General features: G+C 39.8%; 5 protein-coding genes and 1 pseudogene across 5 annotated transcripts in view; all 6 read right to left on the bottom strand.

The window, feature by feature from the left end:
• The window catches only part of LOC117410992 (cysteine-rich venom protein TEL1-like), a gene marked incomplete at its 5' end in the record, with an annotated part of 4453 nt that extends 2756 nt beyond the window's left edge, over positions 1-1697 (bottom strand). The window contains 2 exons of the mRNA XM_034921587.2: positions 1318-1408; positions 1536-1697. Coding sequence (XP_034777478.2) covers positions 1318-1408; positions 1536-1697 — 253 coding nt within the window. The remainder of the gene's footprint in view (positions 1-1317; positions 1409-1535) is intronic.
• A 13164-nt stretch (positions 1698-14861) lies between these two features.
• Positions 14862-19945, bottom strand: LOC131737407 (cysteine-rich venom protein Cau1-like). The gene is made up of 5 exons (XM_059025967.1): positions 19822-19945; positions 15953-16125; positions 15627-15721; positions 15327-15415; positions 14862-15101 (listed from the first exon to the last, which is right to left on the bottom strand). Exons 1-5 carry the CDS (start codon positions 19943-19945, stop codon positions 14974-14976), a joined length of 609 nt encoding a protein of 202 aa, XP_058881950.1. The 3' UTR covers positions 14862-14973.
• Positions 19946-29039: 9094 nt separating this feature from the next.
• On the bottom strand, positions 29040-30223 carry LOC131737391 (cysteine-rich venom protein Cau1-like). The gene is made up of 4 exons (XM_059025943.1): positions 30058-30223; positions 29732-29826; positions 29432-29520; positions 29040-29253 (listed from the first exon to the last, which is right to left on the bottom strand). The coding sequence occupies exons 1-4, from the start codon at positions 30217-30219 to the stop codon at positions 29126-29128; spliced, it is 474 nt and encodes a 157-aa protein (XP_058881926.1). The 5' UTR covers positions 30220-30223; the 3' UTR covers positions 29040-29125.
• Positions 30224-43158: 12935 nt separating this feature from the next.
• On the bottom strand, positions 43159-44479 carry LOC117410994 (cysteine-rich venom protein Cau1-like; annotated as a pseudogene).
• Positions 44480-50418: 5939 nt separating this feature from the next.
• On the bottom strand, positions 50419-56164 carry LOC117410809 (serotriflin-like). Its single transcript, XM_059025730.1, has 5 exons — positions 56139-56164; positions 51505-51647; positions 51179-51273; positions 50876-50964; positions 50419-50708 (listed from the first exon to the last, which is right to left on the bottom strand). Exons 2-5 carry the CDS (start codon positions 51619-51621, stop codon positions 50581-50583), a joined length of 429 nt encoding a protein of 142 aa, XP_058881713.1. The 5' UTR covers positions 51622-51647; positions 56139-56164; the 3' UTR covers positions 50419-50580.
• A 13278-nt stretch (positions 56165-69442) lies between these two features.
• LOC131737390 (cysteine-rich venom protein Cau1-like) lies at positions 69443-70663 on the bottom strand. Its single transcript, XM_059025942.1, has 4 exons — positions 70512-70663; positions 70186-70280; positions 69883-69971; positions 69443-69715 (listed from the first exon to the last, which is right to left on the bottom strand). Exons 1-4 carry the CDS (start codon positions 70626-70628, stop codon positions 69588-69590), a joined length of 429 nt encoding a protein of 142 aa, XP_058881925.1. The 5' UTR covers positions 70629-70663; the 3' UTR covers positions 69443-69587.
• Positions 70664-72089: the final 1426 nt, after the last annotated feature.

Genomic DNA, 72089 nt, shown 5'->3' with positions numbered 1-72089 from the left:
TCTCAATCAGATGTCGTTAAGAGCATCTTTCTGCATTTATTACAATATAATGATTTCATTCACGGTCGGAAATATACACATTTGATGCGCATACACAAGAATACAAAATTGCATCAGCTACTCAAAATTCCTCTAATTATTTTCTTCCATGTCATACACGAGTAGAGAGTTAATAATTGACCAGTTTCAAAAAAACGCTCCAGTCTTGGAGCAAAGCAAGTGAAAAAATAGCAATGTTCCTACACTATAACCTGCCATAAGGGACAAAGTGACAGCTACTTTTGTTTTGCTTTGTTTTATTTCTTTATTTTTCAATTATGTTTTTACACCATAACCTGCCAAAGGTGACAAAGTGACAGCTTTTTTGGTTATTTGGTTTTATTTTTGTTGGGGTTTTTTTCCAATTTTGTTTTATTTTTACTTTTTTAAATTAAAAAGCAGACCAAATTGTAAATAGTTTTGTGATGCAATGAATATGCTTGTTTACACAGCAGTATGTGGGAGTTTCTTTAACTTCTATTTATTGGAATCTGAATCAACAGGAATGGCTTTGGGAATCGATTCTTGGAATCAGTCCCATCGGTTCTCAAATTAAGAATCGATTCTGAAATCGACTCCAAAAACTTTGGAATTGAACAACCTTAGTTCTAGTTCAAAGGACTAGTACCTTTTGAAACTTGCTAGTCCTGATGTGAACTTAGTAGTCCTTATGTGAAGTGCCTAAGTAAAGAAAACTGTAAATGAAACTGATAATGTTAAATGCAGTAAGGTGAGTAATAAACTTACTTAGTAGTTGGTTCAAACAATTTAACAACAAATGCTGGATTGTAAGTAAATATAAAACTATAAAGAGGGACCAACAAACAGGCTCCAGAATCCAGAAATAGGAAAACAGGGTTTTTATGCTGGGATGCTAGGTTGTTTTTTGGATAATAATAATAATAATAATAATAATAATAATAATAATAATAATAATGAAACAAACTTAAATTAGATGGATGCAGTAATCGTACCAATGAAATATGCGATTACAACCAAGGTTAACAGATTACAAATTTTAATCTCAAGATTAATCGCAATAAAAAAATTTTAAAAATGTAATCGCTTGACGGCCCTTATATAAATATATATGTTAGATGACCTGCTGAACAGATGTCCAAAACGTCTGACTTTTTATAAATGATAGATGAATAGTAGTTATATTATTTTTTAAACACTGTGGTGTATAGCATATTCCATCTCTGGAATATGCCAATATTTTTGGTGCCATTTTTTGTGTATAATAAAATATTTCCTTGAAAAGCCTAATACACTTACTGCTGATCTTTCTTGTGTCAGAAGGGCTGTGATTCATAGAGCAAGTATTGGCCCATTTCTTAGCATTAACAGCTGCCTCTGCACTCCATGCCTTTGAGTAACAAAAATAAAATAAAATGACATGTATTAGTTAAGGGAATAAAATAAGCAAATATATGTTATACAATACGTATGTATTTAATTAAATGTATTATGAGTAGTAAGAATATGAAGTTTACCATCTTTAACATGTTGCTGGCAGGTGGGGTCACAGCTCTCCTCAAGGCATTGTGTTTGTCAACAATGGTTTTCTGAACATTGGGATCATTAGTCAATATATCTGTTGATATATTAGCAGAGATTTTTCCAGTTAGCACAAATGGACTTGTGTGTGTATATCTATCTATCTATCTATCTATCTATCTATCTATCTATCTATATACTGAATATACACAACAGATTCCCTGTCTGGGCACTTCTATTAACCTTGATTTTTCTCCTTAATTTAGAATTTAGCTACTCTAAAACAAGAACCACCAGACCAAATGATCTGTTTTATTGACATAAAGATCGTAGAATGCATTTTCTAAACTTTATGGTGGTTTCTCATGAGCTCCTTTCTATGTTCTTGTTTGCTAAGTTGCATGATGTCATTGCATTTGGTTTGTCTTGGTTAAAACAACATTACAAAGAGTAGCGTAGAACTCACCAGGCTGTGATACCAAATTGGGAAGAAAACAAGAAAGAAAATATTGTTAGTGAATACTGTATGCAGTTACTGCATTTAACAATACACACTTTTTTCAATATTTTTTAAAGAAACAATGAATAAAAAATGAATATATATATATATATATATATATATATATATATATATATATATATATATATATATATATATATATATATATAATATATATATATATATATATATATATATATATATATATATATATATATATATATATATATATATATAACTTATATGATAAACACGTTATAAGTAGAATATGAAGGGGGTGGAAACGGAACGAGGGGACTTTGAAAAGGACCTTGGAGTGATAGTGGAGTCATCATTAAAAGTGTCTCACCAATGTGGTGAGGAAATTAACAAGGCAAAGAGAATGTTAAGCTATATTTCAAAAAGCGTGGAATACAAGTCTAGAGAGGTTATGCTAATATTGTACAATGCCCTAGTTAGACCCCACCTAGAATACTGTGTGCAGTTTTGTTCACCCCACTGCAAAAAATCATTGTAGTGACAGAGAAGGGCAACTGGGCTGATCCCAGGACTTCATGACATGAGCTACTGTATGAGGAACGGTTCAAATAAATCTGTTCAGTTGAAAAAAAGAAGGGGAAGAGGAGACTTGAAATCTATGAAATCATAAATGGTATCGATAAAGTTAACCCAAGACTCTGTTTCAGATTTAATGCAGAGAGTAGAAGACAGCATACATGGAAGCTGAGTAAAAGTAAGTTTAGAACGGAAGGTAGGAAGCACTTTTCTGCACAGAGAGTTATAAATGCACAGAAGAGCAAACAAGGTGATGTAATAGGATCCAAAACACTGGGAATATTTAAAAAAAAAAAACTAGATTATGTGCTTTTAAATTAGATCTCCCCCAGTAGGAGGAGAATGGTGTGCTAACAAGGGACGAGCCTTGATGGGAATAGCCTTTTCATGTTCCCAAACTTTTCTTAAAAAATGAAACTTAAAACATGATGTTTTACATTTAAAAACAAATCATATTCCACTAATATTAGTAGCAGTTGAAGGAGTATGTGTTGTAGTCCATTATAAGTAACAATTAGTAAAATAGACTGCAAACAGAAATGCACGTAATAATATGGTTGATTTGACATGGATTTGACCAAATTAAAAAAGCACACTTGTACCAGTACTTACCAGCGCAGCCTGAGAAACAGAGTTCTGCAGCAGTGCAGTTAAACACACAGCCAAGGTGAGAGCAGACATCTTAGCAAAGGCACTAAAAAGATACATTGTATCTATGATCAAGTTTTTCAAACATGAATTATAATATTAGTTTTGTTTTCGTGACTTGGAACAGTTAATCAAATAACAGTATTCTTATGAATTTTGTTACAAGAATTACTTGTCAGATAACCATGTTTTAAAAAGACAAACTACCAAAATTGTATGTAAAGTTAATTGTATTGCCAGATGAGTTTCTATTATCTATCAGTTTTCCAAAAAGTGGTATAATATGGTATATCATTTAAATAAGATGAACATTTACAATGCCAGACACTTACCTTAGCTGGTTTAGAAGAGAACTTGTTCTAATGAAAAAGCTGCATCTGAAGTCAGTATATATAGTATTTTCCTGAGGCCCATTGGATATATTTTTTCTATATATAGTCAAAATAGAATGAGATTTAATGATTTCTGTGGGTGTTGCTCTTTATCATCCTTCCTACTAATGCAAATTTCAGCGAAAGGGGAGTGGTGGATCTATTTTGTCATTTTGAAAGGAATCTGTTGTCTAAATCATCTGAGGTTACAGACTGTATGTATACGAGGCTAAAAAAAGGTGCAATTGGGAGTAACAATGGGTGGGCAACTTTTTCCTATGATATGGTCGGTGTGATCTGACAAACATTCCTGAACAAGTCATTCAGTACTTAAAAAAAATAAATAAAATGTTTTATTTGTTAAAGCATAAACTTTTATTGTGGTGCATAATGCTTTTTAGTGCAAGTCCCATCCATTGCCAAATTCCGTCAAATCCATGTACTGGCTCTGAAGACAGATCAAGTAAACATGTCATTTTCACTGTTTCACCTTAACAAGTTCAAGTGGGCTGGCACTTGCTGGGTGTTCAGTGCTTGAGTGCTATTGCCAATGTTAACGTTACGTTGTGTAGCTGCACAACGTAACGTTAGCTGAACTACTATGTATTTTTAATAACAAACATCTTCTCATAAAACAGTTAAATTACTGTATAATGCAAAATAACAACAAAACATTCTTCTATATCATTATATCAACTATCAGTCAGAATTATATGTCATATTTCTTGACAAATGCAGTTAAACTTTAGAAATTAACACTTTTTGATCTAACCTTTCTTTTTATCAAAAACATACATTTGCACTGAATTTTTAAAACATAAACCCCTCAGAACCTTATTAGTAATGAAGTCACTCCTGCTAATACTACTGCAGTTTTATATATAAAAACAAGCCCTGTCACGGTAATCACATTACAGTTACAGTAATGACAACATGCTACGGTAATGACTGTTGTGTATTTAAACAATGATTTAAGCAGTTTCTAATGAAATTACACAGACTCCAAATGCATATTTTCTATTGGAAATAGTAAAACCTTCAAATCCATTTAATGTTGACCAAGAGTAACATTGGTGATCAGCACTAACATTTCACTAATGTAGTGCCCCTCAAAACAGAGACAAATAATGTCTTTCCAACATATTATATGTTTATCTGGTTGTACTTCTTTTAGTTTTGAACAAAACATAGATTCTGCCACAGGCTATAATGTAGCCCACATGTTTTGCATAAAGACAAACTAGTCATTAAAGTATTATATGTGGCATTACTTCAGTCCACCTCTCCCAGCTCACTTTGTTAATTTAAATTTGTTGAAGGGCAACACCCAAAATGCTCTGTGCTTTGGTTGATCAATTATTATGTGGCAATAGTAATATACCTGGGTGTGGAGTTATTTTGTTTTTGTACAGTAATAGTGTGTTTTGAATGTATAAGGGATAAACAGTATAAAATGTCATCACACTTATTAAAATGTCATTACAACCTTTGTTTGGGCAAAAAGAGAGTCCAGCCCCAAGAACGAGCACATCAGTGTTAGGAACATGCAGATCAAATCCTTCAGTGTTAAGAACAAGCAAATGGAATAATTTGGACTCGCTGGCTTTATTTTGTGATAACCCTTGAAATACAGAGGGTGCCAAATATTATAGCCAGCTGTAATATCTGGCATCCCCCTAGGCAAAAAGAACAGGGGAGCCAAGGGACGGCAAAACATCACAGCAGACACACTGAAGAACGTATTGCCCCAAGGTAATTCCACATTTTATATAGTGTGTGTACATATATCCTATAATAAATAAAGACTGTTTTGAGGTAATGTGTTTCACACACCTGTACCCAATAATAAAAACATGCCAGCCACAGCCCTATATAGTAGTACTCCATTGAGGATGGCTTTTCTATATAAAAAAACACCTTTTCCCGAAATAAAGCCAAGTGTATCATATTGTAGACTTATAGACTTATATCTCTTAGTAAAAATAGTTGAGATTCGCAAACTACAAAATGGACATCCCATTTTCGTATCATTAGTGCATGTGCATAAACAGGACATTCTCAAAATATTATTGCAACCCATAACCCAGGCAGGTGCAGTTCTGCCATAATGCTTGGGCGGGCATCGCACGGATTGTGTAGGTAGCTGGCGCAATCCAGGTGATAATCGTATAATCAACTTGTTTTTGTCTAATCTGCACTGTCACTGCACACAGCTTTGTTGTAAATTATAATTACAGGCTAGCAAGAAAGAGACGAGTATTTTGCTCTCTGGTAATTTGTAACAATTGTAAATGTTCTAACGTCATCACTAGTAACCAACGAGACCACTCCGAATTACGCGAAAGGTGTCGCAGCCAAATGCTCACCCCTGGCTAACCTAGGCTAATTCTCACCCACGCGAATTTTAGCTTGGGCTAATTCGCGTCCCCTCGTGAGAATTAGCCAAGGGGTGAGAATGAACCTGGGCAAGAAATTCATCATACTGTCCCTTCCTATCTCCAATCCCTCGTGTCGCCTTATATTCCCTCTTGCCCTCTCCGTTCATCCTGTATTGGCTGACTTGTTCTCTTCCCTTGTCCCCCTGTGGTGGAACCAGCTTCCGGTTAACCACAGGAATATTTAGTCTTTTAATGCTTTTCATCATCGTCGTCATTTTTTTTTTTTTTTTGCGTTTTTATTGCCTGTAATTTATATATTTTTATATTTTGTTTAATTTTCTGTAAGTCGCTTTGGATAAAAGTGTCTGCTAAATAATTAAGTTGTAATAATAATAATAAAAAAAACTCAGCGTCCAGAGAGTTACGTCTTTGGAATGTAGATAAATAAATGAACCAGACACAACAGTAAGAATTCATACACATCAGCTTACTTTCACGAGTTTGATTTTACCAGGTTTGTGTTCTGGTACTTTATATATATATATATATATATATATATATATATATATATATATATATATATATATATATATATATATATATATATATATATATATACATACAGTGCCTGTAGAAAGTCTACACCCCCTTTCAAAATGTTCACCTTTTGTTGCCTTATAGCCTGGAATTAAAATGCATTAAAATAGTTATTTTTTTCATTTATCTACACATCCTACCCCACAACTTCCAAGTGAAAAAAATATTCTATAAATTTGTAGAAAATTAATTAAAAATAAAAACTGAAATAGCTTGGTTGGATAAGTGTCCACCCCCCCTTGTAATAGCAATCCTAAATTAGCTCAGGTGTAACCAATTGCCTTCAAAATCACACACCACGTTAAGTGGCCTCCACCTGTGTTAAATTGTAGTGATTTACATGATTTCAGGATAAATTCTGCAGTTCCTGTAGCTTCCCTCTTCTGCGTAGTGCATTTCAAAGCAAAGACTCAGCCATGAGCATCAAGGCGCTTTCAAAAAAACTCCGGGACAAAGGTGTTGAAAGGCACAGATCAGGGGATGGGTATAAAAAATATCAAAGGCCTTGAATATCCCTTGGAGCACAGTCAAGACTATTATTAAGAAGTGGAAGGTGTACGGCACCACCAAGACCTTGCCTCATTCAGGCCGTCCCTCCAAACTGGATGACCGAGCAAGAAGGAGACTGATCAGAGAGGCTACTAAGAGGCCAATGGCAACTTTGCAAGAGCTACAGGCTTTTATGGCCAAGACTGGTCAAAGTGTGCATGTGACAACAATATCCCAAGCACTCCACAAATCTGGCCTGTATGGTAGGGTGGCAAGAAGGAAGCCATTACTCAAGAAAGCCCACCTTGAATCCCGTTTTGAAGTATGCAAAAAAACACTAAGGAGATTCTGTAGCCATGTGGCAAACAGTTTTGTGGTCTGACTAAAATTGAAATTTTTTGCCTAAATGCAAAGCGTTATGTTTGGCGCAAACCCAACACAGCGCATCACCCAAAGAACACCATCCCTACTGTGAAGCATGGTAGTGGCAGCATCATGTTATAGGGATGTTTCTTATCGGCAGGAACTGGGGAACTTGTCAGTATAGAAGGGAAAATGAATGGAGCAAAGTACAGAGAAGTCCTTGAGGAAGTCCTGCAGCCCTCTGCAAGAAAGCTGAAACTGGGACAGAAGTTCCACCAAGTATTAACTCAGGGGGGTGGAGACTTATCCAATTATGATCTTTCAGTTTTGTATTTTTAATATATAATTTTTAATATATAAAAATCCTCATTTAAATGCATGAAACTCTGAGATACTGACACAACAAAATGTGAAAAAAGTTCAAGGGGGCGTAGACTTTCTATACACACTGTGAATATATTATATATATATATATATATATATATATATATATATATATATATATATATATATATATATACAGTCTCCTCCAAAATTATTGGCACCCTTGATAAAGATGAGCAAAAAAGACTGTATAAAATAAATAATACCAGTACTGAGCTATACTGTAATTTTCCAGCATGTGGAATATATTTGACTTTATTAATGATTCAACCAAAATTACACATTTCTCAAATTACAAATTTATTACCAAAAAAAATGAAGTGTCACAATTATTGGCACCCTTGTTTTCAGTACTTTGTGCACCCTCCCCTTGCAAGGATAACTGCACTGAGTCTTTTTCTATAATGTTTAATGAGATTGGAGAACACATTGGGAGGGATCTTAGACCATTCCTCCATACAGAATCTTTCCAGATCCTTGATATCCTTCGGTCTGCACTTATGGACCGGAGGACTTTCTAAATCATAACCAAAACAAAAGCCCTAACAATTAGTAATATGACATTACACAACAAACTATGTCATTACACCATAGTAAATGCAGTTTAACTCAATTTGCATCAAATGAAACAAAGAATGCATCTTACAAATCAACATTCCAGCACCCATCATGCTATTTTTATACGTATGTTCATTATAAATGCACATAGACACTTTATTATGATGGGACATTTTGCATTTTCTTTTTAAATGTTTTCAATACAAAATACTTACCACATCAAGTTCAGAATGGCAGCACTCACTAATGGCTGAGAGCCTACCAAGAAGGCTGGACAGCTGGCAGCTGTATTGGTGGGGAAATTGCGGCAGGTTCTGCTGGACCTGGGCCAAGATGAGATGGTCCATTATGACGTGCTAGCCACAGCCCTAGAATGCCGCTTCGGGAGAGTTGAGCTTGTAGTCGGCCTGCGCCTACTCCTGGCTAACCGAACCCGAGGACCCGGGGGAGAAACTGGGCATACTGGTGGCTGATGTCAGCTACCAGGCCCAGAGAGGATACCCTGATTTCCTGCCAGCCATCCAGGAGGACCTGGCCATGGAGGCCTTTGTCTGCGGCCTAAACATGACTGCCTGCATCAGCAGGTCCTGCTCATTGCCCCAACCTCCCTAGAGCTTGCAGTGGCTTACACAGAACGAGTCGACGCTGTGCTTAAGGAGGGGGGAGCCTGACTGGGCCTCTGGAGGGGGAGCAGAGACTGCAGAAGAGGTGGCCAGACCACACACCACCCAGAGCCCTCATGGCCCAACCCAGTGAAGAAGAAACCCTGCCTGGCTTACAGAGCTAGTCACCATCATACAGGAAGTGATCACCTAGCCTGCCCGGGCACCTGAGCCCCGCTCGTGGCTGTGCTGGGGCTGCAGCCAACTTGACCACCTACAGTGCCACTGCCCTGCATCGGAGACTGCACCGCCACACCTGACACAGCAGCCATAGGGGAAACGCCAAGGGCCCCGCGTAGATGGAACAATGCGGGCACCCCACACCATCCTTTTCACCAATGATCACCAGGCCACACACCAGCAACCGGGACCCACAAGTCCAGCTGGGAGAAAGCCGTGGACCGCAGACAGCACAGGCCGGCCATAGTGGTTGGGAGGACCACTGCAGGGGATGTCTGCCACGTCCCCATCTGAGTCGAGGGGGTTCCATGCACTGCTCTGGTGTACACCGGTTCAACAGTGACTCTGGTCCGACCTGATGTGCTCCTAGCCGGGGTCTGGCTGGAACCCACCACTGTACAATTACACACTGTGACAGGGGAGCAAGTGCTGATGCAAGGGAAGGACAACCTCACCACTGAAGTGGCTGGACGGACAGTATACCACCCTGTCTGGGTAGCGGTTGTCCAGGAACCCTGCATACTGGACCTGGACTTTCTGTGCTACACAGGTGGGCAATTATATCTCAGAACCGAGACATTGCACCTGCAGGAGGGCCCGATCTTGGCCTTGGCCTACCCAGGGGGACTTGGCTTCCCCCTGAGGGACCCCTTTGCTTGGCAATTTCAGGCCCTGCTGAGGGCCCAACGACACGCTGCAGCTAGCCGGTGGACCTCAGCCCTCCCCTCTGCTGAAAAAAGCAGCCGCCCGCCACCGCCGAGGCTTGAAGCCCGCAACCTCTGGTCCTCTTGTCCGAAAGACGATGGTCATGCCCTGGAACAATGCCAACACCGGGATGGAGCCGCTGGAGTGGGGGAACTCAGCCCTCCACTGGCCCAGGCAAGCTCAGAAACACCAACCCTCCTCATCCCTCTCATCTTCTTCCAGCGCCAACGTCATCAAGCTCCCTCTACGGGGTCGTGGCCGCCCCAAGGATTGACATCACTGCACCCATGACCTCGTCCCGGATGCAAGCCCCTGCACCCTGCTGTTGCCACAGTGACCACAGTTTGACGTCCGAACTGTGAGGGACTTTGCCCGGAGCAACAGGTCCATCTGTGGGAGCCGTTATTTGCTTATTGATCCAGCTTTGCTACTACTTTGGAGGATGTGGGCCGGACACACCTTGTCCACTCATCCCCATGTAGATGAGTCCCTAGATCTGGTGTCCGGGTCCAAATGGTTCTCCTCTCAACCTCCAAAGCGATTACTGGGAGGTAGCTTTGTCCCCCTCTGCCTGACTCAAGACTGCCTTCTCCACCTGCCACGGGCTATGGCAATTTACCGCGATGCCGTTTGGACTTTGCAACACCCTTGCAATGTTGGAATGGCTTATGGAGAAGGTGTTGGCCAGGGTGTCCCCAACGGAGTGTCTAGTCTATCTAGACAACCTGCTGGTCCATGAGAGGACCTTCCAGCTGGCCCTGGCTTCCCTACAAGAAGTGCTCCAGTGAGTGACGGAGGTGGGGCTCAGGCTGCACCCGGAAAAATATACATATGGATGAGGTACAGGGGTTGCCCTGTGATTGTATTAACTTTAAAATAAGCAGTCTGAGGCGATTTTATCCCCTGCAATACCCCAGCGCCCAGTTATTATTCAATTTCAGTTACATTTGTGCATATTAGCGAATAAGAAGCTGGAATGCAAATAAGAAGCTGGCCAAAATGTGCATCGTCGCATTAAGGTTTTTTTGTTTGTTTGTTTGTTTGTTTGTTTGTTTTTTTAATTTTGTAATTTTCCAAAGTAGCCTATATTTGACACATTTGTGGCTACTCTGGAGAATAATTCAAATTAGTCTCACTTAGACATGATTGGATGGTTGGATCGCCTTCAGATCGGCTTGAGGTAAAGTGAATTGTGTGTATTGCAATGGGATTGTATTTCAGCTTGGGATAGTTATACACACATAGGCACACACAAACAGCTGCTTCTAACTTAGAATCCATGTTGCCAGGGAGACTCGGTCTGACTTGCTATCACTCTGTTTTTTTACTGGCGGATAGTCGTATTGACCGTGCTGAAGCAGGCAGAAAGCTAACTGGTGGAAGTTTACATTATCCACCACTTTCGTCTTTAGAAAATGGACACAGACTCTTAGATCATTAGGCATTCCGCCAAAAGAAACTGTCAGAATAACGAATTAACCAAACTGGATAAAGTCCTGCCGTGTTTTTTGCAGATTTAGTAAATTCTCAATTCACAGCAGATCTCTTTTGAAAATAACACCCAGAGTGTGTGAAAAACCCGATTTCACAATACTGTAGCATTGCGTGTAAATGAAGGAGGCTCACTCAGGATTTGCAGGTTCTCGAATTCCCACTGTATTAAGTCAGGACTCTACATTAGGGAGTGGTTAACAGAAAGTACTGATTAGAGGAGAAACTTCAAAATGGAGCAAGGTAACCAGTGGTGTACCACAGGGATCAGTATTAGGTCCTCTGCTATTCCTAATCTATATTAATGATTTAGATTCTGGTATAGTAAGCAAACTTGTTAAATTTGCAGACGACACAAAAATAGGAGGAGTGGCAAACACTGTTGCAGCAGCAAAGGTCATTCAAATTGATCTAGACAGCATTCAGAACTGGGCAGACACATGGCAAATGATATTTAATAGAGAAACGTGTAAAGTATTGCATGCAGGCAATAAAAATGTCTTCATCTAGACAATGTGGGGAAGCTATACAACAGGCCAACAAGATGTTTGGATATATTGTGAGAAGAGCTGAATTTAAATCAAGGGAAGTAATGTTAAAACTTTACAATGCATTAGTAAGACCTCACCTAGAATATTGTGTTCAGTTCTGGTCACCTCGTTACAAAAAGGATATTGCTGCTCTAGAAGAGTGCAAAGAAGAGCAACCAGAATTATCCCGGGTTTAAAAGGCATGTCGTATGCAGACAGGCTAAAACAATTAAATCTATTCAGTCTTGAACAAAGAAGACTACACGGCGATCTGATTCAAACATTCAAAATCCTAAAAGGTATAGACAATGTCGACCCAGGGGACTTTTTTGACCTGAAAAAAGAAACAAGGATCAGGGGTCACAAATGGAGATTAGATAAAGGGGCATTCAGAACAGAAAATAGGAGGCACTTTTTTACACAGAGAATTGTGAGGGTCTGGAACCAACTCCCCAGTAATGTTGTTGAAGCTGACACCCTGGGATCCTTCAAGAAGCTGCTTGATGAGATTCTGGGATCAATAAGCTACTAACAACCAAACGAGCAAGGTGGGCTGAATGGCCTCCTCTCGTTTGTAAACGTTCTTATGTTCTTACACCGGGCTGGTATTAGCGTGCTGCTTTACAAGCCAGTGGTACAATTACAACTGAGCAACCGAGTGCTACTCAGACTGTGATGAATAATAAAAAAAGAAAAGTAAAATAAAATGCACTGTTGCGGCCTAAGTGTAGTCTGGTTTCTTTTTGCTGTAGTCCCGCTTCACTTCAGCTCTCCTTGGCTCTGTCTTCTGCATTCATTTTCTCACTCCAGCTTGTCTCTCCATCTGAGCAGCAGCCAGGCAGCAGAAGCAGCAACCTGCTACATATCCAGCTTCAACCCCAATGCACCAGCCATCAATCCCAAGCAGACCAGGCTTCCCGCTCTCAATCCCCCTGATGGTTGCAACATCTCGTCCCTTGGTTTGTGCCAACAATGTTGCAACTGGGTACCACTCGTGCGGCAAGCCAAGCCCCTGATTGGTGGTGATTCTGACGTCCCCCGAACACCTGCTGCATTGAACTGTTGACCTTGGGTCACAGAACCTTCCTGAACGCTGGCACAGCAGACCCAGTGTCGTTACAATATAATCCCAATCAAATACGGAAATCGTTTTATCATAGTTTTGAAAAACCGACCACTAGGCATTCTTGAATAGATGCCAGAATGTTTTATTTATTTTTTATTTCAAGTACTTCTCAATACTTGCTCCGCAGCGACTCACAAAGCCTCTGGCTCCTCTCACTCCTATGCCTCCACTAACAAACTTACTGTGTTTTTTTAAACAGTCCATGATCAGACGCACATAAACAGGTTCAGATACAGACATCAATGAAATGTAGACCTGTGCAAACTGTCCATTACTTTTTTATCCCAGATAAAATTTTACAGGACATTAGGACCTTCTATAAAATTTCAAACTTAAGCGTCCTGTGTCTTTTTACTCCTGTGCGAATCGACCATGTCAGTGTTATGTTAGAATTGATATAGCATTTCCGGGGTAACGCTATGATTGTGCAACTCTTCAATGGATGCTTTGAACGGTGCATTTGAAGATATGTATGTAAATACATATCACTCAAAGAACGAAACGGTTATTCTAGCCTTTGGAAAAGAAGGTTCAACTAAATAAGTTATTTATATCCGGTTCAATGTTTACAAATCATGCACAAAAGTGCCTTCTCTGGCCACAACATCGCATTTCATTTTGAATTTACTGACTTTTCTTAATAAAAACTAATCCATGCTGGGAAGTTACTAGAAGTCCTCTGCATTTGACCAACTCTGAGGACACCTGGTTTTTAGTCCCATGCAAATAATGCTGCCTTACAGCTCTGTCAATAACTCACCACTTTTAGATTTATGGTTATTTATAATGACATATATTTGTTGGGATGAGTAGATATTTCATCCATAACTTCAAACAGTAGTAAGACAATTGTGTCTGCTAATTCATCAGGGCATGCTGTTATTTATTGCAAGCTTGAATGCTTGTATCTTTATTATTTATTACATATTAATTATTAATTGCTTTCTGCTCCAAGTCCAAAAACCTTCTTACCTTGACACATTTCAGGGAAAATATTTATTTACTATATTTTTTTATTAAGTACAATCATTATTATGGGTAGAGTATTTTACAATACTGCAGTGATTTTAGAAAGGGAATTTTACCCAGTAGCCACAGTGTTCAGAATACAATATGGCTGTTTGGAACTTTAAATGCCTGCTGTGTTTGTCATAGAGCTTGTTATGTCTGTCATAGAGCTTATCTGGAAAACAGGATGCATCATCTACAAGTGATCTTGCTTGTAATAAACACATTCTAAACTACTCTGAATGTGCTTACCACAGATGCAAAAGACATAAAACACCAGAAATAAATACACTTATGCCAATTACGTTGTTTTTACATTTTATTTTCTATCTACGAGGTAAGTGAGGCACTAAAGGCAACACTGCATTTATTTGTTTGTCTAAAATATGTTTTAACTATAGCACTTTGTTTTGCAACAGTGTAATCTGTTACACTAGTACATTCACAGCCGTTCATTTTTATATGATGGATTTCTTTAATATTTATACATTGCCTTTGAAAAAACTGCTAACATGCTAATGTATCCCATTTGCTCTGCAAATAGTGACAGTTGTTCAGAAATGCACTAAATATTGTATTAATGATCACCACCTAATATTTACAACACTAGAATTGTGAGGTTGAAAGCCAGCAAAGGAAGAGTAGACAAAAAATAAGACTTGACACCTTTTTTAGTTGCATGATTTTAATTGAAATGTACACTTACAGCATATATGCATATATATGCATATATATATATATATATATATATATATATATATATATATATATATATATATATATATATATATATATATAGTGTTTGCTAGATCATTAGGTTAAAAGTATCAGTACAGTTTAATCAATAAATTGTATTGATGTTACATGCAAGTAAAGTTCCAGGGAGCAGTTCATTTGATTTCATTTGTACACTTGCATGAAGCAGGACACCAAGCCAAAACCGATGGGTGGCCACATCCAAAAGTCCCTTTCAGAGCAGGACAGTTGGAATACATGTCTGAGTAAGAACATGGGTTTGCTTTTAAGAAAGAGGAAAAAAAACAGTTATATACTTGTATGCATATGCATATATGCTGCAACAGGTATTTTCATTGGCATCAGTCTTAAGAGTGTTATTTGCATAACTGAATTACATGTTCTGGAACATAGCACATAAATTAGCATCTACAATGATTTTAGTTGTTCTGAACCAATAAAACCAATTTAGTTTTTAATACCATAAAGTAATCGCTTCTATACTTACTGCAGAGCTTATCTTCACAAGCATTTGGGCAGTCACCGCATGATGGACCAGCTTTGTAGGGTGTGGGTAATAAATTCTGGTCGTTTCCTCTGTACAGTGTAAGATACAAAACAGATCAGTATGTGCATTGAATGCCTACATTTGTAAAGAATTGTTACTTATAGATACTTAAACTTTGTAACAGTGCAAAAGAAGTATTCGTTCTATCCCAAAAATGTGTACTGTTTGTTTAAGAAGCCTTTATAATGCTTAGAATTTTGCTTCAGTTTAAATTATATATATTAAAAAAAAAAAACTTACGGAGGGCAGTACTGGCATACATAAAAATACTCATATTTAGAACCAGGGCAATGAGCAACTGCACAGCCAACCTTGTTAGACCTGTACCACACAACCTAAAAGGGAATTGAAAATCATTCACAGCAGGAACTTTTAAAACAGAAAAACACACATGTCTTTGACTAAAATGCATTGGTGGCTATCAATGTAGTTCGGGACAGTACTTTTTATTATTATTATCATAGATTCGTCTTTGAGAAATTTGATGTGACATTGGAGATAAATAATGGCTGCAAAATAAGATAAATGCTAACCTAAACTAGTGAGGTTATAGTTAGTAGTTTTACCTGGGTGTAATGCCCAACAACAGCACCATTTGTTGATCCAACTCCATACTTAAAATCTTTGACTTCATCATACCAGGCCTGGACTGCCATATCCCAGGAATCTGCACTGGAGGACATGTAAAGATTCTCACCACACCCGCTAGCTGTGAAGTTTAAAAACATATAAATGAGGGCTGTCAATTAAGCAGTTAACTTCAGCGATTAATGCGTACATTTTTTTGGAGATTTTTTTTTTGTTAACGCAAATTTATCCCACTCCTCTGTCCCTCTTAACATACAGTAATTCATTTCCCGCTGCACCATTTTGATACACTCCAGTGCATGCCAGGATTGAATGAGTGTAGTCATTGTTTGAATATAAAATTAGTCACAGAACTGCATTATGTAGCAAAGCACTCAAGGACTTGTGAATAAAATATTAGACTTACATTTTATTTTCCTAACAAATAAACACTTATAAATTTAGATTGTTTATTTTTTATTTATTTTTAACAAAGGCACCTTTGTAACACTCCTACAGATCGATCAATCACCTGTTTGCACCTGGTTACTGAGCGACTACAGTACTGTGTGTTGAGAAACTGGCACTGTCACCTTGGCAATGATGACACAAATAAAATGTTTATTTTGTTGTTCATTTCATTTGTTGTTATTTACAAAAATGCTGGCTGGTATGTGGAGTTGGGGGTTAAAGCCTGTGGTGATTAACTAACTATGAATTACTACCTACAATAATTAATGTACTCACACGGTCTTCACTAAAGACAGTAAGTTTCACTGTAGCCCTCGGGATGAAATTGTTAACTAGGTGGCTAGTGGCAACATGTTTTAATTAGCAGTGGGAGAAAACCGCTTCAGCAAGTACAGTAGAATCTGCCAGAACTGAGGGACACTGAATCTACTATTGGATACTAATGAGAGCATAACAAATACAAAAGAAAATATATGTTTTAAGTAAAATATTACGTTAATGTTCATTATGGTAATTGTTTATTTACTAGTTTTAAAATGTTAAGTAAAACGTGGCCTATTTTTTGATCCTGTTAGTACAACTGGGCCCTTTGCTAATTATAAAGAAGGACCAACAAATAGGATTCAGAATCCAGAAATAGGAAACAGGGTTTTTATGCAGGGATGTTTTTTGGATGATGATGATAATAAAAATAATAATAATAATAATAGCAATAAAACAAAATTAAATGGATGCAGTAATCGTACCAATGAAATATGCGATTACAACCAAGGTTAACTGAGATTAAAATTTTTAATCTCAAGATTAATCGCAATAAAAAAAAATAAAAAAATGTAATCGCTTTACGGTCCTTATGTAAATATATATATATATATATTAGATGACCTGTTGAACAAATGTCCAAAACATCTGACTTTTTATAAATGATAGATGAATAGTAGTTCTATTATTTTTTAAACACTGTGGTGGACCTATTTAGTCAGTCATTTTGAAAGGAATCTGTGGTCTAAATCATCTGAGGTTACAAACTGTATGTATACGAGGCTAAAAAAAGGTGCAATTGGGAGTAACAATGGGTGGGCAACTTTTTCCTATGATATGGTCAGTGTGATCTGACAAACATTCCTGAACAAGTCATTCAGTACTTAAAAAAAATAAATAAAATGTTTTATTTGTTAAAGCATAAACTTTTATTGTGGTGCATAATGCTTTTTAGTGCAAGTCCCATCCATTGCCAAATTCCGTCAAATCCATGTACTGGCTCTGAAGACAGATCAAGTAAACATGTCATTTTCACTGTTTCACCTTAACAAGTTCAAGTGGGCTGGCACTTGCTGGGTGTTCAGTGCTTGAGTGCTATTGCCAATGTTAACGTTACGTTGTGTAGCTGCACAACGTAACGTTAGCTGAACTACTATGTATTTTTAATAACACACATCCTCTCTTAAAACAGTTAAATTACTGTATAATGCAAAATAACAACAAAACATTCTTCTATATCATCTATCAGTCAGAATTATATTTCTTGACCAATGCAATTAAACTTTAGAAATTAACACTTTTTGATTATTATTATTATTATTATTTATTTCTTAGCAGACACCCTTATCCAGGGCGACTTACAATTGTTACAAGATATCACATTATACATTATTTCACATACAATTACCCATTTATACAGTTGGGTTTTTACTGGGACAATCTAGGTGAAGTACCTTGCTCAAGGGTACAACAGCAGTGTCCCCTCACCAGGGATTGAACCCACAACCCTCTGGTCAAGAGTCCAGAGCCCTAACCACTACTCCACACTGCTGTATCTAACCTTTCTTTTTATCAAAAACATACATTTGCACTGAATTTTTAAAACATAAACCCCTCAGAACCTTATTAGTACAGAAGTCACTCCTGCTAATACTACTGCAGTTTTATATATAAAAACAAGCCCAGTCACGGTAATCACATTACAGTTACAGTAATGACAACATGCTACGGTAATGACTGTTGTGTATTTAAACAATGATTTAAGCAGTTTCTAATAAAATTAACAGACTCCAAATGCATATTTTCTATTGGAAATAGTAAAACCTTCAAATCCATTTAATGTTGACCAAGAGTAACATTGGTGATCAGCACTAACATTTCACTAATGTAGTGCCCCTCAAAACAGAGACAAATAATGTCTTTCCAACATATTATATGTTTATCTGGTTGTACTTCTTTTAGTTTTGAACAAAACATAGATTCTGCCACAGGCTATAATGTAGCCCACATGTTTTGCATAAAGACAAACTAGTCATTAAAGTATTATATGTTGCATTACTTCAGTCCACCTCTCCCAGCTCACTTTGTTAATTTTAATTTGTTGAAGGGCAACACCCAAAATAAATCTGTGCTTTGGTTGATCAATTATTATGTGGCAATAGTAATATACCTGGGTGTGTTTTGTTTGTTTTGTTTTTGTACAGTAATATTGTGTTTTGAATTGCTGATGTAAGGTGTAATGGATAAACAGTTATTGTAAAGTAATTCCTTTCTGCAAAAAGAGAGTCCAGCCCAAAGAACGAGCACATCAGTGTTAGGAACATGCAGATCAAATCCTTCGGTTTTAAGAACAAGCAAATGGAATCATTTGGACTCGCTGGCTTTATTTTGTGATAACCCTTGAAATACAGGGGGTGCCAAATATTATAGCCAGAGCCAAGGGACGGGCAAAACAGCACAGCAGACACACTGAAGAACATATTGCCCCAAGGTAATTCCACATTTTATATAGTATGTGTACATATATCCTACAATAAATAAAGACTGTTTTGAGGTAATGTGTTTCACACAACGGTATCCAATAATAAAAACATGCCAGCCACAGCCCTATATAGTAGTACTCCATTGAGGCTGGCTTTTCTATATATATAAAAAAAAAAAAACACCTTTCCCCGAAATAAAGCCAAGTGTATCATATTTTAGACTTATATCTCTTAGTAAAAATAGTTGAGATTCGCAAACTACACAAAATGGACATCCCATTTTTGGATCATTATTGCATGTGCATAAACAGGACTCTCAAAATATTATTGCAATCCATAACCCAGGCAGGTGCAGTTCTGCCATAATGCTTGGGCGGGCATCGCACGGATTGTGTAGGTAGCTGGCGCAATCCAGGTGATAATCGTATAATCAACTTGTTTTTGTCTAATCTGCACTGTCACTGCACACAGCTTTGTTGTAAATTATAATTACAGGCTAGCAAGAAAGAGACAAGTATTTTTCTCTCTCTGGTCATTTGTAACAATTGTAAATGTTCTAACGTCATCACTAGTAACCAACGAGAGCACTCCGAATTTCGCGACAGTAATCGCAGCCTAATGCTCACCCCTGGCTAACCTAGGCTAATTCTCACCCACGCGAATTTTAGCTTGGGCTAATTCGCGTCCCCTCGCGAGAATTAGCCAAGGGGTGAGAATGAACCTGGGCAAGAAATTCATCATACTGTCCTTATATTCCCTCTTGCCCTCTCCGTTCATCCTCTACTGGCTGACTTGTTCTCTTCCCTTGTCCCCCTGTGGTGGAACCAGCTTCCGGTTAACCGCAGGAATATTTGGTTTTAATGCTTTACATCATACTTCTTAAATCAAAAAGAAAAATAAACAGAACGTAATTCTTCAATATGTAAAAGTAACAAAACAAACAATCACTGGCAGTCTCGTGGTTCAGGTACAGAAAAGGGTAGTTTTTACCGGGTTCGGGTTCTCATTCAGTCCAATAATCCAGCCCACTAATCAGGTATACAGTGCCTATAGAAAGTCTACACCCCCTTTCAAAATGTTCACCTTTTGTTGCCTTATAGCCTGGAATTAAAATGCATTAAAATAGTTATTTTTTTCATTTATCTACACATCCTACCCCACAACTTCCAAGTGAAAAAAATATTCTAGAAATTTGTAGAAAATTAATTAAAAATAAAAACTGAAATAGCAATCCTAAATTAGCTCAGGTGTAACCAATTGCCTTCAAAATCACACACCAAGTTAAGTGGCCTCCACCTGTGTTAAACTGTAGTGATTTACATGATTTCAGGATAAATTCTGCAGTTCCTGTAGCTTCCCTCTTCTGGGTAGTGCATTTCAAAGCAAAGACTTAACCATGAGCACCAAGGCGCTTTCAAAAGAACTCCGGGACAAAGTTGTTGAAAGGCACAGATCAGGAGATGGGTATAAAAAATATCAAAGGCCTTGAATATCCCTTGGAGCACGGTCAAGACGATTATTAAGAAGTGGAAGGTGTATGGCACCACCAAGACCTTGCCTAGTTCAGGCCGTCCCTCCAAACTGGATGACCGAGCAAGAAGGAGACTGATCAGAGAGGCTACCATGAGGCCAATAGCAACTTTGCAAGAGCTACATGCTTTTATGGCCAAGACTGGTCAAAATGTGCATGTGACAACAATATCCCAAGCACTCCACAAATCTGGCCTGTATGGTAGGGTGGCAAGACGGAAGCCATTACTCAAGAAAGCCCACCTTGAATCCCGTTTTGAAGTATGCAAAAAAACACTAAGGAGATTCTGTAGCCATGTGGCAAAAAGTTTTGTGGTCTGACTAAAATTGAACTTTTTGGCCTAAATGCAAAGCGTTATGTTTGGCGCAAACCCAACACAGCGCATCACCCAAAGAACACCATCCCTACTGTGAAGCATGGTGGTGGCAGCATCATGTTATAGGGATGTTTCTCATCGGCAGGGACTGGGGCACTTGTCAGTATAGAAGGGAAAATGAATGGAGCAAAGTACAGAGAAGTCCTTGAGGAAGTCCTGCAGCCCTCTGCAAGAAAGCTGAAACTGGGACAGAAGTTCCACCAAGTATTAACTCAGGGGGGGTGGAGACTTCTCCAATTATGATCTTTCAGTTTTGTATTTTTAATATATCATTTTTTTCTCAATAAAAACTTTTTTCCCCTTAACAGTGTGGAGTATGGTGTGTAGATAAGTGGAAAAAAATCCTCATTTAAATGCATGAAACTCTGAGGCACTGACACAACAAAATGTGAAAAAAGTTCAAGGGGGGTGTAGACTTTCTATACACACTGTGTATATGTGTATATATATATATATATATATATATATATATATATATATATATATATATATATATATATCTCCCTCCCCCGCACCCCCTCCCGCTCCAACTCCTTCACCCACTGCAACCCCTACTAACTCACCCTCCTTCTCCACCTTCTTGCCCCTCTCAGACTCTGACCTCTCCTCCCTGCTCCAGGGTCACAAACCCACCACGTGTGCCTTGGACCCCCTCCCCACTCACCTCTTTCAAGCTGCTGCTCCTGCTCTACTCCCCTTCATCTCCTCCCTCCTCAACACCTCTCTACTTTCTGGTATTTTCCCCTCTGCCTTCAAAAAAGCCTCGATCACTCCCCTCCTCAAAAAACCTACCCTCGACCCCACCTCCCTCCAGAGCTACCGTCCTGTCTCCCTCCTACCCTTCCTCTCCAAAACCCTCGAGCGGACTGTACACCGCCAGCTCTCTGCTTTCCTGTCCAACCACTCTCTGCTTGACCCTCTCCAATCTGGCTTCCGCTCTGCTCACTCTACTGAAACCGCCCTCCTGTCTGTCACCAACTCACTTAAATGTGCCCGAGCTGCCTCTCTCTCCTCTGTCCTAATTCTCCTCGACCTCTCTGCTGCCTTTGACACTGTTGATCACTCTATTCTACTATCATCTCTTGCTGACCTGGGGATCTCTGGCACTGCTCTGGCCTGGTTCTCCTCCTACCTCTCCAACCGCACTTACCAGGTAACCTGGCGTGGAGCAACCTCCACACCTCACCCTCTCTTAACTGGAGTCCCCCAAGGGTCAGTCTTGGGTCCTCTCCTGTTCTCTCTCTACACCCGCTCCCTGGGCCCCCTCATCGCATCCTATGGTTTCTCATACCATTTCTATGCTGATGATGCTCAGATTTTCCTCTCCTTCCCCACCTCTGACTCCACCATCTCCTCCCGTATCTCTACCTGTCTGTCTGCTATTTCCTCCTGGATGCACTCGCATCACCTCAAACTCAACCTCTCTAAATCTGACCTCCTTTTCTTTCCCTCCTCCTCCCCCTCCTCTGATCTCTCCATCTCTGTTCCTCTGGAATCTACCACACTCTCTCCCTCTTCCTCAGCTAAGAACCTTGGAGTCACCCTGGACCCCTGCCTCTCTTATTCCCAGCACATCTCCACTCTGGCACGCACTTGCCGATTCTTCCTGAGCAACATCCAAAGAATCCGACCCTTCCTCACCAACTATGCTACCCAGCTCCTGGTCCAGGCCCTGGTACTCTCCCGCCTAGACTACTGCAACTCCCTCCTGGCTGGCCTCCCTGCGTCCGCCACCCGTCCGCTCCAGCTCATCCAGAACTCTGCTGCCCGCCTAGTGTTCTCTCTGCCTCGCTTCGCCCACGCTACTCCACTACTCCGCTCGCTCCACTGGCTCCCGATCACCGCTTGCATCCAGTTCAAGACTCTTGTACTAGCCTACAGATGCCTTGACCAGTCTGCACCCAGCTACCTCCAGACCCTCATCTCTCCCTACACCCCCACTCGACCTCTCCGCTCCGCCTGCACTAGAAGACTAGCTCTACCACCGCTACGCTCCCCTGCCTCCAAAGCCCGCTCCTTCTCCACCCTTGCTCCGCAGTGGTGGAATGACCTTCCTACAGATGTCAGGACTGCCCAGTCCCTGACCACATTCCGGCGCCTCCTTAAGACCCACCTCTTCAAAGAGCACCTGTAGAACTCCTCTGTTTGTATCCTGGGACACTATCACCCTTCATGTAAATGTGCTTTATTTTGCTCTTATCAGCCCCTATTTTACTGCATTTAATCCTGTACTTCAGAATACTGTAATCTGCCAAGTTTTTAACCTGTAGTACTTTGTATTTAATCACATCCTGATGTAACTATCACTATTTAATCATATCCTGATGTAACTATCACTATTACCTGCTGTACTTTACTTGAACAAAAGTTATTGTATTTCTTGCTCTTATTGTATTACTTGTATTGTAACGCTTGAAATGTTTTTGCTTACGATTGTAAGTCGCCCTGGATAAGGGCGTCTGCTAAGAAATAAATAATATATATATATATATATATATATATATATATATATATATATATATATATATATATATATATGAGAACACATTGGGAGGGATCTTAGACCATTCCTCCATACAGAATCTTTCCAGATCCTTGATATCCTTCGGTCTGCACTTATGGACTGGAGGACTTTCTAAATCATAAACAAATCAAAAGCCCTAACAATTAGTAATATGACATTACACAACAAACTATGTCATTACACCATAGTAAATGCAGTTTAACTCAATTTGCATCAAATGAAACAAAGAATGCATCTTATAAATCAACATTCCAGCACCCATCATGCTATTTTTATACGTATGTTCATTATAAATGCACATTTATTATGATGGGACATTTTGCATTTTCTTTTTAAATGTTTTCAATACAAAATACTTACCACATCAAGTTCAGAATGGCGGCACTCACTACCGAGAAGGCTGGACAGCTGGCAGCTGCATTGGAGGGGGAAGTGCTGCAGGACAACCTCACCACTGAAGTGGCTGGACGGACAGTATACCACCCTGTCTGGGTAGCAGTGGTCCAGGAACCCTGCATACTGGGCCTGGACTTCCTGCGCTACCCAGGTGGGCAATTATATCTCAGAACCGAGACATTGCACCAGCCAACAATGCCAACACCGGGATGGAGCCGCTGGAGTGGGGGAACTCAGCCCTCCACTGGCCCAGGCAAGCTCAGAAACACCAACCCCCCTCCTCCCTCTCATCTTCTTCCAGCGCCAACGTCATCGAGCTCCCTCCACGGGGCCGTGGCCGCCCCGAGGATTGACATCACTGCACCCACGATCTCGTCCCAGACGCAAGCCCCTGCACCCTGCTGCTGCCACAGTGACCACAGTTTGACGTCCGAACTGTGAGGGACTTTGCCCGGAGCAACAGGTCCATCTGTAGGAGCCGTTATTTGCTTATTGGTCCAGCTTTGCTACTACTTTGGAGGATGTGGGCCGGACACACCTTGTCCACTCATCCCCATGTAGATGAGTCCCTGGATCTGGTGTCCGGGTCCAAATGGTTCTCCTCTCAACCTCCAAAGCGATTACTGGGAGGTAGCTTTGTCCCCCTCTGCCTGACTCAAGACTGCCTTCTCCACCGGCCACGGGCTATGGCAATTTACCGCGATGCCGTTTGGACTTTGCAACACCCTCGCAATGTTGGAATGGCTTATGGAGAAGGTGTTGGCCAGGGTGTCCCCAACGGAGTGTCTAGTCTATCTAGACAACCTGCTGGTCCATGAGAGGACCTTCCAGCTGGCCCTGGCTTCCCTACGAGAAGTGCTCCGGTGAGTGACGGAGGTGGGGCTCAGGCTGCACCCGGAAAAATATACATATGGATGAGGTACAGGGGTTGCCCTGTGATTGTATTAACTTTAAAATAAGCAGTCTGAGGTGATTTTATCCCCTGAAATACCCCAGGGCCCAGTTACTTATTCAATTTTAGTTACATTTGTGCATATTAGCGAATAAGAAGCTGGAATGCAAATAAGAAGCTGGCCAAAATGTGCATCGTCACATTGAGTTTTTGTTTGTTTGTTTGTTTGTTTATTTGTTTGATTTTGTAATTTTCCAAAGTAGCCTATAGTTTGACAATTTGTGGCTACGTCTTCAGATCGGCTTGAGGTAAAGTGAATTGTGTTGTGTGTATTGCAATGGGATTGTATTTCAGCTTGGGATAGTTATACACACATATACACATAGGGACACACAAACAGCTGCTTCTAACTTAGAATCCATGTTGCCAGGGAGACTCGGTCTGACTTGCTATCACTCTGTTTTTTTACTGGCGGATAGTCGTATTGACCGTGCTGAAGCAGGCAGAAAGCTAACTGGTGGAAGTTTACATTATCCACCACTTTCGTCTTTAGAAAATGGACACAGACTCTTAGATCATTAGGCATTCCACCAAAAGAAACTGTCAGAATAACGAATTAACCAAACTGGATAGAGTCCCGCCGTGTTTTTTGCAGATTTAGTAAATTCTCAATTCACAGCAGATCTCTTTTGAAAATAACACCCAGAGTGTGTGAAAAACCCGATTTCACAATACTGTAGCATTGCGTGTAAATGAAGGATGCTCACTCAGGATTTGCAGGTTCTCGAATTCCCACTGTATTAAGTCAGGACTCTACATTAGGGAGTGGTTAACAGAAAGTACTGATTAGAGGAGAAACTTCAAAATGGAGCAAGGTAACCAGTGGTGTACCACAGGGATCAGTATTAGGTCCTCTGCTATTCCTAATCTATATTAATAATTTAGATTCTGGTATAGTAAGCAAACTTGTTAAATTTGCAGACGACACAAAAATAGGAGGAGTGGCAAACACTGTTGCAGCAGCAAAGGTCATTCAAATTGATCTAGACAGCATTCAGAACTGGGCAGACACATGGCAAATGACATTTAATAGAGAAACGTGTAAAGTATTGCATGCAGGCAATAAAAATGTCTTCATCTAGACAATGTGGGGAAGCTATACAACAGGCCAACAAGATGTTTGGATATATTGTGAGAAGAGCTGAATTTAAATCAAGGGAAGTAATGTTAAAACTTTACAATGCATTAGTAAGACCTCACCTAGAATATTGTGTTCAGTTCTGGTCACCTCGTTACAAAAAGGATATTGCTGCTCTAGAAAGAGTGCAAAGAAGAGCAACCAGAATTATCCCGGGTTTAAAAGGCATGTCGTATGCAGACAGGCTAAAACAATTAAATCTATTCAGTCTTGAACAAAGAAGACTACACGGCGATCTGATTCAAACATTCAAAATCCTAAAAGGTATAGACAATGTCGACCCAGGGGACTTTTTTGACCTGAAAAAAGAAACAAGGATCAGGGGTCACAAATGGAGATTAGATAAAGGGGCATTCAGAACAGAAAATAGGAGGCACTTTTTTACACAGAGAATTGTGAGGGTCTGGAACCAACTCCCCAGTAATGTTGTTGAAGCTGACACCCTGGGGTCCTTCAAGAAGCTGCTTGATGAGATTCTGGGATCAATAAGCTACTAACAACCAAACGAGCAAGGTGGGCTGAATGGCCTCCTCTCATTTGTAAACGTTCTTATGTTCTTACACCGGGCTGGTATTAGCGTGCTGCTTTACAAGCCAGTGGTACAATTACAACTGAGCAACCGAGTGCTACTCAGACTGTGATGAATAATAAAAAAAAGAAAAGAAAGTAAAATAAAATGCACTAAGTGTAGTCTGGTTTCTTTTTGCTGTAGTCCCACTTCACTTCAGCTCTCCGTGGTTCTGTCTTCTGCATTCATTTTCTCACTCCAGCTTGTCTCTCCATCTGAGCAGCAGCCAGGCAGCAGAAGCAGCAACCCACTACATATCCACGCATCCAGGACACAACCCCAATGCATCAGCCATCAATCCCAAGCAGACCAGGCTTCCCGCTCTCAATCCCCCGATGGTTGCAACATTTCGTCCCTTGGTTTGTGCCAACAATGTTGCAACTGGGTACCACTCGTGCGGCAAGCCAAGCCCCTAATTGGTGGTGATTCTGACGTCCTCCGAACACCTGCTGCATTGGACTGTTTACCTTGGGTCACAGAACCTTCCTGAACGCTGGTACAGCAGACCCAGTGTCGTTACAATATAATCCCAATCAAATACGGAAATCGTTTTATCAAAGTTTTGAAAAACCGACCCCTAGGCATTCTTGAATAGATGCCAGAATGTTTTATTTATTTTTTATTTCAAGTACTTCTCAATACTTGCTCCGCAGCGCCTCACAAAGCCTCTGGCTCCTCTCACTCCTATGCCTCCACTAACAAACTTACTGTGTTTTTTTTTAAACAGTCCATGATCAGACGCACATAAACAGGTGGATTCACATACAGACATCGATGAAATGTAGACCTGTGCAAACTGTCCATTACTTTTTTATCCCAGATAAAATTTTACAGGACATCAGGACCTTCTATAAAATTTCAAACTTAAGCGTCCTGTGTCTTTTTACTCCTGTGCGAATCGACCATGTCAGTGTTATGTTAGAATTGATATAGCATTTCCGGGGTAACGCTATGATTGTGCAACTCTTAAATGGATGCTTTGAACGGTGTATTTGAAGATATGTATGTAAATACATATCACTCAAAGAACAAAACGGTTATTCTAGCCTTTGGAAAAGAAGGTTCAACTAAATAAGTTATTTATATCCGGTTCAATGTTTACAAATCATGCACAAAAGTGCCTTCTCTGGCCACAACATCGCATTTCATTTTGAATTTACTGACTTTTCTTAATAAAAACGAATCCATGCTGGGAGGTTACTAGACATCCTCTGCGTTTGACCAACTCTGAGGACGCCTGGTTTTTAGTCCCATGCAAATAATGCTGCCTTACAGCTCTGTCAATAACTCACCACTTTTAGATTTATGGTTATTTATAATGACATAGATTTGTTGGGATGAGTAGATATTTCATCCATAACTTCAAACAGTAGTAAGACAATTGTGTCTGCTAATTCATCAGAGCATGCTGTTATTTATTGCAAGCTTGAATGCTTGTATCTTTATTATTTATTACATATGAATTATTAATTGCTTTCTGCTCCAAGTCCAAAAACCTTCATACCTTGACACATTTCAGGGAAAATATTTATTTACTATATTTTTTTATTAAGTACAATCATTATTATGGGTAGAGTATTTTACAATACTGCAGTGATTTTAGAAAGGGAATTTTACCCAGTAGCCACAGTGTGCAGAATACAATATGGCTGTTTGGAACTTTAAATGCCTGCTGTGTCTGTCATAGAGCTTGTTATGGCTGTCATAGAGCTTATCTGGAAAACAGGATGCATCATCTACAAGTGATCTTGCTTGTAATAAACACATTCTAAACTACTCTGAATGTGCTTACCACAGATGCAAAAGACATAAAACACCAGAAATAAATACACTTATGCCAAATACGCTGTTTTTACATTTTATTTTCTATCTACGAGGTAAGTGAGGCACTAAAGGCAACACTGCATTTATTTGTTTGTCTAAAATATGTTTTAACTATAGCACTTTGTTTTGCAACAGTGTAATCTGTTACACTAGTACATTCACAGCCGTTCATTTTTATATGATGGATTTCTTTAATATTTATACATTGCCTTTGAAAAAACTGCTAACATGCTAATGTATCCCATTTGCTCTGCAAATAGTGACAGTTGTTCAGAAATGCACTAAATATTGTATTAATGATCACCACCTAATATTTACAACACTAGAATTGTGAGGTTGAAAGCCAGCAAAGGAAGAGTAGACAAAAAATAAGACTTGACACCTTTTTTAGTTGCATGATTTTAATTGAAATGTACACTTACAGCATATATGCATATATATATGCATATATATATATATATATATATATATATATATATATATATATATATATATATATATATTCATATATATATATATATATATATATATATATATATATATATATATATATATAGTGTTTGTTAGATCATTAGGTTAAAAGTATCAGTACAGTTTAATCAATAAATTGTATTGATGTTACATGCATGTAAAGTTCCAGGGAGCAGTTCATTTGATTTCATTTGTACACTTGCATGAAGCAGGACACCAAGCCAAAACCGATGGGTGGCCACATCCAAAAGTCCCTTTCAGAGTAGGACAGTTGGAATACATGTCTGAGTAGGAACATGGGTTTGCTTTTAAGAAAGAGGAAAAAAAACAGTTATATACTTGTATAAGAGTGTTATTTGCATAACTGAATTACATGTTCTGGAACATAGCACATAAATTAGCATCTACAATGATTTTAGTTGTTCTGAACCAATAAAACCAATTTAGTTTTTAATACCATAAAGTAATCGCTTCTATACTTACTGCAGAGCTTATCTTCACAAGCATTTGGGCAGTCACCGCATGATGGACCAGCTTTGTAGGGTGTGGGTAATAAATTCTGGTCGTTTCCTCTGTACAGTGTAAGATACAAAACAGATCAGTATGTGCATTGAATGCCTACATTTGTAAAGAATTGTTACTTATAGATACTTAAACTTTGTAACAGTGCAAAAGAAGTATTCGTTCTATCCCAAAAATGTGTACTGTTTGTTTAAGAAGCCTTTATAATGCTTAGAATTTTGCTTCAGTTTAAATTATATATATTTAAAAAAAAAAACTTACGGAGGGCAGTACTGGCATACATAAAAATACTCATATTTAGAACCAGGGCAATGAGCAACTGCACAGCCAACCTTGTTAGACCTGTACCACACAACCTAAAAGGGAATTGAAAATCATTCACAGCAGGAACTTTTAAAACAGAAAAACACACATGTCTTTGACTAAAATGCATTGGTGGCTATCAATGTAGTTCGGGACAGTACTTTTTATTATTATTATCATAGATTCGTCTTTGAGAAATTTGATGTGACATTGGAGATAAATAATGGCTGCAAAATAAGATAAATGCTAACCTAAACTAGTGAGGTTATAGTTAGTAGTTTTACCTGGGTGTAATGCCCAACAACAGCACCATTTGTTGATCCAACTCCATACTTAAAATCTTTGACTTCATCATACCAGGCCTGGACTGCCATATCCCAGGAATCTGCACTGGAGGACATGTAAAGATTCTCACCACACCCGCTAGCTGTGAAGTTTAAAAACATATAAATGAGGGCTGTCAATTAATCGCAGTTAACTTCAGCGATTAATGCGTACATTTTTTTGGAGATTTTTTTTTTGTTAACGCAAATTTATCCCACTCCTCTGTCCCTCTTAACATACAGTAATTCATTTCCCGCTGCACCATTTTGATACACTCCAGTGCATGCCAGGATTGAATGAGTGTAGTCATTGTTTGAATATAAAATTAGTCACAGAACTGCATTATGTAGCAAAGCACTCAAGGACTTGTGAATAAAATATTAGACTTACATTTTATTTTCCTAACAAATAAACACTTATAAATTTAGATTGTTTATTTTTTATTTATTTTTAACAAAGGCACCTTTGTAACACTCCTACAGATCGATCAATCACCTGTTTGCACCTGGTTACTGAGCGACTACAGTACTGTGTGTTGAGAAACTGGCACTGTCACCTTGGCAATGATGACACAAATAAAATGTTTATTTTGTTGTTCATTTCATTTGTTGTTATTTACAAAAATGCTGGCTGGTATGTGGAGTTGGGGGTTAAAGCCTGTGGTGATTAACTAACTATGAATTACTACCTACAATAATTAATGTACTCACACGGTCTTCACTAAAGACAGTAAGTTTCACTGTAGCCCTCGGGATGAAATTGTTAACTAGGTGGCTAGTGGCAACATGTTTTAATTAGCAGTGGGAGAAAACCGCTTCAGCAAGTACAGTAGAATCTGCCAGAACTGAGGGACACTGAATCTACTATTGGATACTAATGAGAGCATAACAAATACAAAAGAAAATATATGTTTTAAGCAAAATATTACGTTAATGTTCATTATGGTAATTGTTTATTTACTAGTTTTAAAATGTTAAGTAAAACGTGGCCTATTTTTTGATCTTGTTAGTACAACTGGGCCCTTTGCTAATTATAAAGAAGGACCAACAAATAGGATTCAGAATCCAGAAATAGGAAACAGGGTTTTTATGCAGGGATGTTTTTTGGATGATGATGATAATAAAAATAATAATAATAATAATAGCAATAAAACAAAATTAAATGGATGCAGTAATCGTACCAATGAAATATGCGATTACAACCAAGGTTAACTGAGATTAAAATTTTTAATCTCAAGATTAATCGCAATAAAAAAAAATAAAAAAATGTAATCGCTTTACGGTCCTTATGTAAATATATATATATATATATTAGATGACCTGTTGAACAAATGTCCAAAACATCTGACTTTTTATAAATGATAGATGAATAGTAGTTCTATTATTTTTTAAACACTGTGGTGGACCTATTTAGTCAGTCATTTTGAAAGGAATCTGTGGTCTAAATCATCTGAGGTTACAAACTGTATGTATACGAGGCTAAAAAAAGGTGCAATTGGGAGTAACAATGGGTGGGCAACTTTTTCCTATGATATGGTCAGTGTGATCTGACAAACATTCCTGAACAAGTCATTCAGTACTTAAAAAAAATAAATAAAATGTTTTATTTGTTAAAGCATAAACTTTTATTGTGGTGCATAATGCTTTTTAGTGCAAGTCCCATCCATTGCCAAATTCCGTCAAATCCATGTACTGGCTCTGAAGACAGATCAAGTAAACATGTCATTTTCACTGTTTCACCTTAACAAGTTCAAGTGGGCTGGCACTTGCTGGGTGTTCAGTGCTTGAGTGCTATTGCCAATGTTAACGTTACGTTGTGTAGCTGCACAACGTAACGTTAGCTGAACTACTATGTATTTTTAATAACACACATCCTCTCTTAAAACAGTTAAATTACTGTATAATGCAAAATAACAACAAAACATTCTTCTATATCATCTATCAGTCAGAATTATATTTCTTGACCAATGCAATTAAACTTTAGAAATTAACACTTTTTGATTATTATTATTATTATTATTTATTTCTTAGCAGACACCCTTATCCAGGGCGACTTACAATTGTTACAAGATATCACATTATACATTATTTCACATACAATTACCCATTTATACAGTTGGGTTTTTACTGGGACAATCTAGGTGAAGTACCTTGCTCAAGGGTACAACAGCAGTGTCCCCTCACCAGGGATTGAACCCACAACCCTCTGGTCAAGAGTCCAGAGCCCTAACCACTACTCCACACTGCTGTATCTAACCTTTCTTTTTATCAAAAACATACATTTGCACTGAATTTTTAAAACATAAACCCCTCAGAACCTTATTAGTACAGAAGTCACTCCTGCTAATACTACTGCAGTTTTATATATAAAAACAAGCCCAGTCACGGTAATCACATTACAGTTACAGTAATGACAACATGCTACGGTAATGACTGTTGTGTATTTAAACAATGATTTAAGCAGTTTCTAATAAAATTAACAGACTCCAAATGCATATTTTCTATTGGAAATAGTAAAACCTTCAAATCCATTTAATGTTGACCAAGAGTAACATTGGTGATCAGCACTAACATTTCACTAATGTAGTGCCCCTCAAAACAGAGACAAATAATGTCTTTCCAACATATTATATGTTTATCTGGTTGTACTTCTTTTAGTTTTGAACAAAACATAGATTCTGCCACAGGCTATAATGTAGCCCACATGTTTTGCATAAAGACAAACTAGTCATTAAAGTATTATATGTTGCATTACTTCAGTCCACCTCTCCCAGCTCACTTTGTTAATTTTAATTTGTTGAAGGGCAACACCCAAAATAAATCTGTGCTTTGGTTGATCAATTATTATGTGGCAATAGTAATATACCTGGGTGTGTTTTGTTTGTTTTGTTTTTGTACAGTAATATTGTGTTTTGAATTGCTGATGTAAGGTGTAATGGATAAACAGTTATTGTAAAGTAATTCCTTTCTGCAAAAAGAGAGTCCAGCCCAAAGAACGAGCACATCAGTGTTAGGAACATGCAGATCAAATCCTTCGGTTTTAAGAACAAGCAAATGGAATCATTTGGACTCGCTGGCTTTATTTTGTGATAACCCTTGAAATACAGGGGGTGCCAAATATTATAGCCAGAGCCAAGGGACGGGCAAAACAGCACAGCAGACACACTGAAGAACATATTGCCCCAAGGTAATTCCACATTTTATATAGTATGTGTACATATATCCTACAATAAATAAAGACTGTTTTGAGGTAATGTGTTTCACACAACGGTATCCAATAATAAAAACATGCCAGCCACAGCCCTATATAGTAGTACTCCATTGAGGCTGGCTTTTCTATATATATAAAAAAAAAAAAACACCTTTCCCCGAAATAAAGCCAAGTGTATCATATTTTAGACTTATATCTCTTAGTAAAAATAGTTGAGATTCGCAAACTACACAAAATGGACATCCCATTTTTGGATCATTATTGCATGTGCATAAACAGGACTCTCAAAATATTATTGCAATCCATAACCCAGGCAGGTGCAGTTCTGCCATAATGCTTGGGCGGGCATCGCACGGATTGTGTAGGTAGCTGGCGCAATCCAGGTGATAATCGTATAATCAACTTGTTTTTGTCTAATCTGCACTGTCACTGCACACAGCTTTGTTGTAAATTATAATTACAGGCTAGCAAGAAAGAGACAAGTATTTTTCTCTCTCTGGTCATTTGTAACAATTGTAAATGTTCTAACGTCATCACTAGTAACCAACGAGAGCACTCCGAATTTCGCGACAGTAATCGCAGCCTAATGCTCACCCCTGGCTAACCTAGGCTAATTCTCACCCACGCGAATTTTAGCTTGGGCTAATTCGCGTCCCCTCGCGAGAATTAGCCAAGGGGTGAGAATGAACCTGGGCAAGAAATTCATCATACTGTCCTTATATTCCCTCTCGCCCTCTCCGTTCATCCTCTACTGGCTGACTTGTTCTCTTCCCTTGTCCCCCTGTGGTGGAACCAGCTTCCGGTTAACCGCAGGAATATTTGGTTTTAATGCTTTACATCATACTTCTTAAATCAAAAAGAAAAATAAACAGAACGTAATTCTTCAATATGTAAAAGTAACAAAACAAACAATCACTGGCAGTCTCGTGGTTCAGGTACAGAAAAGGGTAGTTTTTACCGGGTTCGGGTTCTCATTCAGTCCAATAATCCAGCCCACTAATCAGGTATACAGTGCCTATAGAAAGTCTACACCCCCTTTCAAAATGTTCACCTTTTGTTGCCTTATAGCCTGGAATTAAAATGCATTAAAATAGTTATTTTTTTCATTTATCTACACATCCTACCCCACAACTTCCAAGTGAAAAAAATATTCTAGAAATTTGTAGAAAATTAATTAAAAATAAAAACTGAAATAGCAATCCTAAATTAGCTCAGGTGTAACCAATTGCCTTCAAAATCACACACCAAGTTAAGTGGCCTCCACCTGTGTTAAACTGTAGTGATTTACATGATTTCAGGATAAATTCTGCAGTTCCTGTAGCTTCCCTCTTCTGGGTAGTGCATTTCAAAGCAAAGACTTAACCATGAGCACCAAGGCGCTTTCAAAAGAACTCCGGGACAAAGTTGTTGAAAGGCACAGATCAGGAGATGGGTATAAAAAATATCAAAGGCCTTGAATATCCCTTGGAGCACGGTCAAGACGATTATTAAGAAGTGGAAGGTGTATGGCACCACCAAGACCTTGCCTAGTTCAGGCCGTCCCTCCAAACTGGATGACCGAGCAAGAAGGAGACTGATCAGAGAGGCTACCATGAGGCCAATAGCAACTTTGCAAGAGCTACATGCTTTTATGGCCAAGACTGGTCAAAATGTGCATGTGACAACAATATCCCAAGCACTCCACAAATCTGGCCTGTATGGTAGGGTGGCAAGACGGAAGCCATTACTCAAGAAAGCCCACCTTGAATCCCGTTTTGAAGTATGCAAAAAAACACTAAGGAGATTCTGTAGCCATGTGGCAAAAAGTTTTGTGGTCTGACTAAAATTGAACTTTTTGGCCTAAATGCAAAGCGTTATGTTTGGCGCAAACCCAACACAGCGCATCACCCAAAGAACACCATCCCTACTGTGAAGCATGGTGGTGGCAGCATCATGTTATAGGGATGTTTCTCATCGGCAGGGACTGGGGCACTTGTCAGTATAGAAGGGAAAATGAATGGAGCAAAGTACAGAGAAGTCCTTGAGGAAGTCCTGCAGCCCTCTGCAAGAAAGCTGAAACTGGGACAGAAGTTCCACCAAGTATTAACTCAGGGGGGGTGGAGACTTCTCCAATTATGATCTTTCAGTTTTGTATTTTTAATATATCATTTTTTTCTCAATAAAAACTTTTTTCCCCTTAACAGTGTGGAGTATGGTGTGTAGATAAGTGGAAAAAAATCCTCATTTAAATGCATGAAACTCTGAGGCACTGACACAACAAAATGTGAAAAAAGTTCAAGGGGGGTGTAGACTTTCTATACACACTGTGTATATGTGTATATATATATATATATATATATATATATATATATATATATATATATATATATATATATATATATATATATATATCTCCCTCCCCCGCACCCCCTCCCGCTCCAACTCCTTCACCCACTGCAACCCCTACTAACTCACCCTCCTTCTCCACCTTCTTGCCCCTCTCAGACTCTGACCTCTCCTCCCTGCTCCAGGGTCACAAACCCACCACGTGTGCCTTGGACCCCCTCCCCACTCACCTCTTTCAAGCTGCTGCTCCTGCTCTACTCCCCTTCATCTCCTCCCTCCTCAACACCTCTCTACTTTCTGGTATTTTCCCCTCTGCCTTCAAAAAAGCCTCGATCACTCCCCTCCTCAAAAAACCTACCCTCGACCCCACCTCCCTCCAGAGCTACCGTCCTGTCTCCCTCCTACCCTTCCTCTCCAAAACCCTCGAGCGGACTGTACACCGCCAGCTCTCTGCTTTCCTGTCCAACCACTCTCTGCTTGACCCTCTCCAATCTGGCTTCCGCTCTGCTCACTCTACTGAAACCGCCCTCCTGTCTGTCACCAACTCACTTAAATGTGCCCGAGCTGCCTCTCTCTCCTCTGTCCTAATTCTCCTCGACCTCTCTGCTGCCTTTGACACTGTTGATCACTCTATTCTACTATCATCTCTTGCTGACCTGGGGATCTCTGGCACTGCTCTGGCCTGGTTCTCCTCCTACCTCTCCAACCGCACTTACCAGGTAACCTGGCGTGGAGCAACCTCCACACCTCACCCTCTCTTAACTGGAGTCCCCCAAGGGTCAGTCTTGGGTCCTCTCCTGTTCTCTCTCTACACCCGCTCCCTGGGCCCCCTCATCGCATCCTATGGTTTCTCATACCATTTCTATGCTGATGATGCTCAGATTTTCCTCTCCTTCCCCACCTCTGACTCCACCATCTCCTCCCGTATCTCTACCTGTCTGTCTGCTATTTCCTCCTGGATGCACTCGCATCACCTCAAACTCAACCTCTCTAAATCTGACCTCCTTTTCTTTCCCTCCTCCTCCCCCTCCTCTGATCTCTCCATCTCTGTTCCTCTGGAATCTACCACACTCTCTCCCTCTTCCTCAGCTAAGAACCTTGGAGTCACCCTGGACCCCTGCCTCTCTTATTCCCAGCACATCTCCACTCTGGCACGCACTTGCCGATTCTTCCTGAGCAACATCCAAAGAATCCGACCCTTCCTCACCAACTATGCTACCCAGCTCCTGGTCCAGGCCCTGGTACTCTCCCGCCTAGACTACTGCAACTCCCTCCTGGCTGGCCTCCCTGCGTCCGCCACCCGTCCGCTCCAGCTCATCCAGAACTCTGCTGCCCGCCTAGTGTTCTCTCTGCCTCGCTTCGCCCACGCTACTCCACTACTCCGCTCGCTCCACTGGCTCCCGATCACCGCTTGCATCCAGTTCAAGACTCTTGTACTAGCCTACAGATGCCTTGACCAGTCTGCACCCAGCTACCTCCAGACCCTCATCTCTCCCTACACCCCCACTCGACCTCTCCGCTCCGCCTGCACTAGAAGACTAGCTCTACCACCGCTACGCTCCCCTGCCTCCAAAGCCCGCTCCTTCTCCACCCTTGCTCCGCAGTGGTGGAATGACCTTCCTACAGATGTCAGGACTGCCCAGTCCCTGACCACATTCCGGCGCCTCCTTAAGACCCACCTCTTCAAAGAGCACCTGTAGAACTCCTCTGTTTGTATCCTGGGACACTATCACCCTTCATGTAAATGTGCTTTATTTTGCTCTTATCAGCCCCTATTTTACTGCATTTAATCCTGTACTTCAGAATACTGTAATCTGCCAAGTTTTTAACCTGTAGTACTTTGTATTTAATCACATCCTGATGTAACTATCACTATTTAATCATATCCTGATGTAACTATCACTATTACCTGCTGTACTTTACTTGAACAAAAGTTATTGTATTTCTTGCTCTTATTGTATTACTTGTATTGTAACGCTTGAAATGTTTTTGCTTACGATTGTAAGTCGCCCTGGATAAGGGCGTCTGCTAAGAAATAAATAATATATATATATATATATATATATATATATATATATATATATATATATATATATATATATATATATATATATATATGAGAACACATTGGGAGGGATCTTAGACCATTCCTCCATACAGAATCTTTCCAGATCCTTGATATCCTTCGGTCTGCACTTATGGACTGGAGGACTTTCTAAATCATAAACAAATCAAAAGCCCTAACAATTAGTAATATGACATTACACAACAAACTATGTCATTACACCATAGTAAATGCAGTTTAACTCAATTTGCATCAAATGAAACAAAGAATGCATCTTATAAATCAACATTCCAGCACCCATCATGCTATTTTTATACGTATGTTCATTATAAATGCACATTTATTATGATGGGACATTTTGCATTTTCTTTTTAAATGTTTTCAATACAAAATACTTACCACATCAAGTTCAGAATGGCGGCACTCACTACCGAGAAGGCTGGACAGCTGGCAGCTGCATTGGAGGGGGAAGTGCTGCAGGACAACCTCACCACTGAAGTGGCTGGACGGACAGTATACCACCCTGTCTGGGTAGCAGTGGTCCAGGAACCCTGCATACTGGGCCTGGACTTCCTGCGCTACCCAGGTGGGCAATTATATCTCAGAACCGAGACATTGCACCAGCCAACAATGCCAACACCGGGATGGAGCCGCTGGAGTGGGGGAACTCAGCCCTCCACTGGCCCAGGCAAGCTCAGAAACACCAACCCCCCTCCTCCCTCTCATCTTCTTCCAGCGCCAACGTCATCGAGCTCCCTCCACGGGGCCGTGGCCGCCCCGAGGATTGACATCACTGCACCCACGATCTCGTCCCAGACGCAAGCCCCTGCACCCTGCTGCTGCCACAGTGACCACAGTTTGACGTCCGAACTGTGAGGGACTTTGCCCGGAGCAACAGGTCCATCTGTAGGAGCCGTTATTTGCTTATTGGTCCAGCTTTGCTACTACTTTGGAGGATGTGGGCCGGACACACCTTGTCCACTCATCCCCATGTAGATGAGTCCCTGGATCTGGTGTCCGGGTCCAAATGGTTCTCCTCTCAACCTCCAAAGCGATTACTGGGAGGTAGCTTTGTCCCCCTCTGCCTGACTGAAGACTGCCTTCTCCACTGGCCACGGGCTATGGCAATTTACCGCGATGCCGTTTGGACTTTGCAACACCCTCGCAATGTTGGAATGGCTTATGGAGAAGGTGTTGGCCAGGGTGTCCCCAACGGAGTGTCTAGTCTATCTAGACAACCTGCTGGTCCATGAGAGGACCTTCCAGCTGGCCCTGGCTTCCCTACGAGAAGTGCTCCGGTGAGTGACGGAGGTGGGGCTCAGGCTGCACCCGGAAAAATATACATATGGATGAGGTACAGGGGTTGCCCTGTGATTGTATTAACTTTAAAATAAGCAGTCTGAGGTGATTTTATCCCCTGAAATACCCCAGGGCCCAGTTACTTATTCAATTTTAGTTACATTTGTGCATATTAGCGAATAAGAAGCTGGAATGCAAATAAGAAGCTGGCCAAAATGTGCATCGTCACATTGAGTTTTTGTTTGTTTGTTTGTTTGTTTATTTGTTTGATTTTGTAATTTTCCAAAGTAGCCTATAGTTTGACAATTTGTGGCTACGTCTTCAGATCGGCTTGAGGTAAAGTGAATTGTGTTGTGTGTATTGCAATGGGATTGTATTTCAGCTTGGGATAGTTATACACACATATACACATAGGGACACACAAACAGCTGCTTCTAACTTAGAATCCATGTTGCCAGGGAGACTCGGTCTGACTTGCTATCACTCTGTTTTTTTACTGGCGGATAGTCGTATTGACCGTGCTGAAGCAGGCAGAAAGCTAACTGGTGGAAGTTTACATTATCCACCACTTTCGTCTTTAGAAAATGGACACAGACTCTTAGATCATTAGGCATTCCACCAAAAGAAACTGTCAGAATAACGAATTAACCAAACTGGATAGAGTCCCGCCGTGTTTTTTGCAGATTTAGTAAATTCTCAATTCACAGCAGATCTCTTTTGAAAATAACACCCAGAGTGTGTGAAAAACCCGATTTCACAATACTGTAGCATTGCGTGTAAATGAAGGATGCTCACTCAGGATTTGCAGGTTCTCGAATTCCCACTGTATTAAGTCAGGACTCTACATTAGGGAGTGGTTAACAGAAAGTACTGATTAGAGGAGAAACTTCAAAATGGAGCAAGGTAACCAGTGGTGTACCACAGGGATCAGTATTAGGTCCTCTGCTATTCCTAATCTATATTAATAATTTAGATTCTGGTATAGTAAGCAAACTTGTTAAATTTGCAGACGACACAAAAATAGGAGGAGTGGCAAACACTGTTGCAGCAGCAAAGGTCATTCAAATTGATCTAGACAGCATTCAGAACTGGGCAGACACATGGCAAATGACATTTAATAGAGAAACGTGTAAAGTATTGCATGCAGGCAATAAAAATGTCTTCATCTAGACAATGTGGGGAAGCTATACAACAGGCCAACAAGATGTTTGGATATATTGTGAGAAGAGCTGAATTTAAATCAAGGGAAGTAATGTTAAAACTTTACAATGCATTAGTAAGACCTCACCTAGAATATTGTGTTCAGTTCTGGTCACCTCGTTACAAAAAGGATATTGCTGCTCTAGAAAGAGTGCAAAGAAGAGCAACCAGAATTATCCCGGGTTTAAAAGGCATGTCGTATGCAGACAGGCTAAAACAATTAAATCTATTCAGTCTTGAACAAAGAAGACTACACGGCGATCTGATTCAAACATTCAAAATCCTAAAAGGTATAGACAATGTCGACCCAGGGGACTTTTTTGACCTGAAAAAAGAAACAAGGATCAGGGGTCACAAATGGAGATTAGATAAAGGGGCATTCAGAACAGAAAATAGGAGGCACTTTTTTACACAGAGAATTGTGAGGGTCTGGAACCAACTCCCCAGTAATGTTGTTGAAGCTGACACCCTGGGGTCCTTCAAGAAGCTGCTTGATGAGATTCTGGGATCAATAAGCTACTAACAACCAAACGAGCAAGGTGGGCTGAATGGCCTCCTCTCATTTGTAAACGTTCTTATGTTCTTACACCGGGCTGGTATTAGCGTGCTGCTTTACAAGCCAGTGGTACAATTACAACTGAGCAACCGAGTGCTACTCAGACTGTGATGAATAATAAAAAAAAGAAAAGAAAGTAAAATAAAATGCACTGTTGCAGCCTAAGTGTAGTCTGGTTTCTTTTTGCTGTAGTCCCACTTCACTTCAGCTCTCCGTGGTTCTGTCTTCTGCATTCATTTTCTCACTCCAGCTTGTCTCTCCATCTGAGCAGCAGCCAGGCAGCAGAAGCAGCAACCCACTACATATCCACGCATCCAGGACACAACCCCAATGCATCAGCCATCAATCCCAAGCAGACCAGGCTTCCCGCTCTCAATCCCCCGATGGTTGCAACATTTCGTCCCTTGGTTTGTGCCAACAATGTTGCAACTGGGTACCACTCGTGCGGCAAGCCAAGCCCCTAATTGGTGGTGATTCTGACGTCCTCCGAACACCTGCTGCATTGGACTGTTTACCTTGGGTCACAGAACCTTCCTGAACGCTGGTACAGCAGACCCAGTGTCGTTACAATATAATCCCAATCAAATACGGAAATCGTTTTATCAAAGTTTTGAAAAACCGACCCCTAGGCATTCTTGAATAGATGCCAGAATGTTTTATTTATTTTTTATTTCAAGTACTTCTCAATACTTGCTCCGCAGCGCCTCACAAAGCCTCTGGCTCCTCTCACTCCTATGCCTCCACTAACAAACTTACTGTGTTTTTTTTTAAACAGTCCATGATCAGACGCACATAAACAGGTGGATTCACATACAGACATCGATGAAATGTAGACCTGTGCAAACTGTCCATTACTTTTTTATCCCAGATAAAATTTTACAGGACATCAGGACCTTCTATAAAATTTCAAACTTAAGCGTCCTGTGTCTTTTTACTCCTGTGCGAATCGACCATGTCAGTGTTATGTTAGAATTGATATAGCATTTCCGGGGTAACGCTATGATTGTGCAACTCTTAAATGGATGCTTTGAACGGTGCATTTGAAGATATGTATGTAAATACATATCACTCAAAGAACAAAACGGTTATTCTAGCCTTTGGAAAAGAAGGTTCAACTAAATAAGTTATTTATATCCGGTTCAATGTTTACAAATCATGCACAAAAGTGCCTTCTCTGGCCACAACATCGCATTTCATTTTGAATTTACTGACTTTTCTTAATAAAAACTAATCCATGCTGGGAGGTTACTAGACATCCTCTGCGTTTGACCAACTCTGAGGACGCCTGGTTTTTAGTCCCATGCAAATAATGCTGCCTTACAGCTCTGTCAATAACTCACCACTTTTAGATTTATGGTTATTTATAATGACATAGATTTGTTGGGATGAGTAGATATTTCATCCATAACTTCAAACAGTAGTAAGACAATTGTGTCTGCTAATTCATCAGAGCATGCTGTTATTTATTGCAAGCTTGAATGCTTGTATCTTTATTATTTATTACATATGAATTATTAATTGCTTTCTGCTCCAAGTCCAAAAACCTTCATACCTTGACACATTTCAGGGAAAATATTTATTTACTATATTTTTTTATTAAGTACAATCATTATTATGGGTAGAGTATTTTACAATACTGCAGTGATTTTAGAAAGGGAATTTTACCCAGTAGCCACAGTGTGCAGAATACAATATGGCTGTTTGGAACTTTAAATGCCTGCTGTGTCTGTCATAGAGCTTGTTATGGCTGTCATAGAGCTTATCTGGAAAACAGGATGCATCATCTACAAGTGATCTTGCTTGTAATAAACACATTCTAAACTACTCTGAATGTGCTTACCACAGATGCAAAAGACATAAAACACCAGAAATAAATACACTTATGCCAAATACGCTGTTTTTACATTTTATTTTCTATCTACGAGGTAAGTGAGGCACTAAAGGCAACACTGCATTTATTTGTTTGTCTAAAATATGTTTTAACTATAGCACTTTGTTTTGCAACAGTGTAATCTGTTACACTAGTACATTCACAGCCGTTCATTTTTATATGATGGATTTCTTTAATATTTATACATTGCCTTTGAAAAAACTGCTAACATGCTAATGTATCCCATTTGCTCTGCAAATAGTGACAGTTGTTCAGAAATGCACTAAATATTGTATTAATGATCACCACCTAATATTTACAACACTAGAATTGTGAGGTTGAAAGCCAGCAAAGGAAGAGTAGACAAAAAATAAGACTTGACACCTTTTTTAGTTGCATGATTTTAATTGAAATGTACACTTACAGCATATATGCATATATATATGCATATATATATATATATATATATATATATATATATATATATATATATATATATATATATATATATATATATATATATATATATAGTGTTTGTTAGATCATTAGGTTAAAAGTATCAGTACAGTTTAATCAATAAATTGTATTGATGTTACATGCATGTAAAGTTCCAGGGAGCAGTTCATTTGATTTCATTTGTACACTTGCATGAAGCAGGACACCAAGCCAAAACCGATGGGTGGCCACATCCAAAAGTCCCTTTCAGAGCAGGACAGTTGGAATACATGTCTGAGTAGGAACATGGGTTTGCTTTTAAGAAAGAGGAAAAAAAACAGTTATATACTTGTATAAGAGTGTTATTTGCATAACTGAATTACATGTTCTGGAACATAGCACATAAATTAGCATCTACAATGATTTTAGTTGTTCTGAACCAATAAAACCAATTTAGTTTTTAATACCATAAAGTAATCGCTTCTATACTTACTGCAGAGCTTATCTTCACAAGCATTTGGGCAGTCACCGCATGATGGACCAGCTTTGTAGGGTGTGGGTAATAAATTCTGGTCGTTTCCTCTGTACAGTGTAAGATACAAAACAGATCAGTATGTGCATTGAATGCCTACATTTGTAAAGAATTGTTACTTATAGATACTTAAACTTTGTAACAGTGCAAAAGAAGTATTCGTTCTATCCCAAAAATGTGTACTGTTTGTTTACGAAGCCTTTATAATGCTTAGAATTTTGCTTCTGTTAAAATTATATATATTAAAAAAAAAAAACTTACGGAGGGCAGTACTGGCATACATAAAAATACTCCTATTTAGAACCAGGGCAATGAGCAACTGCACAGCCAACCTTGTTAGACCTGTACCACACAACCTAAAAGGGAATTGAAAATCATTCACAGCAGGAACTTTTAAAACAGAAAAACACACATGTCTTTGTCTAAAATGCATTGGTGGCTATCAATGTAGTTCGGGACAGTACTTTTTATTATTATTATCATAGATTCGTCTTTGAGAAATTTGATGTGACATTGGAGATAAATAATGGCTGCAAAATAAGATAGATGCAAACCTAAACTAGTGAGGTTATAGTTAGTAGTTTTACCTGGGTGTAATGTCCAACAACAGCACCATTTGTTGATCCAGCTCCATACTTAAAATCTTTGACTTCATCATACCAGGCCTGGACTGCCATATCCCAGGAATCTGCACTGGAGGACATGTAAAGATTCTCACCACACCCGCTAGCTGTGAAGTTTAAAAACATATAAATGAGGGCTGTCAATTAAGCAGTTAACTTCAGCGATTAATGCATACATTTTTTTGGAGATTTTCTTTTTGTTAACGCAAATTTATCCCACTCCTCTGTCCCTCTTAACATACAGTAATTCATTTCCCGCTGCACCATTTTGATACACTCCAGTGCATGCCAGGATTGAATGAGTGTAGTCATTGTTTGAATATAAAATTAGTCACAGAACTGCATTATGTAGCAAAGCACTCAAGGACTTGTGAATAAAATATTAGACTTACATTTTATTTTCCTAACAAATAAACACTTATAAATTTAGATTGTTTATTTTTTATTTATTTTTAACAAAGGCACCTTTGTAACGCTCCTACAGATCGATCAATCACCTGTTTGCACCTGGTTACTGAGCGACTACGGTACTGTGTGTTGAGAAACTGGCACTGTCACCTTGGCAATGATGACACAAATAAAATGTTTATTTTGTTGTTCATTTCATTTGTTGTTATTTACAAAAATGCTGGCTGGTATGTGGAGTTGGGGGTTAAAGCCTGTGGTGATTAACTAACTATCAATTACTACCTACAATAATTAATGTACTCACACGGTCTTCACTAAAGACAGTAAGTTTCACTGTAGCCCTCGGGATGAAATTGTTAGCTAGGTGGCTAGTGGCAACATGTTTTAATTAGCAGTGGGAGAAAACCGCTTCAGCAAGTACAGTAGAATCTGCCAGAACTGAGGGACACTGAATCTACTATTGGATACTAATGAGAGCATAACAAATACAAAAGAAAATATATGTTTTAAGCAAAATATTACGTTAATGTTCATTATGGTAATTGTTTATTTACTAGTTTTAAAATGTTAAGTAAAACGTGGCCTATTTTTTGATCTTGTTAGTACAACTGGGCCCTTTGCTAATTATAAAGAAGGACCAACAAATAGGATTCAGAATCCAGAAATAGGAAACAGGGTTTTTATGCAGGGATGTTTTTTGGATGATGATGATAATAAAAATAATAATAATAATAATAGCAATAAAACAAAATTAAATGGATGCAGTAATCGTACCAATGAAATATGCGATTACAACCAAGGTTAACTGAGATTAAAATTTTTAATCTCAAGATTAATCGCAATAAAAAAAAAATAAAAAAATATATATATATTAGATGACCTGTTGAACAAATGTCCAAAACATCTGACTTTTTATAAATGATAGATGAATAGTAGTTCTATTATTTTTTAAACACTGTGGTGGACCTATTTAGTCAGTCATTTTGAAAGGAATCTGTGGTCTAAATCATCTGAGGTTACAAACTGTATGTATACGAGGCTAAAAAAAGGTGCAATTGGGAGTAACAATGGTTGGGCAACTTTTTCCTATGATATGGTCAGTGTGATCTGACAAACATTCCTGAACAAGTCATTCAGTACTTAAAAAAAATAAATAAAATGTTTTATTTGTTAAAGCATAAACTTTTATTGTGGTGCATAATGCTTTTTAGTGCAAGTCCCATCCATTGCCAAATTCCGTCAAATCCATGTACTGGCTCTGAAGACAGATCAAGTAAACATGTCATTTTCACTGTTTCACCTTAACAAGTTCAAGTGGGCTGGCACTTGCTGGGTGTTCAGTGCTTGAGTGCTATTGCCAATGTTAACGTTACGTTGTGTAGCTGCACAACGTAACGTTAGCTGAACTACTATGTATTTTTAATAACACACATCCTCTCTTATAAACAGTTAAATTACTGTATAATGCAAAATAACAACAAAACATTCTTCTATATCATCTATCAGTCAGAATTATATTTCTTGACCAATGCAATTAAACTTTAGAAATTAACACTTTTTGATTATTATTATTATTATTATTTATTTCTTAGCAGACACCCTTATCCAGGGCGACTTACAATTGTTACAAGATATCACATTATACATTATTTCACATACAATTACCCATTTATACAGTTGGGTTTTTACTGGGACAATCTAGGTGAAGTACCTTGCTCAAGGGTACAACAGCAGTGTCCCCTCACCAGGGATTGAACCCACAACCCTCTGGTCAAGAGTCCAGAGCCCTAACCACTACTCCACACTGCTGTATCTAACCTTTCTTTTTATCAAAAACATACATTTGCACTGAATTTTTAAAACATAAACCCCTCAGAACCTTATTAGTACAGAAGTCACTCCTGCTAATACTACTGCAGTTTTATATATAAAAACAAGCCCAGTCACGGTAATCACATTACAGTTACAGTAATGACAACATGCTACGGTAATGACTGTTGTGTATTTAAACAATGATTTAAGCAGTTTCTAATAAAATTAACAGACTCCAAATGCATATTTTCTATTGGAAATAGTAAAACCTTCAAATCCATTTAATGTTGACCAAGAGTAACATTGGTGATCAGCACTAACATTTCACTAATGTAGTGCCCCTCAAAACAGAGACAAATAATGTCTTTCCAACATATTATATGTTTATCTGGTTGTACTTCTTTTAGTTTTGAACAAAACATAGATTCTGCCACAGGCTATAATGTAGCCCACATGTTTTGCATAAAGACAAACTAATCATTAAAGTATTATATGTTGCATTACTTCAGTCCACCTCTCCCAGCTCACTTTGTTAATTTTAATTTGTTGAAGGGCAACACCCAAAATAAATCTGTGCTTTGGTTGATCAATTATTATGTGGCAATAGTAATATACCTGGGTGTGTTTTGTTTGTTTTGTTTTTGTACAGTAATACTGTGTTTTGAATTGCTGATGTAAGGTGTAATGGATAAACAGTTATTGTAAAGTAATTCCTTTCTGCAAAAAGAGAGTCCAGCCCAAAGAACGAGCACATCAGTGTTAGGAACATGCAGATCAAATCCTTCGGTTTTAAGAACAAGCAAATGGAATCATTTGGACTCGCTGGCTTTATTTTGTGATAACCCTTGAAATACAGGGGGTGCCAAATATTATAGCCAGAGCCAAGGGACGGGCAAAACAGCACAGCAGACACACTGAAGAACGTATTGCCCCAAGGTAATTCCACATTTTATATAGTGTGTGTACATATATCCTATAATAAATAAAGACTGTTTTGATGTAATGTGTTTCACACAACGGTATCCAATAATAAAAACATGCCAGCCACAGCCCTATATAGTAGTACTCCATTGAGGCTGGTTTTTCTATATAAAAAAACACCTTTCCCCGAAATAAAGCCAAGTGTATCCTATTTTAGACTTATATCTCTTAGTATAAATAGTTGAGATTCGCAAACTACACAAAATGGACATCCCATTTTTGGATCATTATTGCATGTGCATAAACAGGACTTTCTCAAAATATTATTGCAATCCATAACCCAGGCAGGTGCAGTTCTGCCATAATGCTTGGGCGGGCATCGCACGGATTGTGTAGGTAGCTGGCGCAGTCCACGTGATAATCGTATAATCAACTTGTTTTTGTCTAATCTGCACTGCACACAGCTTTGTTGTAAGTTATATATACAGGCTAACAAGAGAGAGATGAGTATTTTTCTCTCTCTGGTAATTTGCAACAATTGTAAATGTTTTAACGTCATCACTAGTAAACTAACGAGAGCACTCCGGATTACGCGACAGGTGTCGCAGCCTAATGCTCACCCCTGGCTAACCTAGGCTAATTCTCACCCACGCGAATTTTAACTTGGGCTAATTTGCATCCCCTCGTGAGAATTAGCCAAGGGGTGAGAATGAACCTGGGCAAGAAATTCATCATACTGTCCCTTCCTATCTCCAATCCCTCGTGTCGCCTTATATTCCCTCTCGCCCTTTCCGTTCATCCTCTACTGGCTGACTTGTTCTCTTCCCTTGTCCCCCTGTGGTGGAACCAGCTTCCGGTTAACCGCAGGAATATTTAGTCTTTTAATGCTTTCCATCATCGTCGTCATTTTTTTTTTTTTGCTTGTAATTTATACATTTAGTTTAATTTTCTGTAAGTCGCTTTGGATAAAAGTGTCTGCTAAATAATTAAGTTATAATAAAAAAAAAAAAACTCAGGGTCCAGAGAGTTACGTCTTCGGAATGTAGATAAATAAATGAACCAGACACAACAATAAGAATTCATACACATCAGCTTACTTCCACGAGTTTGATTTTACCAGGTTTGTGTTCTGGTACTAATATATATAATTATTGTAATATGGTGCGGGGTAGGGAAACTTGTTCATTGCAATAGACAGGTGGTAAGATGCAAAACACCAGACACGGAGAGATCTTATATAAGTTCAAACACCACGGTGTCTGTATGTTTAATGGTTTTCAGGTTGTTTAGCCTTCCAATAAAGCAACAGTTTATACTTCTTAAATCAAAAAGAAAAATAAACAGAACGTAATAATTCTTCAATACGTAAAACTAACAAAACAAACAATCACTGGCAGTCTCGTGGTTCAGATACAGAAAAGGGTCGTTTTCACCGGGTTCGGGTTCTCATTCAGTCCAATAATCCAGTCCACTAATCAGGGTCCAATTCCGTTCCAAAGTCATTGCCAAGTAATCCTTTGTTTGTTTTGTTTATCTTTTTCTCTCCCTCGCTCTACGCCCGCCGTCCTCCACGTCTTTTCTCCTCCACTACTACACACAGACGCAGATTGCTGGTCAGAGCATATTTTATACCGGTGCGCTGATTCGGGGCACCTGTCTCTTGTTCTCTTGTTGAGCTCGTTAAAGCTGGATACAAATGACAAGAAAGATGAAGCAACATAACGTCCATCAATTATCCTACCCCGTGCCTTTTTTCTCCTGTGCGAATCGACCATGTCAGTGTTATGTTAGAATTGATATAGCATTTCTGGGGTAACACTATGATTGTGCAACTCTTAAATGGATGCTTTGAACGGTGCATTTGAAGATATGTATGTAAATACATATCACTCAAAGAACAAAACGGTTATTCTAGCCTTTGGAAAAGAAGGTTCAACTAAATAAGTTATTTATATCCGGTTCAATGTTTACAAATCATGCACAAAAGTGCCTTCTCTGGCCACAACATCGCATTTCATTTTGAATTTACTGACTTTTCTTAATAAAAACTAATCCATGCTGGGAGGTTACTAGACATCCTCTGCGTTTGACCAACTCTGAGGACGCCTGGTTTTTAGTCCCATGCAAATAATGCTGCCTTACAGCTCTGTCAGTAACTCACCACTTTTAGATTTATGGTTATTTATAATGACATAGATTTGTTGGGATGAGTAGATATTTCATCCATAACTTCAAACAGTAGTAAGACAATTGTGTCTGCTAATTCATCAGAGCATGCTGTTATTTATTGCAAGCTTGAATGCTTGTATCTTTATTATTTATTACATATGAATTATTAATTGCTTTCTACTCCAAGTCCAAAAACCTTCATACCTTGACACATTTCAGGGAAAATATTTATTTACTATATTTTTTTATTAAGTACAATCATTATTATGGGTAGAGTATTTTACAATACTGCAGTGATTTTAGAAAGGGAATTTTACCCAGTAGCCACAGTGTGCAGAATACAATATGGCTGTTTGGAACTTTAAATGCCTGCTGTGTCTGTCATAGAGCTTGTTATGGCTGTCATAGAGCTTATCTGGAAAACAGGATGCATCATCTACAAGTGATCTTGCTTGTAATAAACACATTCTAAACTACTCTGAATATGCTTACCACAGATGCAAGAGAGACATAAAACACCGGAAATAAATACACTTACGCCAATTACGCTATTTTTACATTTTATTTTCTATCTACGAGGTAAGTGAGGCACTAAAGGCAACACGGCATTTATTTGTTTGTCTAAAATATGTTTTAACTATAGCACTTTGTTTTGCAACAGTGTAATCTGTTACACTAGTACACAGCCGTTCATTTTTATATGATGGATTTCTTTAATATTTATACATTGCCTTTGAAAGAACATGCTAATGCCAACATGCTAATGTATCCCATTTGCTATGCAAATAGTGACAGTTGTTCAGAAATGCACTGAATATTTTATTAATGATCACCACCTAATATTTACAACACTAGAATTGTGAGGTTGAAAGCCAGCAAAGGAAGAGTAGACAAAAAATAAGACTTGACACTTGTTTTTAGTTGCATGATTTTAATTGAAATGTACACTTACAGCATATATCTATAGTGTTTGCTAGATCATTAGGTTAAAAGTATCAGTACAGTTTAATCAATAAATTGTATTGATGTTACATGCAAGTAAAGTTCCAGGGAGCAGTTCATTTGATTTCATTTGTACACTTGCATGAAGCAGGACACCAAGCCAAAACCGTTGGGTGGCCACATCCAAAAGTCCCTTTCAGAGCAGGACAGTTGGAATACATGTCTGAGTAGGAACATGGGTTTGCTTTTAAGAAAGAGGGAAAAAACAGTTATATACGTGTATACACATGCATATATGCTGCAACAGGAACATAGCACATAAATTAGCATCTACAATGATTTTTTAGTTGTTCTGAACCAATAAAACCAATTTAGTTTTTAATACCATAAAGTAATAGCTTCTATACTTACTGCAGAGCTTATCTTCACAAGCACCTGGGCAGTCACCGTATGATGGACCAGCTTTGTAGGGTGTGGTTAATAAATTCTGGTTGTTTCCTCTGTACAGTGTAAGATACAAAACAGATCAGTATGTGCATTGAATGCCTACATTTGTAAAGAATTGTTACTTATAGATACTTAAACTTTGTAACCGTGCAAAAGTAGTATTAGTTATATCCCAAAAATGTGCACTGTTTGTTTGTTAAAGAAGCCTTATAATGCTTAGAATTTTGCTTCAGGTTAAATTATATATATTAAAAAAGCATAACTTACGGAGGGCAGTACTGGCATACACAAAAATACTCATATTTAGAACCAGGGCAATGAGCAACTGCACAGCCAACCTTGTTAGACCTGTACCACACAACCTAAAAGGGAATTGAAAATCATTCACAGCAGGAACTTTTAAAACAGAAAAACACACATGTCTTTGACTAAAATGCATTGGTGGCTATCAATGTAGTTAGGGACAGTACTTTTTATTATTATTATCATAGATTCTGCTATGAGAAATTTGATGTGACATTGGAGATAAATAAAGGCTGCAAAATAAGATAGATGCTAACCTAAACTAGTGAGGGTATAGTTAGTAGTTTTACCTGGGTGTAATGCCCAACAACAGCACCATTTGTTGATCCAACTCCATACTTAAAATCTTTGACTTCATCATACCAGGCCTGGACTGCCATATCCCAGGAATTTGCACTGGAGGACATGTAAAGATTCTCACCACACCCGCTAGCTGTGAAGTTTAAAAATATATAAATGAGGGCTGTCAATTAAGCAGTTAACTTCAGCGATTAATGCATATATTTATTTGGCGATTTTTTTTTTTTTTTTAAAACACAAATTTATCCCACTCCTCTGTCCCTCTTAGCATACAGTAATTCATTTCCTGCTGCACCATTTTAATACACTCCAGTGCATGCCAGGATTGAATGAGTGTAGTCATTGTTTGGATATAAAATTAGTCACAGAACTGCATTATGTAGCAAAGCACCCAAGGACTTGAGAATAAAATATTACTTACATTTTATTTTCCTAACAAATAAACACTTATAAATTTAGATTTTGTTTATTTTTTATTTATTTATTTTTAACAAAGGCACCTTACTAACGCTCGTACAGATCGATCAATCACCTGTTTGCACCTGGTTACTGAGCGACTACAGTACTGTGTGTTGAGAAACTGGCACTGTCACCTTGGCAATGATGACACAAATAAAATGTTTATTTTGTTGTTCATTTCATTTGTTGTTATTTACAAAAATGCTGGCTGGTATGTGGAGTTGGGGGTTAAAGCCTGTGGTGATTAACTAACTATGAATTACTACCTACAATAATTAATGTACTCACACGGTCTTCACTAAAGGCAGTAAGTTTCACTGTAGCCTTCGGGATGAAATTGTTAGCTAGGTGGCTAGTAGCTACATTTTTTAATTAGCAGTGGAAGAAAACCGCTTCAGCAAGTACAGTAAAATCTGCCAGAACCGAGGGACACTGAATCTACTATTGGATACTTATGAGAGCATAACAAATACAAAAGAAAATAGATGTTTTAAGCAAAATATTACGTTAATGTTCATTATGGTAATTGTTTATTTTAGTCTTAAAATGTTAAGTAAAACGTGGCCTATTTTTTGATCTTGTTAGTACAACTGGGCCCTTTGCTAATTATAAAGAAGGACCAACAAATAGGATTCAGAATCCAGAAATAGGAAACAGGGTTTTTATGCAGGGATGTTTTTTGGATGATGATAATAAAAAATAATAATAATAGCAATAAAACAAAATTAAATGGATGCAGTAATCGTACCAATGAAATATGCGATTACAACCAAGGTTATCGGAGATTAAAATTTTTAAATCTCAAGATTAATCGCAATAAAAAAAAATAAAAAAATGTAATCGCTTTACGGTCCTTATGTAATATATATATATATATATATATATATATATATATATATATATATATATATATATTAGATGACCTGTTGAACAGATGTCCAAAACATCTGACTTTTTATAAATGATAGATGAATAGTAGTTATATTATTTTTTAAACACTGTGGTGGACCTATTTAGTCAGTCATTTTGAAAGGAATCTGTGGTCTAAATCATCTGAGGTTACAGACTGTATGTATACGAGGCTAAAAAAAGGTGCAATTGGGAGTAACAATGGGTGGGCAACTTTTTCCTATGATATGGTCGGTGTGATCTGACAAACATTCCTGAACAAGTCATTCAGTACTTAAAAAAAATAAAATAAAATGTTTTATTTGTTAAAGCATAAACTTTTATTGTGGTGCATAATGCTTTTTAGTGCAAGTCCCATCCATTTCCAAATTCCGTCAAATCCATGTACTGGCTCTGAAGACAGATCAAGTAAACATGTCATTTTCACTGTTTCACCTTAACGAGTGGGCTGGCACTTGCTGGGTGTTCAGTGCTGGAGTGCTATTGCCAATGTTAACGTTACGTTGTGTAGCTGCACAACGTAACGTTAGCTAAACTACTACGTATTTTTAATAACACACATCCTCTCTTAAAACAGTTAAATTACTGTATAATGCAAAATAACAACAAAACATTCTTCTACATCATTATATCAACTATCAGTCAGAATTATATCATATTTCTTGACCAATGCAATTAAACTTTAGAAATTAACACTTTTTGATCTAACCTTTCTTTTTATCAAAAACATACATTTGCACTGAATTTTTAAAACATAAACCCCTCAGAACCTTATTAGTACAGAAGTCACTCCTGCTAATTCTACTGCAGTTTTATATATAAAAACAAGCCCTGTCACGGTAATCACATTACAGTTACAGTAATGACAACATGCTACGATAATGACTGTTGTGTATTTAAACAATGATTTAAGCAGTTTCTAATGAAATTACACAGACTCCAAATGCATATTTTCTATTGGAAATAGCAAAACCTTCAAATCCATTTAATGTTGACCAAGAGTAACATTGGTGATCAGCACTAACATTTCACTAATGTAGTGCCCCTCAAAACAGAGACAAATAATGTCTTTCCAACATATTATATGTTTATCTGGTTGTACTTTTTAGTTTTGAACAAAACATAGATTCTGCCACAGGCTATAATGTAGCCCACATGTTTTGCATAAAGACAAACTAATCATTAAAGTATTATATTTTGCATTACTTCAGTCCACCTCTCCCAGCTCACTTTGTTAATTTAAATGTGTTGAAAGGAGGTGTGAAGAGCAACATCCAAATAAACCGGGAACCAACTCCCCAGTAATGTTGTTGAAGCTGTTGAAGCGGACACCCTGGGATCCTTCAAGAAGCTGCTTGATGAGATTCTGGGATCAATAAGCTACGAACAACCAAACGAGCAAGATGGGCTGAATAGCCTCCTCTCGTTTGTAAACGTTCTTATGTTCTTCTTCTTATGTTCTAGTGCTTTGTTTGATTAATTATTATGTGGCAATAGTAATATAGCTGGGTGTGGAGTTATTTTGTTTTTGCACAGTAATAGTGTGTTTTGAATGTATAAGGGATAAACAGTATAAAATGTCATCACACTTTTATTAAAATGTCACTACAACCTTTGTTTGGGCAAAAAGAGAGTCCAGCCCCAAGAACGAGCACATCAGTGTTAAGAACATGCAGATCAAATCCTTCAGTGTTAAGAACAAGCAAATGGAATAATTTGGACTCACTGGCTTTATTTTATGATAACCCTTGAAATACAGGGGGTGCCAAATATTATAGCCAGCTGTAATATCTGGCATCCTCCTAGGCAAAAAGAACAGGGGAGCCAAGGGACGGGCAAAAAAGCACAGCAGACACACTGAAGAACGTATTGCCCCAAGGTAATTCCACATTTTATATAGTGTGTGTACATATATCCTATAATAAATAAAGACTGTTTTGATGTAATGTGTTTCACACAACGGTATCCAATAATAAAAACATGCCAGCCACAGCCCTATATAGTAGTACTCCATTGAGGCTGGCTTTTCTATATAAAAAAAAAACACCTTTCCCCGAAATAAAGCCAAGTGTATCATATTGTAGACTTATATCTCTTAGTATAAATAGTTGAGATTCGCAAACTACACAAAATGGACATCCCATTTTTGGATCATTATTGCATGTGCATAAACAGGACTTTCTCAAAATATTATTGCAATCCATAACCCAGGCAGGTGCAGTTCTGCCATAATGCTTGGGCGGGCATCGCACGGATTGTGTAGGTAGCTGGCGCAGTCCACGTGATAATCGTATAATCAACTTGTTTTTGTCTAATCTGCACTGCACACAGCTTTGTTGTAAGTTATATATACAGGCTAACAAGAGAGAGATGAGTATTTTTCTCTCTCTGGTAATTTGTAATAATTGTAAATGTTTTACGTCATCACTAGTAACTAACGAGAGCACTCCGGATTACACGACAGGTGTCGCAGCCTAATGCTCACCCCTGGCTAACCTAGGCTAATTCTCACCCACGCGAATTTTAATTTGGGCTAATTTGCATCCCCTCGTGAGAATTAGCCAAGGGGTGAGAATGAACCTGGGCAAGAAATTCATCATACTGTCCCTTCCTATCTCCAATCCCTCGTGTCGCCTTATATTCCCTCTCGCCCTTTCCGTTCATCCTCTACTGGCTGACTTGTTCTCTTCCCTTGTCCCCCTGTGGTGGAACATCATCATCGTCGTCATTTTTTTTTTTTTTGCTTGTAATTTATACATTTAGTTTAATTTTCTGTAAGTCGCTTTGGATAAAAGTGTCTGCTAAATAATTAAGTTATAATAAAAAAAAAAACAACTCAGGGTCCAGAGAGTTACGTCTTCGGAATGTAGATAAATAAATGAACCAGACACAACAGTAAGAATTCATACACATCAGCTTACTTCCACGAGTTTGATTTTACCAGGTTTGTGTTCTGGTACTAATATATATAATTATTGCAATATGGTGCGGGGTAAGGAAACTTGTTCATTGCAATAGACAGGTGGTAAGATGCAAAACACCAGACACGGAGAGATCTTATATAAGTTCAAACACCACGTGTCTGTATGTTTAATGGTTTTCAGATTGTTTAGCCTTCCAATAAAGCAACAGTTTATACTTCTTAAATCAAAAAGAAAAATAAACAGAACGTAATAATTCTTCAATACGTAAAACTAACAAAACAAACAATCACTGGCAGTCTCGTGGTTCAGATACAGAAAAGGGTCGTTTTCACCGGGTTCGGGTTCTCATTCAGTCCAATAATCCAGCCCACTAATCAGCGTCCAATTCCGTTCCAAAGTCATTGCCAAATAATCCTTTGTTTGTTTTGTTTATCTTTTCTTTTTCTCTCCCTCGCTCTACGCCCGCCGTCCTCCACGTCTTTTCTCCTCCACTACTACACACAGACGCAGATTGCTGGTCAGAGCATATTTTATACCGGTGCGCTGATTCGGGGCACCTGTCTCTTGTTCTCTTGTTGAGCTCGTTAAAGCTGGATACAAATGACAAGAAAGATGAAGCAACATAACGTCCATCAATTATCCTACCCCGTGCCATATATATATATATATATATATATATATATATATATATATATATATATATATATATATATATATATATATATATACACACAGTGCCTATAGAAAGTCTACACCTCCTTTCAAAATGTTCACCTTTTGTTGCCTTATAGCCTGGAATTAAAATGCATTAAAATAGTTATTTTTTTCATTTATCTACACATCCTACCCCACAACTTCCAAGTGAAAAAAATATTCTAGAAATTTGTAGAAAATTAATTAAAAATAAAAACTGAAATAGCAATCCTAAATTAGCTCAGGTGTAACCAATTGCCTTCAAAATCACACACCAAGTTAAGTGGCCTCCACCTGTGTTAAATTGTAGTGATTTACATGATTTCAGGATAAATTCTGCAGTTCCTGTAGCTTCCCTCTTCTGGGTAGTGCATTTCAAAGCAAAGACTCAACCATGAGCACCAAGGCGCTTTCAAAAGAACTCCGGGACAAAGTTGTTGAAAGGCACAGATCAGGAGATGGGTATAAAAAATATCAAAGGCCTTGAATATCCCTTGGAGCACGGTCAAGACGATTATTAAGAAGTGGCAGGTGTATGGCACCACCAAGATCTTGCCTAGTTCAGGCCGTCCCTCCAAACTGGATGACCGAGCAAGAAGGAGACTGATCAGAGAGGCTACCATGAGGCCAATAGCAACTTTGCAAGAGCTACATGCTTTTATGGCCAAGACTGGTCAAAATGTGCATGTGACAACAATATCCCAAGCACTCCACAAATCTGGCCTGTATGGTAGGGTGGCAAGACGGAAGCCATTACTCAAGAAAGCCCACCTTGAATCCCGTTTTGAAGTATGCAAAAAAATACTAAGGAGATTCTGTAGCCATGTGGCAAAAAGTTTTGTGGTCTGACTAAAATTGAACTTTTTGGCCTAAATGCAAAGCGTTATGTTTGGCGCAAACCCAACACAGCGCATCACCCAAAGAACACCATCCCTACTGTGAAGCATGGTGGTGGCAGCATCATGTTATAGGGATGTTTCTCATCGGCAGGGACTGGGGCACTTGTCAGTATAGAAGGGAAAATGAATGGAGCAAAGTACAGAGAAGTCCTTGAGGAAGTCCTGCAGCCCTCTGCAAGAAAGCTGAAACTGGGACGGAAGTTCCACCAAGTATTAACTCAGGGGGGTGGAGACTTCTCCAATTATGATCTTTCAGTTTTGTATTTTTAATATATAATTTTTTTCTCAATAAAAACTTTTTTCCCCTTAACAGTGTGGAGTATGCTGTGTAGATAAGTGGAAAAAAATCCTTATTTAAATGCATGAAACTCTGAGGCACTGACACAACAAAATGTGAAAAAAGTTCAAGGGGGGTGTAGACTTTCTATACACACTGTGTGTATGTATATATATATATATATATATATATATATATATATATATATATATATATATATATATATATATATATATGAGAACACATTGGGAGGGATCTTAGACCATTCCTCCATACAGAATCTTTCCAGATCCTTGATATCCTTCGGTCTGCACTTATGGACCGGAGGACTTTCTAAATCATAACCAAAACAAAAGCCCTAACAATTAGTAATATGACATTACACAACAAACTATGTCATTACACCATAGTAAATGCAGTTTAACTCAATTTGCATCAAATGAAACAAAGAATGCATCTTACAAATCAACATTCCAGCACCCATCATGCTATTTTTATACGTATGTTCATTGTAAATGCACATAGACACTTTATTATGATGGGACATTTTGCATTTTCTTTTTAAATGTTTTCAATACAAAATACTTACCACATCAAGTTCAGAATGGCGGCACTCACTAATGGCTGAGAGCCTACTGAGAAGACTGGACAGCTGGCAGCTGCATTGGAGGGGGAAGTGCTGCAGGACAACCTCACCACTGAAGTGGCTGGACGGACAGTATACCACCCTGTCTGGGTAGCGGTGGTCCAGGAACCCTGCATACTGGGCCTGGACTTCCTGCGCTACACAGGTGGGCAATTATATCTCAGAACCGAGACATTGCACCTGCAGGAGGGCCCGACCTTGGCCTTGGCCTACCCAGGGGGACTTGGCTTCCCCCAGAGGGACCCTTTTGCTTGGCAATTTCAGGCCTTGCCGAGGGCCCAACGACACGCTGCAGCTAGCCGGTGGACCTCAGCCCTCCCCTCTGCTGAAAATAGCAGCCGCCCGCCACCGCCCAGGTTTGCAGCCCGCAACCTCTGGTCCTCTTGTCCGAAGGACGATGGCCATGCCCTGGAACAATGCCAACACCGGGATGGAGCTGCTGGAGTGGGGGAACTCAGCCCTCCACTGACCCAGGCAAGATCAGAAACACCAACCCCCCTCCTCCCTCTCATCTTCTTCCAGCGCCAACGTCATCGAGCTCCCTCCACGGGGCCGTGGCCGCCCCGAGGATTGACATCACTGCACCCACAATCTCATCCCAGACGCAAGCCCCTGCACCCTGTTGCTGCCACAGTGACCACAGTTTGACGTCCGAACTGTGAGGGACTTTGCCCAGAGCAACAGGTCCATCTGTAGGAGCCGTTATTTGCTTATTGGTCCAGCTTTGCTACTACTTTGGAGGATGTGGGCCAGACACACCTTGTCCACTCATCCCCATGTAGATGAGTCCCTGGATCTGGTGTCCGGGTCCAAATGGTTCTCCTCTCAACCTCCAAAGCGATTACTGGGAGGTAGCTTTGTCCCCCTCTGCCTGACTCAAGACTGCCTTCTCCACCGGCCACGGGCTATGGCAATTTACCGCGATGCCGTTTGGACTTTGCAACACCCTCGCAATGTTGGAATGGCTTATGGAGAAGGTGTTGGCCAGGGTGTCCCCAACGGAGTGTCTAGTCTATCTAGACAACCTGCTGGTCCATGAGAGGACCTTCCAGCTGGCCCTGGCTTCCCTACGAGAAGTGCTCCAGTGAGTGACGGAGGTGGGGCTCAGGCTGCACCCGGAAAAATATACATATGGATGAGGTACAGGGGTTGCCCTGTGTTTGTATTAACTTTAAAATAAGCAGTCTGAGGCGATTTTATCCCCTGCAATACCCCAGCGCCCAGTTACTTATTCAATTTTAGTTACATTTGTGCATATTAGCGAATAAGAAGCTGGAATGCAAATAAGAAGCTGGCCAAAATGTGCATCGTCGCATTAAGGTTTTTTTGTTTGTTTGTTTGTTTGTTTGTTTGTTTGTTTGTTTGTTTGTTTTTTTAATTTTGTAATTTTCCAAAGTAGCCTATAGTTTGACACATTTGTGGCTACTCTGGAGAATAATTCAAATTAGTCTCACTTAGACATGAATGGATGGTTGGATCGTCTTCAGATCGGCTTGAGGTAAAGTGAATTGTGTTGTGTGTATTGCAATGGGATTGTATTTCAGCTTGGGATAGTTATACACACATACACACATAGGCACACACAAACAGCTGCTTCTAACTTAGAATCCATGTTGCCAGGGAGACTCGGTCTGACTTGCTATCACTCTGTTTTTTTACTGGCGGATAGTCGTATTGACCGTGCTGAAGCAGGCAGAAAGCTAACTGGTGGAAGTTTACATTATCCACCACTTTCGTCTTTAGAAAATGGACACAGACTCTTAGATCATTAGGCATTCCACCAAAAGAAACTGTCAGAATAACAAATGAACCAAACTGGATAGAGTCCCGCTGTGTTTTCTGCAGATTTAGTAAATTCTCAATTCACAGCAGATCTCTTTTGAAAATAACAACCAGAGTGTGTGGAAAAGCCGATTTCACAATACTGTAGCATTGCGTGTAAATGAAGGAGGCTCACTCAGGATTTGCAGGTTCTCGAATTGCCACTGTATTAAGTCGGGACTCTACATTAGGGAGTGGTTAACAGAAAGTACTGATTAGAGGAGAAACCTCAAAATGCAGCAAGGTAACCAGTGGTGTATCACAGGGATCAGTATTAGGTCCTCTGCTATTCCTAATCTATATTAATGATTTAGATTCTGGTATAGTAAGCAAACTTGTTAAATTTGCAGACGACACAAAAATAGGAGGAGTGGCAAACACTGTTGCAGCAGCAAAGGTCATTCAAATTGATCTAGACAGCATTCAGAACTGGGCAGACACATGGCAAATGACATTTAATAGAGAAACGTGTAAAGTATTGCATGCAGGCAATAAAAATGTCTTCATCTAGACAATGTGGGGAAGCTATAAAAAAGGCCAACAAGATGTTTGGATATATTGTGAGAAGAGTTGAATTTAAATCAAGGGAAGTAATGTTAACACTTTACAATGCATTAGTAAGACCTGTGACAGAGATCGAATGAGTCTTAGTGTTAGATCTCCCTCTCGACCTGTGAGAGCACGGTATACGAGGAACAGAGTACCCTTAATGAAATGGCACGACAATTTATTCCGTAGGGTAGATGGAAGTCGGTCAGTTCGGAAGGGGGCGGAGCCATGGCACCCGAGCTCAGTGACCCAGACGGTAAGCGGCGTGGCATCCGAGGACTGGAGGAGCGGATGCGCTCGTTAACCTCGGGGTCATGGGCGAGGGTATAAATAGGGGGCATGGCTTGAGTGATCTGTTCCTTTGCATATGGTTAAAACATATAACCGAGAAGGAGCCCGAAACGTGAACGCGACCGTGAGTGTTTTGTGTCTGTGTCCTAACACTGTGTGTCTTGTGTGTTATTGTCTCACTAAGATTACTGAGCACGATCCGGAGCTGCAGCCGCAGGCCAGCGAAAACCCGGACTTCACCACTCACCTGTTTCACTTTCGGAACTGTCTCTGTGTTTGCACCTTTTAACACTTGTATCACGCACTGTCTTTGTGTACGTGTTTAGTGTGGGTGTCGGAACGGGACTTTGGGGTTGCGGGTCAAACCCGTAGGATTACAATTAGAAGTGATACACGCCGCTGTATCACTTCCAGCACTATTATTATTTACAGGTTTTGCCTTGAGGCTCTGGACATTTATTAAATTAAATAAACACCCTTGCACCTGTACCAACGTCTGTCCGTGTGATTATTCTGCACTGCACTCACCTGCACGTCATTACCACTTTGCCACACGTGGTCGTCAGAAGTAGGAGATGGACTACGCAACACTGTCGGCGCTGCTGGAGCAGCTGGACAGCAGACGGGAGGGGGAGGAAAGACGGAGAGAGGAGAGGTACACCGCGTTGATCGAGAGGGTCGGGCTGGCAATACCTCCCACAGCATCAGCGGAACGCGGCTTCATAGCGCCCAAAGCCAGGACGCATAAAATGACGGCGGATGATGATCCAGAGGCATACCTGGTGGCATTTGAGCGGCTGGCTACCACCGCGTCATGGCCCCGACAGTTCTGGGCAAGCCAGCTGGGACCCTGCCTGATTGGGGAAGCGCAGGCAGCATACCAGGCAATGGGGGATGACGACGCCGCTCAATATGACCTGGTAAAGCTGGCTATTCTCCGCCGTCTGAATATTACGGAGGAAACGCACAGAGTGAGGTTCAGGGAGTACAGGAGGTCCCCGAACGTACGCCCCAGGGTGGTCGCGCAGAAGCTCTGTGACCACATGATACACTGGCTCACCCCGGCGCTAAAAACAACTGCCCAGATGGGGGAGGCCATCGTTATCGAGCAGTTTTGTCATGTGGTCGGCGCCGAGACCCAAGGATGGATACGGCGCCACAACCCCGACACCCTGGAACAGGCAGTCAAACTCGCTGAGGACTTCGAGGACTCCCTGGTATCCGCCCAGACCGGGCTACTCACCCCGCTACCTCAACGGAGCAGCCGAGCCCCACCTCCTCTCTCTTCTCCATCAGCCCCACCACCAGGACCGGGTCAACGCCCTTCGAGAGCACCAACCCCAATGGGCGACCTTGCCTCCTCTTCATGGAGACCAAGGTTGGCCCCCAGCGGGGGTAGAGGTGCTGCCCCTGCCCCGTTGCCATACCAGCAGCGGGACAGACCATTTAATACTGTGCCCTCCTTTCCCCCTACCTGTTTTAGGTGCCGCCAGCCGGGACATCAGGCTAGGTCATGCCCATCTGCGATGGAGTGTGACGTGGCCGTCTGTAATCTGGCATCTGAAGCGGGTAAGCGAGGGAAAAATGGTCGGGAGGGGCCTTGTATTGTTAAGGTGATTTTTGGAAATGTGAAGACCCATGCATTAGTGGACACAGGGTGTGGTCAGACCTTAATTAGAGCATCTCTCTTGGGCGGTATGGTGTGGCAGCCACAAGGTCAGGTGGCGATCTCCTGTATCCATGGAGACACGGCAACATACCCCACAGTAAAAGCATATTTATCGGTCGGTCCGATGAAACGTTCCCTGGTAGTTGGGGTAGCGGAAAGGTTACCACATCCCATTATTCTGGGTCGGGACTGGCCCAACTATAAAGATTTATTGAAATTAAGGGCAGTCCCGGCCATACACGCAAATGTGGCAGAAAAAATAGAAGGGGAAATAATTGGTAATGTTTTTCCCTTTCAAGCGGAAATGTTCTCTTCCCTGTTCCGGCCGAAAAAAACAAACAAAGAGAGAAGGCTGCGGAAATGGGAGGGAGCGTTAATGAGACAAGGCTGGGGGCTGGTGGGAGCCTGTTATAACGGTGAAAAACGTCAGTCAAAGGGGGTCGGAACGCAGTGTGACCGAGAGGGCGAGGTTACTGGGCCATCAAGGGCAGATGTTACTCCTGCCCCGCTCAATATACCGGACATGTGGCACTCGAATGTGAACCTAGTGTGGGAGCAGGACAATGACCCATCACTGGTGCACATTCGGGGACAGGTCCGGTCCATTGAAGGTAAGGATGTTGAAGGCGCTGGGGCACTAGTATTTCCACACTTCATTATCAAGGGGCAATTACTATATAGGGTAAACCTGGCCGCGGGCACAGGACATCCTGTAACACAATTATTGGTTCCCCCGTCTTGTCGGCTGGAGGTCATGAGGCTGGTGCATGATATCCCTTTTGCGGGGCACCTCGGAGTTGACAAGACAAGGGAACGGATATTGGCTCGATTCTTTTGGCCAGGTGTTTATAAAGAAGTGTCGAAATATGTAGCCACATGCCCAGACTGCCAGAGAGTAGCGCCGGGTCGAGTGCGCCCCGCCCCTTTGGTCCCACTGCCGATTATTTCCACCCCCTTTGAACGCATCGCAGTGGACATAGTCGGCCCTTTGCTACCTTCTGACTCCGGGTATACGCATATATTAGTGGTGGTAGATTACGCAACGCGATACCCAGAGGCAGTTCCATTGAGGTCCACTAGTGCTGCTGCGATAGCCAAAGAACTAGTGCAGATTATGGCAAGAGTAGGGATCCCCAACGAGATATTGACTGATCATGGAACTAATTTCTTGTCAAATACGCTACAGCAGGTATATAAATTACTAAAAATACGTCCCATCAGAACGTCGGTTTACCATCCACAGACGGACGGTTTGGTGGAACGTTTTAATCAGACTCTAAAGGCGATGCTGAGACGATTTGTGAATCAGGAGCAAAAACATTGGGCATCGCTCCTTCCCTACCTCCTTTTTGCAGTGAGAGAGGTGCCGCAGAGTTCGACAGGGTTCTCCCCCTTCGAGCTCTTGTACGGCCGACAGCCTCGCGGCATCCTCGATCTGTTGAGAGAGGGGTGGGAGGAGCACAAAGGCTCGTCCAAAAATGTAGTGCAGCATGTGCTCCTACTGAGAGATCGCCTAGATTTGGTCGGTCGTTTGGCCCAAGACAATCTTAGATCGGCTCAGCATCGACAACAGCAGCATTACAATCAAAATGCATTAATCCGAACTTTTCGACCGGGAGACAAGGTAATGCTGCTACTTCCCTCAGCGGAATCCAAACTATGTGCTAAATGGCAAGGGCCATATGAGGTGATTCGGGCTATAGGAAAGGTGAATTATGAAATTAAACAGCCCGATCGCCGTAACAAAAAAGAAATTTATCACATAAATTTATTAAAGCCCTGGCAGGCAAGAGAGGTGTTATTTATAGCCCCAGGCAATATAGAGGATGATTTAGGGCCCGAGCTAGAACCCTCTAGCACAAAGAACATTTCGATGGGGGAACAGTTACTTCCTGATCAGCAACGTGAACTACGCAGGTTAATTGAGGAATTTAGCGATGTTTTTTCTAACACGCCCGGTAGAACTAACCTCGCTGAATATGACATTATCTCTCCCCCAGGTGTCACAGTGCGAGAGAGACCTTACCGGGTCCCGGAAAGTCGACGGAGTGGCGTTCGCAAAGAGGTATGGGACATGCTCGAACTTGGGGTGATTGAGCCTTCCAGGAGCGAGTGGTGCAGTCCAATTGTGATAGTGGCCAAAAAGGACGGCACCAACCGCTTCTGCGTTGATTTCCGCAAGGTAAACACTATTGCCAAGTTTGATGCATATCCCATGCCTCGGGTCGACGAACTCCTAGATAGACTGGGGACGGCGAGGTTCATCTCCACTCTGGATCTGACGAAAGGATATTGGCAGATCCCGTTAACTCGTAGGTCTAGAGAGAAAACCGCATTTTCGACACCAGAGGGGCTGTTTCATTTTACAACCATGCCGTTTGGGTTACATGGTGCGCCTGCTGCCTTTCAGAGACTGATGGACCAGGTTTTACACCCACATCGTGAATATGCGGCAGCGTATATTGATGATGTGGTCATTTACAGCTCCACCTGGCGAGAGCATTTGGCTAGGATCACAGCCGTCCTTCAGTCTCTAAGGGCAGCCCGGCTGACAGCTAACTTGCGAAAATGTGCGTTTGCCAAAAGAGAAACACAATATTTGGGATTTGTAATGGGGAATGGCAGGGTGAAACCCGTTGTCTCCAAGGTCCAGGCCTTGGTAGACGCGGCAATCCCCAAAACCAAGGCTCAAGTGCGGTCGCTACTGGGGTTAGCCGGTTATTACCGCCGCTTTATCCCCGAGTATGCCACAGTGGTTAATCCCTTAGTTGACCTCACCAAAAAGAGCGCACCAAATTTAATTAAATGGTCAGAAGAATGTCAGGGGGCGTTTAATACTGTTAAGCAGAGACTTTGCCAGGCCCCTGCTCTCATCACTCCAGACTTCACTAAGAGATTCATCCTCCACACCGATGCTTCGGATGTCGGTTTGGGTGCAGTCCTGTCTCAAATGGTAGGCAGAGTAGAACACCCCGTTTTGTACATAAGTAAAAAAATGCTCCCTCGGGAGCGCAACTACTCCGTCGTCGAAAAAGAGTGTTTGGCCATGAAATGGGCTACTCACTCTTTAAGATACTACCTGCTGGGACACTCATTTGATCTTGTCACTGACCACGCCCCACTCAAGTGGTTAAGCACAATGAAGGACAGCAATGCCCGGATAACTCGGTGGTATCTGGCATTGCAGCCCTTCATGTACCATATGGTACACCGTGCAGGGAAAGACCACCAAAATGCGGATTATTTTTCCCGGGAGGGGGGAGTAATGGGAAAGGTAGGGTTAGCCGAGTGTTCCTTCGGCTCCACTCTGAGCGGTGGGATATGTGACAGAGATCGAATGAGTCTTAGTGTTAGATCTCCCTCTCGACCTGTGAGAGCACGGTATACGAGGAACAGAGTACCCTTAATGAAATGGCACGACAATTTATTCCGTAGGGTAGATGGAAGTCGGTCAGTTCGGAAGGGGGCGGAGCCATGGCACCCGAGCTCAGTGACCCAGACGGTAAGCGGCGTGGCATCCGAGGACTGGAGGAGCGGATGCGCTCGTTAACCTCGGGGTCATGGGCGAGGGTATAAATAGGGGGCATGGCTTGAGTGATCTGTTCCTTTGCATATGGTTAAAACATATAACCGAGAAGGAGCCCGAAACGTGAACGCGACCGTGAGTGTTTTGTGTCTGTGTCCTAACACTGTGTGTCTTGTGTGTTATTGTCTCACTAAGATTACTGAGCACGATCCGGAGCTGCAGCCGCAGGCCAGCGAAAACCCGGACTTCACCACTCACCTGTTTCACTTTCGGAACTGTCTCTGTGTTTGCACCTTTTAACACTTGTATCACGCACTGTCTTTGTGTACGTGTTTAGTGTGGGTGTCGGAACGGGACTTTGGGGTTGCGGGTCAAACCCGTAGGATTACAATTAGAAGTGATACACGCCGCTGTATCACTTCCAGCACTATTATTATTTACAGGTTTTGCCTTGAGGCTCTGGACATTTATTAAATTAAATAAACACCCTTGCACCTGTACCAACGTCTGTCCGTGTGATTATTCTGCACTGCACTCACCTGCACGTCATTACCACTTTGCCACAGACCTCACCTAGAATATTGTGTTCAGTTCTGGTCACCTCGTTACAAAAAGGATATTGCTGCTCTAGAAAGAGTGCAAAGAAGAGCAACCAGAATTATCCCGGGTTTAAAAGGCATGTCGTATGCAGACAGGCTAAAATAATGAAATCTATTCAGTCTTGAACAAAGAAGACTACGCGGCGATCTGATTCAAACATTCAAAATCCTAAAAGGTATAGACAATGTCGACCCAGGGGACTTTTTTGACCTGAAAAAAGAAACAAGGACCAGGGGTCACAAATGGAGATTAGATAAAGGGGCATTCAGAACAGAAAATAGGAGGCACTTTTTTACACAGAGAATTGTGAGGGTCTGGAACCAACTCCCCAGTAATGTTGTTGAAGCTGACACCGTGGGATCCTTCAAGAAGCTGCTTGATGAGATTCTGGGATCAATAAGCTACTAACAACCAAACGAGCAAGGTGGGCTGAATGGCCTCCTCTCGTTTGTAAACTTTCTTATGTTCTTATGTTCTTACACCGGGCTGGTAACAGCGTGGTGCTTTACAAGCCAGTGGTACAATTACAACTGAGCAATCGAGTACTACTCAGACTGTGATGAATAATAAAAAAAGAAAAGAAAGTAAAATAAAATGCACTGTTGCGGCCTAAGTGTAGTCTGGTTTCTTTTTGCTGTAGTCCCGCTTCACTTCAGCTCTCCTTGTCTCTGTCTTCTGCATTCATTTTCTCACTCCAGCTTGTCTCTCCATCTGAGCAGCAGCCAGGCAGCAGAAGCAGCAACCCGCTACATAGCCATCAATCCCAAGCAGACCAGGCTTCCCGCTCTCAATCCCCCTGATGGTTGCAACATCTCGTCCCTTGGTTTGTGCCAACAATGTTGCAACTGGGTACCACTCGTGCGGCAAGCCAAGCCCCTGATTGGTGGTGATTCTGACGTCCCCCGAACACCTGCTGCATTGAACTGTTGACCTTGGGTCACAGAACCTTCCTGAACGCTGGTACAGCAGACCCAGTGTCGTTACAATATAATCCCAATCAAATACGGAAATCGTTTTATCAAAGTTTTGAAAAACCGACCCCTAGGCATTCTTGAATAGATGCCAGAATGTTTTATTTATTTTTTATTTCAAGTACTTCTCAATACTTGCTCCGCAGCGCCTCACAAAGCCTCTGGCTCCTCTCACTCCTATGCCTCCACTAACAAACTTACTGTGTTTTTTTAAACAGTCCATGATCAGACGCACATAAACAGGTTCAGATACAGACATCGATGAAATGTAGACCTGTGCAAACTGTCCATTACTTTTTCATCCCAGATAAAATTTTACAGGACATTAGGACCTTCTATAAAATGTCAAACTTAAGCGTCCTGTGTCTTTTTACTCCTGTGCGAATCGACCATGTCAGTGTTATGTTAGAATTGATATAGCATTTCCGGGGTAACGCTATGATTGTGCAACTCTTAAATGGATGCTTTGAACGGTGTATTTGAAGATATGTATGTAAATACATATCACTCAAAGAACAAAACGGTTATTCTAGCCTTTGGAAAAGAAGGTTCAACTAAATAAGTTATTTATATCCGGTTCAATGTTTACAAATCATGCACAAAAGTGCCTTCTCAGGCCACAACATCGCATTTCATTTTGAATTTACTGACTTTTCTTAATAAAAACTAATCCATGCTGAGAGGTTACTAGAAGTCCTCTGCATTTGACCAACTCTGAGGACACCTGGTTTTTAGTCCCATGCAAATAATGCTGCCTTACAGCTCTGTCAATAACTCACCACTTTTAGATTTATGGTTATTTATAATGACATATATTTGTTGGGATGAGTAGATATTTCATCCATAACTTCAAACAGTAGTAAGACAATTGTGTCTGCTAATTCATCAGGGCATGCTGTTATTTATTGCAAGCTTGAATGCTTGTATCTTTATTATTTATTACATATTAATTATTAATTGCTTTCTGCTCCAAGTCCAAAAACCTTCTTACCTTGACACATTTCAGGGAAAATATTTATTTACTATATTTTTTTATTAAGTACAATCATTATTATGGGTAGAGTATTTTACAATACTGCAGTGATTTTAGAAAGGGAATTTTACCCAGTAGCCACAGTGTTCAGAATACAATATGGCTGTTTGGAACTTTAAATGCCTGCTGTGTTTGTCATAGAGCTTGTTATGTCTGTCATAGAGCTTATCTGGAAAACAGGATGCATCATCTACAAGTGATCTTGCTTGTAATAAACACATTCTAAACTACTCTGAATGTGCTTACCACAGATGCAAAAGACATAAAACACCAGAAATAAATACACTTATGCCAAATACGCTGTTTTTACATTTTATTTTCTATCTACGAGGTAAGTGAGGCACTAAAGGCAACACTGCATTTATTTGTTTGTCTAAAATATGTTTTAACTATAGCACTTTGTTTTGCAACAGTGTAATCTGTTACACTAGTACATTCACAGCCGTTCATTTTTATATGATGGATTTCTTTAATATTTATACATTGCCTTTGAAAAAACTGCTAACATGCTAATGTATCCCATTTGCTCTGCAAATAGTGACAGTTGTTCAGAAATGCACTAAATATTGTATTAATGATCACCACCTAATATTTACAACACTAGAATTGTGAGGTTGAAAGCCAGCAAAGGAAGAGTAGACAAAAAATAAGACTTGACACCTTTTTTAGTTGCATGATTTTAATTGAAATGTACACTTACAGCATATATCTATAGTGTTTGCTAGATCATTAGGTTAAAAGTATCAGTACAGTTTAATCAATAAATTGTATTGATGTTACATGCAAGTAAAGTTCAAGGGAGCAGTTCATTTGATTTCATTTGTACACTTGCATGAAGCAGGGCACCAAGCCAAAACCGATGGGTGGCCACATCCAAAAGTCCCTTTCAGAGCAGGACAGTTGGAATACATGTCTGAGTAGGAACATGGGTTTGCTTTTAAGAAAGAGGGAAAAAACAGTTATATACTTGTATACATATGCATATATGCTGCAACAGGAACATAGCACATAAATTAGCATCTACAATGATTTTTTAGTTGTTCTGAACCAATAAAACCAATTTAGTTTTTAATACCATAAAGTAATAGCTTCTATACTTACTGCAGAGCTTATCTTCACAAGCACCTGGGCAGTCACCGTATGATGGACCAGCTTTGTAGGGTGTGGTTAATAAATTCTGGTTGTTTCCTCTGTACAGTGTAAGATACAAAACAGATCAGTATGTGCATTGAATGCCTAAATTTGTAAAGAATTGTTACTTATAGATACTTAAACTTTGTAACCGTGCAAAAGAAGTATTAGTTATATCCCAAAAATGTGCACTGTTTGTTTGTTAAAGAAGCCTTATAATGCTTAGAATTTTGCTTCAGGTTAAATTATATATATTAAAAAAGCATAACTTACGGAGGGCAGTACTGGCATACACAAAAATACTCATATTTAGAACCAGGGCAATGAGCAACTGCACAGCCAACCTTGTTAGACCTGTACCACACAACCTAAAAGGGAATTGAAAATCATTCACAGCAGGAACTTTTAAAACAGAAAAACACACATGTCTTTGTCTAAAATGCATTGGTGGCTATCAATGTAGTTCGGGACAGTACTTTTTATTATTATTATCATAGATTCGTCTTTGAGAAATTTGATGTGACATTGGAGATAAATAATGGCTGCAAAATAAGATAGATGCAAACCTAAACTAGTGAGGTTATAGTTAGTAGTTTTACCTGGGTGTAATGCCCAACAACAGCACCATTTGTTGATCCAGCTCCATACTTAAAATCTTTGATTTCATCATACCAGGCCTGGACTGCCATATCCCAGGAATCTGCACTGGAGGACATGTAAAGATTCTCACCACACCCGCTAGCTGTGAAGTTTAAAAACATATAAATGAGGGCTGTCAATTAAGCAGTTAACTTCAGCGATTAATGCGTACATTTTTTTGGAGATTTTTTTTTTGTTAACGCAAATTTATCCCACTCCTCTGTCCCTCTTAACATACAGTAATTCATTTCCCGCTGCACCATTTTGATACACTCCAGTGCATGCCAGGATTGAATGAGTGTAGTCATTGTTTGAATATAAAATTAGTCACAGAACTGCATTATGTAGCAAAGCACTCAAGGACTTGTGAATAAAATATTAGACTTACATTTTATTTTCCTAACAAATAAACACTTATAAATTTAGATTGTTTATTTTTTATTTATTTTTAACAAAGGCACCTTTGTAACGCTCCTACAGATCGATCAATCACCTGTTTGCACCTGGTTACTGAGCGACTACGGTACTGTGTGTTGAGAAACTGGCACTGTCACCTTGGCAATGATGACACAAATAAAATGTTTATTTTGTTGTTCATTTCATTTGTTGTTATTTACAAAAATGCTGGCTGGTATGTGGAGTTGGGGGTTAAAGCCTGTGGTGATTAACTAACTATCAATTACTACCTACAATAATTAATGTACTCACACGGTCTTCACTAAAGACAGTAAGTTTCACTGTAGCCCTCGGGATGAAATTGTTAACTAGGTGGCTAGTGGCAACATGTTTTAATTAGCAGTGGGAGAAAACCGCTTCAGCAAGTACAGTAGAATCTGCCAGAACTGAGGGACACTGAATCTACTATTGGATACTAATGAGAGCATAACAAATACAAAAGAAAATATATGTTTTAAGCAAAATATTACGTTAATGTTCATTATGGTAATTGTTTATTTACTAGTTTTAAAATGTTAAGTAAAACGTGGCCTATTTTTTGATCTTGTTAGTACAACTGGGCCCTTTGCTAATTATAAAGAAGGACCAACAAATAGGATTCAGAATCCAGAAATAGGAAACAGGGTTTTTATGCAGGGCTGTTTTTTGGATGATGATGATAATAAAAATAATAATAATAATAATAGCAATAAAACAAAATTAAATGGATGCAGTAATCGTACCAATGAAATATGCGATTACAACCAAGGTTAACGGAGATTAAAATTTTTAATCTCAAGATTAATCGCAATAAAAAAAATTAAAAAATGTAATCGCTTTACGGTCCTTATGTAAATATATATATATATATATATATATATATATATATATATATATATATATATATATATATATTAGATGACCTGTTGAACAAATGTCCAAAACATCTGACTTTTTATAAATGATAGATGAATAGTAGTTCTATTATTTTTTAAACACTGTGGTGGACCTATTTAGTCAGTCATTTTGAAAGGAATCTGTGGTCTAAATCATCTGAGGTTACAAACTGTATGTATACGAGGCTAAAAAAAGGTGCAATTGGG

This window comes from Acipenser ruthenus, chromosome 6, assembly GCF_902713425.1.
Source record: "Acipenser ruthenus chromosome 6, fAciRut3.2 maternal haplotype, whole genome shotgun sequence".
Classification (NCBI taxonomy): domain Eukaryota; kingdom Metazoa; phylum Chordata; class Actinopteri; order Acipenseriformes; family Acipenseridae; genus Acipenser; species Acipenser ruthenus.
The sequence above is the reverse complement of the archived record's forward strand: the minus strand, read 5'-3'. Positions and strand labels throughout refer to the sequence as shown.

Excerpts from the sequence above, each read along its gene's own strand:
- LOC131737407 (XM_059025967.1), bottom strand. The coding sequence starts at position 19,945 with ATGAACGGAGAGGGCAAGAGGGAATATAAGGACAGTATGATGAATTTC. Across the intron at positions 15,416-15,626 it reads GTATGCCAGTACTGCCCTCC|AGGAAACGACCAGAATTTAT; the intron begins GTAAGTTTTTTT and ends TACACTGTACAG. Across the intron at positions 15,102-15,326 it reads TTGTGAAGATAAGCTCTGCA|CAAACCCATGTTCTTACTCA; the intron begins GTAAGTATAGAA and ends CTTTCTTAAAAG.
- LOC131737391 (XM_059025943.1), bottom strand. The coding sequence starts at position 30,219 with ATGTTTTTAAACTTCACAGCTAGCGGGTGTGGTGAGAATCTTTACATG. Across the intron at positions 29,521-29,731 it reads GTATGCCAGTACTGCCCTCC|AGGAAACGACCAGAATTTAT; the intron begins GTAAGTTTTTTT and ends TACACTGTACAG. Across the intron at positions 29,254-29,431 it reads TTGTGAAGATAAGCTCTGCA|CAAACCCATGTTCCTACTCA; the intron begins GTAAGTATAGAA and ends CTTTCTTAAAAG.
- LOC117410809 (XM_059025730.1), bottom strand. The coding sequence starts at position 51,621 with ATGTCCTCCAGTGCAAATTCCTGGGATATGGCAGTCCAGGCCTGGTAT. Across the intron at positions 51,274-51,504 it reads TTGTTGGGCATTACACCCAG|GTTGTGTGGTACAGGTCTAA; the intron begins GTAAAACTACTA and ends ATTCCCTTTTAG. Across the intron at positions 50,709-50,875 it reads TTGTGAAGATAAGCTCTGCA|CAAACCCATGTTCCTACTCA; the intron begins GTAAGTATAGAA and ends CTTTCTTAAAAG.
- LOC131737390 (XM_059025942.1), bottom strand. The coding sequence starts at position 70,628 with ATGTCCTCCAGTGCAGATTCCTGGGATATGGCAGTCCAGGCCTGGTAT. Across the intron at positions 70,281-70,511 it reads TTGTTGGGCATTACACCCAG|GTTGTGTGGTACAGGTCTAA; the intron begins GTAAAACTACTA and ends ATTCCCTTTTAG. Across the intron at positions 69,716-69,882 it reads TTGTGAAGATAAGCTCTGCA|CAAACCCATGTTCCTACTCA; the intron begins GTAAGTATAGAA and ends CTTTCTTAAAAG.